This window comes from Bos javanicus, chromosome X (genome assembly GCF_032452875.1).
Source record: "Bos javanicus breed banteng chromosome X, ARS-OSU_banteng_1.0, whole genome shotgun sequence".
Taxonomy (NCBI): domain Eukaryota; kingdom Metazoa; phylum Chordata; class Mammalia; order Artiodactyla; family Bovidae; genus Bos; species Bos javanicus.
The window spans coordinates 53,963,441-54,035,529 of record NC_083897.1 but is presented as its reverse complement, the minus strand read 5'-3'; the positions used below and the strand labels follow the sequence as shown (position 1 = coordinate 54,035,529).

The 72,089-nt window shown below is 44.9% G+C and overlaps 1 protein-coding gene across 1 annotated transcript; it reads left to right on the top strand.

Moving 5' to 3' along the window:
- The first annotated feature begins 30,035 nt into the window (after nucleotides 1–30,035).
- LOC133242583 (glycine receptor subunit alpha-4) lies at nucleotides 30,036–57,624 on the top strand. The gene is made up of 10 exons (XM_061408765.1): nucleotides 30,036–30,053; nucleotides 30,855–30,916; nucleotides 35,809–35,939; nucleotides 36,215–36,282; nucleotides 36,930–37,153; nucleotides 37,279–37,361; nucleotides 39,429–39,569; nucleotides 42,475–42,689; nucleotides 48,166–48,315; nucleotides 54,747–57,624. Exons 1-10 carry the CDS (start codon nucleotides 30,036–30,038, stop codon nucleotides 55,035–55,037), a joined length of 1,383 nt encoding a protein of 460 aa, XP_061264749.1. The 3' UTR covers nucleotides 55,038–57,624.
- Nucleotides 57,625–72,089: the final 14,465 nt, after the last annotated feature.

Below are 72,089 nucleotides of genomic sequence, written 5' to 3'. Positions count from 1 at the left end.
GCCCCTTTTCCCCCAGACAGACAGCCAAGCAGCTCTGTGGCCTGGTAGGACCAGGCCTCCATCTCTTAGCACTACCAAAACCAAGATCAATGCCAAGTCCTGACACAGGCCTAGTGAAAATCCCAGCAGGCAGGAGCCTGGTTCAGAAGAAAAAAGTAAATGGTAAGCAATTGCTGTTTCCAGAAGCCCTTCTCCTTTATGCCCTCATTTGTACTTGCCTGTTCCTTTCCCATCTGTAACATTTGCCTGGTTCTTAGAACACTAGCCTAGTTCCGTCTTGGGACCTCTGTGAAGAAATGTCCTCCCTCAGCTACAAAATGAGTCAGAGCCAGATGGAAGACTTGAGGCTCTTCTGCCTCCACTGTCACGACTCAAATCTCACAGATTGCTTTTCCCAAACCATGCCCTAGGGAGCGAGGCATTTCCCTTTGCTTCTCTTACTTTTTTTCTTTGGCAGGAGGTCCCTGAAGGCTTCCCAGGTTGTGCTAGTGGTAAAGAAACTCTCTGCCAATGCAGGAGACATAAGAGATGTGGGTACCATCCCTGGGTTGTGAAGATCCCTGGAGGAGGGCATGGCAACACACTCCAGTGTTCTTGCCTGGAGAATCCCCATGGACAGAGGAGCCTGGCAGGCTACAGTCCATGCGGTTGCAAACAGTTGGATACGGCTGAAGTTCTTAGCACACATGCATATACACACTGAAGGCTACTATCTGTTCAGGCTGATCCAGGCTGGGCTAAACTGATAGGCCCCCCAGTGGAAACCCAGCCTGAGTCAAGTGAAAAAGCAGGCTTTACAAATGCCTCCTTGCCGGGGACCCTTCAGCTCAGCCTGTGGGCTTAAATAATCTCTTCAGTGGTATCACTGCCTTTGGGCTTGTTTCCTGGGTCTTTATACAGGGAGGGCAGTATCCTCAAACCACCTGTCAGGTGCCTTGGCCTTGGGGTTCCTGAAAATGAAATTCACTTCTCAGAGCAGCCAGAGGGGCTCTGGGGAGGCATAGTGTTGGAGCAGTCAGAAGAAGATCTAAAGCTTCTCCCCACCCGCAAGCCAGCAGTGACCCGTGAGCCAGCAGAGACCAGCAGTCTCACTGGATCCAGGACTGCTAGACTGGCAATGCAATTGATTGGACTCCTTGGGTCAAGCTCCCAGTATAAAGATGGTAGGATTGTGGACATGAAGAGCAAAAGGAGCTCACATGTCAACATTTGGGATATGGAGGTTTCTTGCTGTTTCTAAAACCATGTGACCTCATTTCACTTTTAGTGTCCTCCAGCAGGGGCACCTCCACCAGGTGGTCCAACTGGCATCCATGGACAGATCCAAATGCCCAGGTGTTTGGCTTCTGGGTACTTGGTACTCCCTACTCACTGCCACTTCTCTCTCAAAGCAGCAAAAGGATGAATCAGGAGAAAAGAAACTCACATTTGCTGAACATGTATTGGTTGCCAGACACTATCTCAGATATTTTCCTATACCTTCTCCAGTTTCTTTTTTCCTATTTTCTATTTTTTATTTTTGGTGGGGAAAGGGAGTTGTGCCTTAGATGCAAAAAATAGCATTGCTTGGAATTCTGTTATAGTTACACTATCAGCTCATGTGTGGCCCACTTTGTTTTATGTTATTTCTATTTTTGCTCATCTTTTTATCAAAATATAGTTAATTTACAATGTTGTGTTAGTTTCAGGTGTACTAACACCACATTGTAAATGTTGTGTTATATATATATATATACATATATATATAGATGAATGTATCTATATATGCTATGCTATGCTATGCTATGCTAAGTCACTTCAGTCAAGTCCGACTCTGTGTGACCCCATAGACGGCAGCCACCAGGCTCCCCCGTCCCTGGGATTCTCCAGGCAAGAACACTGGAGTGGGTTGCCATTTCCTTCTCCAATGCATGAAAGTGAAAAGTGATAGCGAAGTCACTCAGTCGTGTCCGACTCTTAGTGACCCCATGGACTGCAGCCTACCAGGCTCCTCCATCCATGGGATTTTCCAGGCAAGAGTGCTGGAGTGGGGTGCCATTGCCTTCTCCGATATCTATATATAGTTCACCTATATATATATAGGTGAAAATATATTCAGCTTTATATATACATATATTCATATTTATATGAGAAAGTAGGGAAATCACTAGGCCATTCAGGTATGACCTAAATCAAATCCCTTATGATTATACAGTAGAAACGACAAATAGATTCAAGGGATTAGATCTGATAGAGTGCCTGGAGAACTATGGATGGAGGTTCGTGACATTGTACAGGAGGCAGTGATCAAGATCATCTCCAAGAAAAAGAAATGCAAAAAGGCAAAACGGTTGTCTGAGGAGGCCTTACAAATAGCTGAGAAAAGAAGATAAGCTAAAGGCAAAGGAGAAAAGGAAAGAATGAAGAATTCTAAAGCATAGCAAAGAGAGATAAGAAAGCCTTCCTCAGTGATCAATGCAAAGAAATAGAGGAAAACAATAGAAAAGGAAAGACTAGAGATCTCTTCAAGAAAATTGGAGATACCAAGGGAACATTTCATGCAAAAATGGGCTCAATAAAGGACAGAAATGGTATGGACCTAACAGAAGCAGAATATATTAAAAAAAAAAAAAAAACGGTGGCAAGAATACACAGAAGAACTATACAAAAAGATCTTCACAACCCAGATAATCACCTAGAGACAGACATCCTGGAATGAAAAGTCAAGTGGGCCTTAGAAAGCATCACTACATATCAAAACATGGGCCAAAGAACTAAACAGACATTTCTCCAAAGAAGACATACAGATGGCTAACAAACACATGAAAAGATGCTCAACATCACTCATTATCAGAGAAATGCAAATCAAAACCACTATGAGGTACCATTTCATGCCAGTCAGAATGGCTGTGATCCAAAAGTCTACAAGCAATAAATGCTGGAGAGGGTGTGGAGAAAAGGGAACCCTCTTACACTGTTGGTGGGAATGCAAACTAGTACAGCCACTATGGAGAACAGTGTGGAGATTCCTTAAAAAACTGGAAATAGAACTGCCTTATGATCCAGCAATCCCACTGCTGGGCATACACACTGAGGAAACCAGAATTGAAAAAGACACGTGTACCCCAGTGTTCATCACAGCACATGGACATGGAAGCAACCTAGATGTCCATCAGCAGATGAATGGATAAGAAAGCAGTGGTACATATACACAATGGAGTATTACTCAGTCATTAAAAAGAATACATTTGAATCAGTTCTAATGAGGTGGATGAAACTGGAGCCTATTATACAGAGTGAAGTAAGCCAGAAAGAAAAACACCAATACAGTATACTAACGCATATAGAGGGAATTTAGAAAGATGGTAACAATAACCCTGTATGCAAGACAGCAAAAGAGACACTGATGTGTAGAACAGTCTTCTGGACTCTGTGGGAGAGGGAGAGGGTGGGATGATTTGGGAGAATGGCATTGAAATACGTATAATATCATATATGAAACGAGTCGCCAGTCCAGGTTCAATGCATGATACTGGATGCTTGGGGCTGGTGCACTGGGACGACCCAGAGGGATGGTATGGGGAGGGAGGAGGGAGGAGGGTTCAGGATGGGGAACACATGTATACCTGTGGCGGATTCATTTCGATATTTGGCAAAACCAATACAATATTATAAAGTTTAAAAATAAAATAAAATTTAAAAATAAATAAATAAATAAAAAGAAAGCATCACTACAAACAAAGCTAGTGGAAGTGATGGAATTCCAGTTGAGCTATTTCAAATCCTAAAAGATGATGCTTTGAAAGTGGTGCACTCAATATGCCAGCAAATTGGGAAAACTCAGAAGTGGCCATGGGACTGGAAAAGGTCAGTTTTCATTCTAATCCCAAAGAAGGGCAATGCCAAAGAATGTTCGAACTACTGCACAGTTGCACTCATCTCACACGCTAGTAAAGTAATGCTCAAAATTCTCCAAGCCAGGCTTCAACATTATGTGAAATGTGAACTTCCAGATGTTCAAGCTGGTTTTAGAAAAGGCAGAGGAACCAGAGATCAAATTGCCAATATCTGCTGGATCATAGAAAAAGCAAGAGAATTCCAGGAAAACATATACTTCTGGTTTATTGATTATGCCAAAGCCTTTGACTGTGTAGATCACCACAAACTGTGGAAAATTCTTCAAGAGATGAGAATACCAGAACTCCTGACCTATCTCCTGAGAAACCTGTATGCAGGTCAGGAAGCAACAGTTAGAACTGGACATGGAACAACAGACTGGATCCAAATAGGAAAAGGAGTACGTCAAGGCTGTATACTGTCCCCCTGCTTATTTAACTTATATGCAGAGTACATCATGCAAAATGTGGGGCTGGATGAAGCACAAGCTGGAATCAAGATTGCTGGGAGAAATATCAATAACTTCAGATATGCAGATGATACCACCATTATGGCAGAAAGTGAAGAGGAATTAAAGAACCTCTCAAAGAAAGTGAAAGAGGAGAGTGAAAAAGCTGGCTTAAAACTCAACATTCAAAATATGATCATGGCATCTGGTCCCATCACCTCATGGCAAATAGATGGGGAAACAATGAAAGCAGTGAGAGACTTTATTTTCTTGGGTTCCAAAATCACTGCAAATGGTGACTGCAACCATGAAATTAAAAGATGCATTCCCCTTGGAAGAAAAGTTATGACCCACCTAGATAGCATATTGAAAAGCAGAGACATTACTTTGCCAACAAAGGTCCATCTAGTCAAGGCTATGGTTTTTCCAGTGGTCATGTATGGATGTGAGAGTTGGACTGTGAAGAAAGCTGAGTGCCGAAGAATTGATGCTTTTGAACTGTGGTGTTGGAGAAGACTATTGAGAGTTCCTTGCACTGCAAGGAGATCCAACCAGTCCATCCTAAAGGAGATCAGTCCTGAATATTCATTGGAAGGACTGTTGCTTGAGCTGAAACTCCAAAACTTTGGCAGTCTAATGTGAAGAACTAACTCATTGGAAAAGACCCTGATGCTGGGAGAGATTGAAAGCAGGAGGAGAATGGGACAACAGAGGATGAGATGGTTGGATGGCATCACTGACCCAGTGGATATGAGTTTGAGCAAGCTCTGGGAGTTGGTAATAGACAAGGAAGCCTGGCATGCTGCAGTCCATGGCGTCGCAAAGAGTTGGACACTACTGAGTGACTAAACTAACTGACTGATATATATATATATATATATATGTTCTTTTTCAGATTATTTTTCATTATAAGTTATTACAAGATATTGAATATAATTCCTTGTGCTATACAGTAGGTCCTTGTTTATTTATTCATATAACTTTATTTCTTTCCCTCTTTATCACCTTTCCCAGTGCTATTTCTTTTCCTGATTGGCCTCCAGTCTTTGTTTTCTTATGTGGTTGATTTACATAAGTAATATTATTCTGTTCATCTTTTTCTGCTTCTTTGTTTCACATAGTATCACAATTATAAAGCTAATTACATTGGTATCTATGTACCTAGTGTGTTCATTTTGACCACTGCATAGTATTCCATGACTTGCATATCCTGTATTTTACTTATTTGTTCTCCTGTTGATGAACATTTAGGTTGTTTCTAATTCCTTTCTATTGCAATATTGCAGTGGAGATTTTCACATAAGCCATTTTCTGTACCTGTGAGAGCAGTTCTTTTGGGATATATATCCAGAAGTAGAACTGGTCTATCACAGGGTACGTACAAATTAAAATTTTATAAATATTTCCTAATTCCTCTCCAAGTTGGGTATATCCATTTACATAATTCCCTATTTCCCTACATCATTATTAACACTTATTATTAGCTTACTCTTTTCAAATGTTTTGCCAGTCTGATGAGTATAAAAGAATATCTTGTTACTGTTTTAATTTGCCTTTTCCTAATGATAATGAGGTTGAACATTTCTTTAGATTATTATGATCTTCTTATTGAAGCTTACCCTTCTGTAAGTTGCCTATTTGTACATTTGTTGTCTTCTCTGTCAGATTTTGTGTATCTTTCTTGCCCTACATATTCTGGATATTAATCTGTTTTGTTCATATATATTACAAATATTTCCTCCAAGCCTGTTACCTCTCTGTTCGATTTGCTCATTGTGTCCTCTGTAGAAAAGAAATCTTAAATCTTATGGACTTTAATCAAATTCACCCACTTTTGCCTTTATGGTTTGTGCTCTCCACACCTTAAGAAAACATTCTTACCCCCGTGCCACAAAGACATTCTCCTATATATTCTACCAAGAATTGTATAGCTTTGCCTTTTATGTTTTAGTCTTCACTATCTCTAGAGTTTATTTTGTATATGGCATGAGAAAAGCATTTATTTTTATTTTTTCTATGTCATAAGCTTATTTTTCCACTATTGCTACATTATGCCAGTTTTACATAGACTGGACCTTTTCTGTGGTCTTCAGTTTTGATCAGTAAGTCAGGATTTATTTATCAGGCTTCTATTGTGTTTCAAAGCCTTAAAGAGGAAATCTAGTGGAGCTTATGACACAAAACCTGCCTTCAGGAAACACGCCATCTAGCTAGAAGGATAAAACATAGACACAAGGACCTGAGAATAGGCACAAAGCAACACCTAGGTAAGGATAAATAAAGACCTTGGAAGCTGAGAACACAAGTTTAGAGGGTTAAAAAAGGAGCTGGGTCCCTATTGCCAGGATAGGATGGATAAAAGATTTGGACTACGGGTACAAGGGGAGAAGGCAATGGCACCCCACTCCAGTACTCTTGCCTGGAAAGTTCCATGGATGGAGGAGCCTGGTGGGCTGCAGTCCATGGGGTCGCTAAGAGTCGGACACGACTGAGTGACTTCACTTTCACTTTTCACTTTCATGCATTGGAGAAGGAAATGGCAACCCACTCCAGTGTTCTTGCCTGGAGAATCCCAGGGACAGGGGAGCCTGATGGGCTGCCATCTATGGGGTCACACAGAATCGGATACGACTGAAGTGACTTAACAGCAGCAGCAGCAGCAGGGGTACAAGGACAGCTTCCCAGGTGGCACTAGTGATAAAGAACCCGCCTGCAAATGTAGGAGACATAAGAGACGTGAGAAGTTCCCCTGGAGAAGGAAATGACAACCCATTCCACTATTCCTGCCTGGAGAATCCTATGGACAGAGGAACCTGGCGGGCTACAGTCCATGGGGTCGCAAAGAGTTGGCCACGACTGAAGTGACTGAGCACACATGCAGTTACAGGGACAGCATTTGATGTCATCACTCTGAGATGCTCGTCCAATCAACCTAGCTTTATGCAGTTGCCACAGAATGAAAGAGATAGGAGCCACTAAGGCTTCATCATTTGCCATGATCTGGCCTTGCTGGTACGCTCAGTGTTTTCCTTCTCATGAACTTTTCCCTTCGTATAGCTCCCCAGCCCCAGGGTACCAATTAAGAAGGAAGCAAAACCATTTTTGATTGGAGTCCAGGTACCCAGTCCACAAAATCTCCCTGAATCATCTCTCTCCCTTTTCAGAGAAACAGACTGAATTGAAGGGAAATCCATGTACCCAGTCCACAAAATCTCCCTGAATCAGCTCTCTCCCTTTTCAGAGAAACAGACTGAATTGAAGGGAAATCCATGTACCCAGTCCACAAAATCTCCCTGAATCAGCTGTCTCCCTTTTCAGAGAAAGACTGAATTGAAGGGAAATTATTTATAATAATAATAATAATAATAATACCCTCACAGCCCTTCTGGAGCACACGTTTTCTCCACAAATATATTATACCTTGGTCACCACTGGGAAAGGAGGCAGCTGACAGAGGGAAGTTTTTGTAGACTGAGTACATGGACTCTGGTCAAAGGACCTCAGGTTGAGGGAGATACCAGAAAGGAGTTCCCAGACAGACAGGACCAAGCTGTCTCCCTTTTTCCAGAGGCCTCCCTCTGCCCAAATTCCTAGTACCTAGTTTGCCTGTGCCTTTCCTATTCTATGGCCAGAAAACTATGGAGGCTTCAGAGAGCGTCAGGAACCCTCCTCCCTCGCCCCCACCACCAGTCCCCCTCTGCCTCAGGAGGCCTCAGCCATGGCACAGAGGTGTAACGTCTCGCCTTCCAAACATGGCGTTCCTAGGCGTCTGCACTGCAAAGCACACACCAATTATCCTCAGCAGGGCAGCCTGTATTCAATGTAGCCAGCATCCGAGGCTGATTTTGCTCCTAGTAATCTCCTTCTGCTTTAGTGCTTTGAGACTTTGGAAGGGTAGGCAGGAAAGGAATGGAGGGGAAGAGGGATAGGGGCAGAAAAGCAAACAGAGCTCATCAAAACCAACAAACAATAAAGCCCAAGCTCCTAGCTCCTTAATCCTCTCAGGGGCCTAGTCCTCACCATGGCAACCAGTAAGCCTCTAGGCCTCCTGAGTCCTCAATCCAGTTAGTGACGCTGGCTGCTTTGACTGGGATGGTTTCAATACTGGGCAAATTAAACTGGTCCTGAGGAGATGTGAAAGTTGAAGGAGCAGGCAGAGAGAGGAGAAGGAACACAGAGATGAGGAACGGCAGGTTTCTGTCAGGCAGCATCTCTCAGGAATTCTCTTAGGGAGATGGAGGGGACCTCTGCTACCAACTTGGATTAACTCTCAAAGGTCCCAGGTGGAGGCTGGCCCTCCCCACTCCCTTCCCCATTCCCCTTAGGCAACCCTCTGCAGTGTCAGGTATCCTTCATTGTGCGTGGGTGCCAGTCAGCTCTCTGCAGCCTAAAGTGAAATGCTCCTTCTTTGTCCAAAAGCAGAAAGAGGAGCTAGAAAGTAAAACTTGGCAGGGTTCCCATTTTCACCTCACCCAGGAAATAGCTGGTCATTGGTTAGAGTCTCTCTCCCCAGAGAAACAGGAGGGACAGTCCTCAGGAAAGATTCTTGGCAACTCAGTTCCTCTGACCCAGTACCTCTGCCCCACCAGGCCTCCCAAAGTCACCACTGCCATAGCTTTGTTGGATTCAACCTGTCCACTAAAGGGCCCTGACCTCCATGGACAGACAGCCATCTGCCAAAGTGGGCAGTCCTTCCAGTCATATCAGAGGCTCTATAACTCCCACAGGTGACTGTTTTGGCCAACTACCTCTCCCAAGAAACAGGCTGGAGCTGGGTATGGGGCTGGAATAGTCACTGATACACACAATGAGCTGAGCCTGGACTCAGAAATCAGACCCCAGTCTCGACCCAAGGCAGCTCACACTGGCCCTGTCCCCCATCAAGGTGGATGAATTCTTAGATCTTTTCCTAAATGCATGCTTTGACAAGGAAAGGGGAGGCAGTAAGCTGGGGAGAAAGGACTCAGGGGAGGCCCTTGGGTGTTTTGCTCATGTCCACGACAAGTAAAGGGTTGCTTCCTCAATTTGTTCCTAGTGGGTTTGATTTCTCCCATTGCAAATGAAACTGGGTACTCTTTCCTCCTTAAAAATACTACCTTTCTTCCTCTGTATGTGCTCCTGGGTCTGATACCATCTGCACACTCTTTCCATTCCCTTAGTGAGGCACTGAGTCCCAGAATCTGAAAAAAAATGATCATCTTCACTTTAGCCTCAACCTCTAAGACCTTAATACCTTAGACTTGTTAATTTCTGAGTCAGGAAGGAGTCTTGCTTTCACTCATTCACTCACTCATCTGCCATTTTTTGAAAGTCACTAGACTAATGTCCTTGAAGGCAGGGGCTACGTCTGATTTTGCTCACCAGCCTGCTCCAGTGCCTGCTTGGCATGCAGTCGGTATTCAGTGAAGAATTTGTTGACTGAAGCCTCTTACGTGCATAACCTCAGAATCTGTTAATGACTTAAAACAACAGTAACGCCTAAAGCTTCCATTTATTGAACAACTACTATGTGCCAGGGCCTGTGCTAAGTACTTCAGATACACATTCTAATTTAATGTTTGAGGGATAGAAACTGTTATTCAATTCCATTCCACAGAAGAGAATAATGAGACTCAAGGACATTAATTTTTTCCAATTCACGTGGTTAATAAATAAGTGGCAAACCCAGGTCCTTTGGACTCCAAAGCCTGCCTCCCTATACCAGTGTTAAGGCAGTGCTGCTGAGATTAAGGTTACTATCTGGTCCCCAAAATGCCAGTTAACTTTTCACAGAGAGCTCCTTGGCCACATACTTTATTCCCAACACTGGCAAACCAGTTTGTCTTAAGGAGCCCAAGAGAGACAGTGTGTGGTGTGTTATATATTCCTTTCTACTTGCCAATATCCCTTACTCAGGTACAAAAAGTTTTGTACAAAAGTTTTACCAAACACTTTTTCCCCCTTCCTCCAATCAGAAGAGGGAATTCAATTATTGTCCCTTCATTTACAGATAAGGACCCTGAGGCTCAAAGGAAGTGATACAAATTGCCTAGGTTCACAGAGCCAAGAAGTAGTAGAGCTGCAGCTAAAATTCACTCTTTACTGTCTCTAAAAAATCCCCAAGCATATGTATGGTTGAGTCCCTTTGCCGTCCACCTGAGACTATCACAACATTGTTAATTGGCTACATGCTTAATGTGCTTAGTCGCTCAGTCATGTCAGACTCTGAGATTCCATGGACTATATTCTGCCAGACTCCTCTGTCCATGGGATTTCCCAGGCAAGAATACTAGAGTGGGTTGCCATGCTCTCCTCCAGGAGATCTTCCCGACCCTGGGACGGAACCCACGTCTCCTATAGTTTCCTGCACTGCAGGCAGATTCTTTATTTGCTGAGCATCAGGGAAGCCCATACTCCAATACAAAATTAAAAGTTTAAAAAAGATAAAAATTTTAAAAAAATCCGGGAGCATAAGCCACTGGGTCTCCTTCATATACAAAGCTTTGGAAATCTTGCTCTGTGGCATGTGCCAATTCCCACTAAAAGACTGCTGCCTTCTATTAAGACAAAGACAGTCTAGGGGGCCAGTGCTGCATCCTAAATTGCCAACTGGGGAGAGACTTGGCATCTCTCATGCACCGTCAAAAGTAGAAACCCATTATCCTGTAGGAAAATCTTTTGATGTCTTCCCCTCAAAGGTGCTGTCTAAGAATTAGCCTCCTTCCCCCATCCCTCCATCCCCCAAACAAGTCAGGGATATGTGCTCAGATGCAGTGAAAGCTGGCAAGGGCTTCTGCGAGGTTTTTGTTTGTTTTCCCCTGACACCTAATTGAGGACCAGGAATGCATGTCACTTCTTCCCTCCATCTGTCCTCTTTCCCCTCTGAGAACTCTTAATCATTTTTAAAGTCCAATGAATAAAAAAAACAGGCCACACACTCACCCCCTAGAGATTACAGCACTGCTCTCTAAAAGTAGGCCTTGGTCATAAAGAAAACACTGCTGGATGGGGCAAAAGCCAACAGATTAGTGGGGATTTGCACCAGCCTAAGTAGGCTTAACTCCTAAGTGGCAAAGTGGCTTGAACAAAGATCCATCCGAATTCTGTTAGTGACTCCCATACAGGATTCTTTCTCCTCCTCCTCTCCTGTATGACTATCACCCCACCCCCATCCCTCCCATAAGATGCTGTCCTTCTCTGCCTCTCCCACTGTCAAGTGACTGAAAGAATAACATTTCCTGAGCTTCCTTCACTGAATTATTCATCTTTGCTGCCTGGGCATGACAAACTTCTCATTAAAAGCCCTGGGTGGGGGTGACCCCTCCCCCTGTCTCAGCCCGCACAGCTACCAGGAGAAAGAGCCAAGAGGAGGAAGAGACATGGTGGCTGGGGTGGGAGTTCCCCCCCAAAGGGCCTGTAGACAAAGTCCATGAGACGCGGGAACTCAGGAGGGTGATGGACGCAGGCAGGGTCCTGACTCCATGGTGACCAGCGTGCTGGTCTGGGCCATTATCCTTCTTGAAAGCTTTGGACAAACACAAGAGGCCTGAGCCCACCATGCCTCTCAGTCTAAGACTGTCCAAGTGCTGAGCAGTCAAAGAAATAGTCATGACACTGAGGAGAACTCACCCCTGTCTCTGCCATCAGGACTCAGTAAAGTAGGACAAGTTATCCATCCTGATTGTACCTAGAGGGACAGAGCCATGCAGGGAAGAGAGTGGAGTGGGGACTGGAGACCTAATTTCCGGTTCCAGCTCTGCCATTAGCCAGCTGTGTGACCCTGGGCACACCACTTGGCTTTTCTGTGTCTGAGTTTTCACTTGTACAAGGGAGGCAGCACACATGGTGCGGTGATTCAGGGCGTGGGCTCTGGAGCCAGGCTGTCCGGGTTCACATCTCAGCTCTGTATGTGACACTGGCAAACCCATTTGGCCTGATAAAGCCTCAGTCCTCTTACTTGTAAAATGGGGACAACAAATAGTGCCCGCCTCAAAAGATTGCTGCAAACTGTACAGCAGCCAGCACACAGCCTTGAGAGACACTCAGAGACGGTTGCTACGTGCATCTCATCAGAGATCCTCGTTCTCCAGAGTCTGATCTGTTCAAGTCACTGGGGCCTGGCTCTTCGTTCCAGAGGAAGCATGCCATTCTGGTGGTGAGGAGACGTGGTTTGCAGGTGGCCTGGGCCAGCCCTTCAGAGAAAGATGGAGGCACATCATGTGTGATGTTCTGCAACCTTCCTGTGGCCCTCCTCATTTTGAGGCATCCTGGGGAACCCTGTGGTGGAGACCAGGGCTCCCAGGCTTCCAGGACATTTGCCCATGACTCTGCATAGGATAGAGTATAGGCTGTGAAGGAGGAAAAATAATTTCCTCTCTATACTTCTAGGTTCTTGACTGAGGCCCCTCAGTTCACTTCAGTTCAGTCACTCAGTCGTGTCCGACTCTTTGTGATCCCATGGGCTGCAGCATGCCAGGCTTCCCTGTCCATCACCATCTCCCGGAGCTTGCTCAAACTCATGTGCATTGAGTCAGTGATGCCATCCAACCATCTCATCCTCTGTCATCCCCTTCTCCTCCTGCCTTCAATCTTCCCCAGCATCAGGGTGTTTTCCAATGAGTCAGTTCTTCACATCAGGTTCCCTGAGGCCTCTAGCTCTGTAATAAAAGACAGATTAACAGGAGAAAAACATACAGACTCTTTGGAACCTATGTACCTCCTGCATTCACGGGAGAGACCCAGGAAAATTGAGTGACTCTCCAAAATGGTCTAAGCCTCCAACTTATATACCATCACCAGCTAAAAACAAAAGAAGATGATAAGGGAGTCGGGGAGAGCCAGTGATGGGAGGTTTTCAGGAAAAGCTCAGGGAACAAGGGTAAGATTGTCATGCATATTTAACAATTGCTGTCTTCTCCACTGATAAAAGTTTCTTGAGATTAAGCCATCCTTCTCTTCCTGGTCCAGGAAGGGAGACTCCCTTACAAATGGAGATTTCCCTTATAAATGTAAATGTTTCTTACAATATAGTAACTTCTGCTAGGTTTCCAACGGTTTCCTAGCTCTGCTGTTCCTTAAAAATAACCAGCCTAAAATAATCCTTATGCCAAGGAGATATATTTTGAGGTGGTGAATTCTGTCCTTGCTCTGTGCCCACCCCTGGGGAGCCACAGCAAGTGAGGTCAGGGCCAGGGCAAGAAGTCAGCAAATCCAGGCCTCTCCTCCCCTGGTCTCTGGGTACTCAGACAACCAACCAGAAATGTGCAGCTTCCCTTGACCTCTTACCCCAGACCAGACTGCCTTGGCTTTGGTTTGCTTTCCATTTGGGGAGTCACCTATGATTCTGCCAAGATTTGGGAACCTACAGAGAAAGGGCCTGTGCTTCAAGCCATTAATGGTGTCATGAGCAACCTGGCCAATAGAGCAGCCAGGACTGGCCCCACAGAGGTTTGCCACTCAGCACTGTTGTCCAAGCTGGGGCTGCCACCAGTGCCTCCCCATTCATCCACATATCCATCCATCCTTCCTTTCATCTCTCTACCCATCCATCCATGAACCAAGTCATCCTTCCATCTCTCCACCCATCCATCCATCCACCCATCCATCCACCCATCATCCAACCATCCATCTATCCATCCATCCTTCCATCCACCCACCTATCTACCCACCCACCCACCCATCTATCCATCTGCCCATCTATCCATACATCCATCCACCCATCCATCTATTCATCTTTCCATCCACCCACCCATCCATCCATCCATCCATCGACCCATCCATCCACCCATCCTTCCATCCAACCACCCATTCATCCATCCATCCTTCCCTCTACTCACCTATCTACCCATCCACCCACTCATCTATCCATTTACCCTTCTATTCATCCATACATACACCTATCCATCCATGTACCTATCCATCCTTCAATTTACCACTCAACCATCCACCCATCTATCTACCCATCTGCCCATCTATCCATCTATCCATGTATCCATCCATCCATGCATTCATCTCCAAATATTTAGCTGCCACTTATCACCAGATGGTCAACACCAAAATCAGATTGATTATATTCTTTGCAGCCAAAGATGGAGAAGCTCTATACAGTCAGCAAAAACAAGACCAGGAGCTGACTGTGGCTCAGACCATGAACTCCTTATTGCCAAATTGAGACTTAAATTGAAGAAAGTAGGGAAAACCACTAGACCATTCAGGTATGACCTAAATCAAATCCCTTATGATTATACAGTGGAAGTGAGAAATAGATTTAAGGGCCTAGATCTGATAGATAGAGTGCCTGATGAACTATGGAATGAGGTTCATGACATTGTACAGGAGACAGGGATCAAGACCATCCCCATGGAAAAGAAATGCAAAAAAGCAAAATGGCTGTCTGGGGAGGCCTTACAAATAGCTGTGAAAAGAAGAGAAGTGAAAAGCGAAGGAGAAAAGGAAAGATATAAACATCTGAATGCGGAGTTCCAAAGAATAGTAAGAAGAGATAAGAAAGCCTTCTTCAGCGATCAATGCAAAGAAATAGAGGAAAACAACAGAATGGGAAAGACTAGGGATCTGTTCAAGAAAATTAGAAGTACCAAGGGAATATTTCATGCAAAGATGGGCTCGATAAAAGACAGAAATGGTAGAGACCTAACAGAAGCAGAAGATATGAAGAAGAGATGGCAAGAATACACAGAAGAACTGTACAAAAAAGATCTTCACGACCCAGATAATCACGATGGTGTGATTACTGACCTAGAGCCAGACATCCTGGAATGTGAAGTCAAGTGGGCCTTAGAAAGCATCACTACGAACAAAGCTAGTGGAGGTGATGGAATTCCAGTTGAACTATTCCAAATCCTGAAAGATGATGCTGTGAAAGTGTTGCACTCAATATGCCAGCAAATTTGGAAAACTCAGCAGTGGCCACAGGACTGGAAAAGGTCAGTTTTCATTCCAATCCCAAAGAAAGGCAATGCCAAAGAATGCTCAAACTACTGCACAATTGCAGTCATCTCACACGCTAGTAAAATAATGCTCAAAATTCTCCAAGCCAGGCTTTAGCAATATGTGAACCGTGAACTTCCTGATGTTCAAGCTGGTTTTAGAAAAGGCAGAGGAACCCGAGATCAAATTGCCAACATCTGCTGGATCATGGAAAAAGCAAGAGAGTTCCAGAAAAGCATCTATTTCTGCTTTATTGACTATGCCAAAGCCTTTGACTGTGTGGATCACAATAAAATGTGGAAAATTCTGAAAGAGATGGGAATACCAGACCACCTGATCTGCCTCTTGAGAAATTTGTATGAAGGTCAGGAAGCAACAGTTAGAACTGGACATGGAACAATGGACTGGTTCCAAATAGGAAAAGGATTTCGTCAAGGCTGTATATTGTCACCCTGTTTATTTAACTTATATGCAGAGTACATCATGAGAAACGCTGGACTGGAAGAAACACAAGCTGGAATCAAGATTGCTGGGAGAAATATCAATAACTCAGATATGCAGATGACACCACCCTTATGGCAGAAAGTGAAGAGAAACTAAAAAGCCTCTTGATGAAAGTGAAAGTGGAGAGTGAAAAAGTTGGCTTAAAGCTCAACATTCAGAAAACGAAGATCATGGCATCCGGTCCCATCACTTCATGGGAAATAGATGGGGAAACAGTGGAAACGGTGTCAGACTTTATTTTTTTGGGCTCCAAAATCACTACAGATGGTGACTGCAGCCATGAAATTAAAATGCGCTTACTCCTTGGAAGGAAAGTTATGACCAACCTAGATAGCATATTCAAAAGCAGAGACATTACTTTGCCAACAAAGGTTCGTCTAGTCAAGGTTATGGTTTTTCCTGTGGTTATGTATGGATGTGAGAGTTGGAGTGTGAAGAAGGCTGAGCGCCAAAGAATTAATGCTTTTGAACTGTGGTGTTGGAGAAGACTCTTGAGAGTCCCTTGGACTGCAAGGAGATCCAACCAGTCCATTCTGAAGGAGATCAACCCTGGGATTTCTTTGGAAGGAATGATGCTAAAACTGAAACTCCAGTACTTTGGCCACCTCATGCAAAGAGTTGACTCACTGGAAAAGACTCTGATGCTGGGAGGGATTGGGGGCAGGAGGAGAAGGGGATGACAGAGGATGAGATGGCTGGATGGCATCACTAACTTGATGGACGTGAGTCTGAGTGAACTCCGGGAGTTGGTGATGGACAGGGATGCCTGGCGTGCTGCGATTCACGGGGTCGCAAAGAGTCGAACGCGACTGAGCGACTGATCTGATCTGATCTGATCTATCCTGTGCCTGGCCCTGTACCAGGTTCTGTGGGAACTCAGCAATGAGAACAACACAGGCCTGGACCTAAGGGAGCTTACAGTCTATTCAGGGGAGGGGAGGGGCTTTATGAGGAGCCACACACATGGATGTGAGATTACAGATTGTGATAAACAGAAAGAAATAGAGAGGTGTTCTGAATTCCTGTAAGAGTAGGAATCCAAGGGAAAAGCCCAAAGAGGTGATGCTTAGGCCTGACCCCAAGGGAGAGAAGGCACCAGGCAGGCAATGATTGAAGGGAGAGGATGAAGCAGGGCTGAGTTGTGTCCCTGACCCGGGCCAGGGTGTTTCCAAGCCCTTTGCCTTGGTGGGTCAGGCTCTGGGTTCTGGATGCCCATTGACTTTCACTTGACAAACAAACTCTCTGACTGCTACCACCACGGCTTTTCAGTACTGAGCCCTCAGACCATGAGCCTCAGAGTCCAAGAGAAAACTTGATATAGGTACATGCCTGAGCTGCACAGCCCACAGAGACCTGAATTTAGCAGGTCATGGTGGACTCAAGTATTTGCATTTTTAATAAGGTCTCCAGGTGGTTCTAAGTATATTGGACTTGGAGAATCTCTTTACATTCTAGAGCATGAGGGAGATGGTTTGGTGGCAAAAACAAAATTATTGAATTATTGTTTATATTTATGAGCCTGGGTTAAAAGTGACTCTCTCAAGAGCATTCTACAGTCCCTGACAGGCTCTAAAGATATCTTGGGCTTTCTGAATGGGCTTTTTCTTAGGGCTCCCACATGTCCCAGTTTACTGGGACTCTCCTTGTTATATAATTGAAAGTTCCATGTACCAGGAAACCCCTCAGTGTCAGCAAACCAGTGTGGTTGATAACCTTATTTTCTTAGAGAAAAGCACTCCTAGATTTACCTTGGAAAAGAAGGAGTCACTAGAATAAGAGATCCCACCCATATCTGGCCAAAATGCTCCCTAACCTGCTAAACCTGCCTTCTTATCTCTCTGCAAAGAGCCGCACAGCATACTTCTCCCTCCATTCCCCAGCGTACACTCTCGCTCCTTTTGTCTTCTGGACAAATATCATTTCCAAAAGAAGGAATGACAAGCCAGCAGGTCCCACAGCATATCCAAAATTTGGAGATGGAAATACCAAAGCTGCACCGAAGGCTAAGCCCTGGACTTAGAATCTAGAGCAGAAAGAAGCTATCAGCTGCCAGATTCACAGAGTAATTGAAAAGAAGACATATAGCATCACCATGGCAACTAGCCTCCAAAAGCCCCCAGCACCTGCTCCTTTCTATACAAGATTTCCCCAAACAGGAATATTTCTTACTTCCTTGTTTTTCTTTTCAATAAAGATGTTAATTTTATTTCCCCTCATTTGTGCTTAATGTTCCAGTAGCAAGTTAGCTTTTCCCTGGCTCTCCAGCCCCTCCCTGTCTCTCCCAAACCTTTTCTTCTCCTCTCTCACCAGCTTCCGCTCCCCGCCTGTCTATCTTCTCTGATTTATTCTGTCTGTCCTCACAACTTCCTGTCCCCCCACCTCCAAGGAATATTTCTAACCTAAGCCCTCATCCAGAATATTTTATCAGCTGCAGTTCTAACTCCCTAGCAAGCACTAGTCTTTGTTCTGGGTGAGGGCTAGATGGTACTCCCTCCAAAGCCCACCTACTCTGTTCTGGTACCCCCAGCCGAAGGGGCACAGTGCAGCAAAACCACTTCAGCCCACAGAACAAATGAAGGAACAAAAGGGCTCCAGGGCCAAGACTAATAATAGCTTACCTAGTGCTGCCTATGTGTCTGGCTCTTGGCTAGAGTCTATTATCACATTTAATCTTCACGACAACCCTGATGGCACAGGTTTTGTTTATCATCTCACTTAGCAGATGAGAAAACAGAGGTTTAGACTGGTTAAGTCACTTGTAGAGGGTCAAACAGCTAGTAAGTGATAGAGCTAGGATTTAAACCTAGTCAGTCAGGTGGTGCTACTGGTAAAGAACCTGAATGCCAATGCAGGAGACATAAGAGACATGGGTTCAATCCCTGGGTTGGGAAGATCCCTAGAGGAGGGCATGGCAACCCACTCCAGTATTCTTGCCTGGAGAATCCTCATGGACAGAGGAGCCTGGCGGGCTACAGTCCATAGAGTCGCACAGAGTCAGACACAACTGAAGAGGCTTAGCATGCACGCAGTCTAATGCCAAAAAGCTGCTCTTTTCACAATGACTTTCAGAAACTGTTTGGGGAAGACGATTCTGTCCTGATTCACTGAATGGGAATGGGAATCCAGGTATGCCCTCTAATCAGCATTATTTGGAGGGAGTGGTCAATAAAAAGGTCCTGGGTAACAGTACCTGCTCCCTTGAATCTGCTTAGATCCAAGGGAGCAGTGTAACAGAAAGTGAAATGGAGCAGGACCCTATCGTCCTTGACACCCATACCCCCACCATGACCTCTGCCTGCCTTTTATCTGTGGAAAACTTCTGTCAAACAATAAGTTTAATCACAGAGGTGAGAAGTGTGGAAACAAAGGAAAACAGTCAAAGGAGACTAAATAATAGTTATGTAGTCATTAAGCATAGTCAAGGATATAGTTCTTTCTCAAGGGCTATAGATAATATTCTGAGCCACATCCTGTGAGTTGTCTTACAGATACTGAAACCCCAGGTAGAGAAGTTAAATACATGATGACCAGACTGTACCCAGGACATGAGCTGCCACAGTTCTGAGAACAGGTCTCAAAGAAATGGGAACAAATGGACCCTGGAACTGAAAATGAACTGTACCTAAGACAGTCAAGATGATGCTGATCAGACTACTGATGACCAATTTGAAGATGACTGTCAGAGTTGTGCTGTTTCTGCATGCAGCACCCTGCGGGGCTGGGGTCGGCCTTTGGACAAATGTCCGCCACCTTCCCCCCACTCAGTTGCGGAGTTGCCAGCATCTGAAATAAAGCAAACTTTCCTTTCCACCAGCCTGTCCTGCTTATTGGCCTTTGAGCGACGATCAGCCAGATCCCACACACTCTTTTGGTAACAAAAGGACAACAAGGGAGTTGAATAACACTTTTTTCATTCATCCAACACATTTAGCTAATATTTCCCACGAACCAGGCTCTACTCAGCCTATCCATAGGCCTCTGTGTTGTTGCGGAAAGACTGGTGCTAGGAGCTCTGTGGATGAGGCCTGGCTCTCCACTTGTCACCTCTGAGCCTGTTTCTGGGAATAATAGTACTTGTGAGTTAACAAAAATTATGGCTCTGAAAGTGTCTGACATGAGAGCAGTCAACCTTGTAGAGGCAAAATCACTTCTACATGGGAAAGTTCCACTGAAACAAAGGGGTGTGGTACTGAACTCTACCACAGACGGGATGGGTCCAGGGATGCTGGATATGTGCTAAGTCACTTCAGTAGTGTTCAACTCTGTGTGACCCCATGGACTCTAACCCTCCAGGCTCCTCTGTCCATGGGGTCCTCCAGGCAAGAATACTGGAGTGGGTTGCCATGCCCTCATCCAGGGTGTCTTCCAGCCCAGGGATCGAACCCACATCTCTTATGTCTCCTGCATTGGCAGATGGGTTCTTTACCACCAGCACCACCTGGGAAGCCCAAAAGAAGATTCTGGGACCCCTACCCACCCTCTTAGGAGTGGGCACTCTCAAAGCAAGGATCCCCAAGGCTGCCCATGGTATCACCTATTTGCATCTTGGAGTGCACAGCTTCCCCTTTCCAGATCCTGTGGCCAAAGAAGAGACCCAAGCCTTTGTAGTACACAGCGTTTCGATCTGACACCAATCTTCTACAGTGATGAGGTCTCTGTGTAAATATGCTGCTGAGGCAACATTATTTTTATCATTATCATTATTAGAGTGGGAGCTTGTGTGCCCAGGCTTGCAAGGGAAGCTGACCCTATAGAACAGGGATTAAAGAAATGCTTTGGGTAAGGGGGGAGCAGGATGCCAAGAAATTCTAAGGAAATCCAATCATTTTGTTTCACTATTTTTCTCTCTCCTCTTTTCATCTCTCATTTCTTACCTCATTTCTGTATTTTTTTTTTTTTTGGTTTTGTTTTTTTGGAAGACAATGAGTTACTGAGTAGACAGTGGAAAAAGAAGCTCGGGTGTGCATAATTTAGCTGACTTGTGGCTTAATTAAAGGGACTCCCTTGGCCCTGCTGCTGAGCCTTTACACCAGAGTAGCAACTCAGGGAGACATCTTGCCTTGGCCTGTGCTTGGTCAGGATGACTCGTGGCTGTGAGGTACAGGGAAGAGGGTAGGTGTACACACGTGGACCTTGTGGAGAGGGCCAGGGGAAAACATCAGAAAGCACAGAGCACAAAACAGAGAAATGGTCTGGGCTTCCAATAGAAGGCAAGAATGTGATGGGGAGCAACTCTCGGGGGCCAGAGTTTCTGAGGTCAACTCCAAGCTCTAAACCAAATAGCTAGCTGTGCCAAGCTTCTGCACAAAGATGACAGAGGCAGCTTTAGAGTCAACTAGGGAGTACTCTTGCCTGGAAAATCCCATGGACGGAGGAACCTGGTAGGCTGCAATCCATGGGGTCGCTAAGAGTTGGACACGACTGAGCGACTTCACTTTCAATTTTCATTTTCATGCACTGGAGAAGGAAATGGCAACCCACTCCAGTGTTCTTACCAGGGACGGGGGAGCCTGGTGGGCTGCCGTCTCTGGGGTCGCACAGAGTCAGACACGACTGAAGCAACTTAGCAGCAGCAGCAGCAGCAGCAGCAGCAGGGGATTCCCAGGTGGCGCTAGTGGTAAAGAACCTGCCTGCCAATGCAGGAGACAAAAGAGGCATGAATGTAATCCCCAGGTCAGTAAGATCCCCTGGAGGAGGGCATGGCAACCCATTCCAGTATTCTTGCCTGGAGAATGCCAAGGACAAAGCAGCCTGGTGGGCTATGGTCCATGGGGTCACAAAGAGTCTGACATGACTGAGCAACTGAATACACACACACACACACACACACACACGTTAATTGCAGCCATGATTCATCTGGTGGATAAAAATCTCCCCTTACTAGGGTGGAGGTAACTTCACCACTAACCACAGCAAAGTTTGATTTAGACAGAAGTATTGATTATGGACTGTACCTTAATGTTCTAAGGATCTGGTTTGTTCTCACTTGACTAGAGCAGTCAGTCGAGGGGGAAAGCATGCCTGACTTTGACTCTTGTTTGACCTTTGGGGGAAAAAAAAGGCCTATTCCACAGCCAAGCTCACCAGTATTTAGGCTAGGGAAAGTGCAATTTCTTCCTTCAAAAGCCTCCAGAGTGGCCTTTGATTCATAGGAAGGCAGGATGCTGTCCTTTCTCCAATCTGCACTCAACCCCTGGAAACAGGGGGATCTGCATGGCAGAACCAAGAACCATGATGAATCAATGATTCTTTACTTCCTATTCCCCCTTTCTTAAAATGAAGAGGCCTACCCTAATCCTCACTTGGGATCAGTGGACTTCAGTTGATCTCTGCAAGACACTCTGAACTCGAAGGTAAGTAGAGATCTGAGTAAGTCCAGAGCAGTGGATAGGCCAGAGTCTGAATATAGAATTGGATATGAGAGAGACATCTAAACATTTCCTGGATGCTGACTACAAAAAGAAGCCTAGTTTCATCTCTGCTTTAGTCTATCTTATTGGTTGGCTTGAGTTTCACCAACTTGTAAACCTAATATCTTTATGTTTAAAAACTGGAAGTGGGATGAGAGTAGAGGTACAGTGAAGACATGAACTGTGTTGTGGGCCTTTATTTTCCCATCTGTAGCATGGATCTAGGAAGAAGCAATCATAGCATATCAAATTGAAACAGAGTTAAAGACAGTGAAATGTCTCTAATAATAGTTATGAATCTCACCAACTTGTAACAAAAAAAATCTTCTCTGCCTCTGACAAGTTGGAAGCACTTTGAATGCCAGAAATTTCTCTACAGAGTAACTAGAATCCCTTTAAAGTCTCCATGGAGATCAGAGAATCCTCTCAGAGTAAGGGGATGAGGAGGGCACTTTGGCATCATTAGAGTCTATGGTGGACTCAGTTTCGCCACAGGCACTGGCCTTCTTAGCACTGATTAACAGCTTCTCCAGTATTTGTTCTATGATGTGAGGAGTATCTTGTTAGTTTCACTTTATCTGGTAATATTCTGACTGCTTGATTGAGCTTGGATGGAATTCTAAGCCATCAAAAGAGACCCACTTCAAATTCTCTCCCTCTGGTAACTCAGAATGAGCTGAGCTCCCCTGCCTGTGCTTCCAGTTTCCTCCTAGATGCTTCTCTGAAGAGTGAAAATATTTGTCCCTACTCAGTGGGCCTTCTAAACAGTCCTCGTGTACTCTATTCTACCATTTCATAGGCCTGGTTCTGTACGTGGAAAATAAGTTGGTCTCCCAAATATTTTTGCTTAAGGTGATGCAACTGAGCAGACTTCCCTGGCTCCGTGCCACTGCTTGCCTGAAAATGTCAAGACCTCAGCATCCTATTTGTCTCTCCTGAAACCAGACCATAATTGAGGCTGGTTGTACTGGGTTTGCAGTTGTGAAACAGCACCTGCCTTTGACTCAGCAGTGGGCACACCACTGTGGAAATTGAGGGGATTATAGAACACGTGGGATGGTAGAAAGGCAATGTGAAGGTTACAGAAAGAAATGACAATGGGCAGGAAAAAGAAGTCAGAGTTCTCAAAGCCACGCTGTCTCGGTGTTGGAAGATGATGTTGCTGACCGTGCAGGAGAGGGTGACAGCAAAAGCTGGTATGCGTGACCTGCTAAGGTTTGTTCTCTGATTAGCAGCTCGGGTGACTCTTTGCAAGCGCCTGTCATTGATTAGGATCTGTCACTTTGGGCCATATGCTGCATAACTTTCACAAAAATGAATTAACCCACTCCGTAAACAGAGAATTGGTTCAATTTAGCACCTTACCAAGGGATTCCAATTTTTCTGTGTAAGTGACTGTGGTGAAAAGGGCTTCATTAGTGCAGTGTATGAAGAAACCACAGTCACAAATCAAAGAACAAGATCCACTTGCACTCAGGAAGGAAAGGACTACTCACCACACCCCAACTTCATCATACTCCACGGTCACACTTTTGGATGATAATTGCTGGCAGCAAGGCATCATCTTCAGACTATCAAGAAGTGCTGTGTGTGCATACATAGACGTGTGTATATTCAGATGATGAAGACTACAAGAGTGTACAATTAAACTAGTGTATCTTTTCTAATGTAAAATTCTAGTCTTTGTCGTATAAAATTGGCTAATCTAACTATAACTATGTGCTTAGTTTCATTAATGCAAATTCGGCATATTTCTATATACAGTCAGCAGTTAAATTCTTCCTCACTCCAGTGTCGAGTATCCTATTGCAGCAGACATTGAATTTATTCATCAGTTCAGTTCAGTTCAGTTCAGTCGTTTAGTCGTGTCCGACTCTTTGCGACCCCATGAATTGCAGCATGCCAGGCCACCCTGTCCATCAACAACTCCCGGAGTTCACTCAAACTCATGTTCATTGAGTTGGTGATACCATCCAGCCATCTCATCCTCTGTTGTCCCCTTCTCCTCCTGCCCCCAATCCCTCCCAGCATCAGAGTCTTTTCCAATGAGTCAACTCTTCGCATGAGGTGGCCAAAGTATTGGAGTTTCAGCTTGAGCATCATTCCTTCCAAAGAACACCCAGGACCGATCTCCTTTAGGATGGACTGGTTGGATCTCCTTGCAGTTCAAGGCACTCTCAAGAGTCTTCTCCAACACCAGAGTTCAAAAGCATCAATTCTTCGGTGGTCAGCTTTCTTCACAGTCCAACTCTCACATCCATACATGACCACTGGAAAAACCATAGCCTTTACTAGATGGACCTTTGTTGGCAAAGTAATGTCTCTGCTTTTGAATATGCTATCTAGGCATGGGAAAATCAAAAAAACAAAAAAGACTGGAGGACAGACAGAAAGACAAACTGAAAGAAAGACAGAAAGAAAAAACAAAGACAGAGGAGAGAGAGAGGGGAAGAGAGCAGAGAGAGAGAGACAGAGAATGAAGCCTGAGTAATTGAAGACAACTTAGAGAAGCATAACAGCAACAGTGCTAAGATTGCCCTTAATCCCCCTAAATATCCTAGTGAAGAAGGTGCTTATTAGCAGTCACAGACAAATATGTATGCACCACCAGAGTTACTCAAATTGACCCAGACATGTATATTCTGTTTAGGGTTGGATTATTGGAGGAAAAGCTTCTTGGGAGGGTGTCTAGCAGGTGATGATCAGTTGTGATGTGACTAGCAGACAGATTCTGGAATACATGGAAATGAAACTGATTCCTGTCTGCTGAAAAGTCATCTCTCTTTTTTTCATTTTAATTTATTTATTTTTAATTGAAGGATAATTGCTTTACAATATTGTGTTGGTTTCTGCCACACATCAACATGAGTCAGTCAGTCTCTCTTCTTTGTAAAATTGAAGTATAGTTGATTTATATCATGTTAGCTTCAGGTATACAGTACAGTGATTCATATGTATATATACATATGGAGGCTTCCCGGGTGACTCAGCAATAAAGAATCCACCTGCAATGCAGAAACCACAGGAGACACAGGTTTGATCCCTGGGTCAGGAAGATCCCCTGAAGGAGGGCATGGCAATCCACTCCAGTATTCTTACCTGGAGAATTCCATGGATAGAGAAGCCTGGCAGGCTACAGTCCATGGGATCACACAGAGTTGGACACGACTGAAGCGACTTGGCACACATGCACACACATGTATATGCAGATGTATAGATACATTCCTTCTTAGATTCTTTCCCCTTATAGATTACTACAAAATATTGCGTATAGTTCCTTATGCTATACAGTATGTCCTTGTTGGTTTTCTATTTTCTTTGATTATCTATTTTATACATAGTATTGTATATATGTTAATCCCAAACTCCTAATTTACCTAATTTACTCCTCCCTCTACCCCATTTCCCTTGTAGTAACCGTAAATTTGTTTTCTATGTCTGTTTTTGTTTTGTAAATAAGTAAATAGACATTTCTTTTTTTCTAGGTCATATAATAAACGCTCAGCTCAAATGCTTCAAGAGGTTCTCAAGCCCTAGGTAAGGCACTGCTAATGACCCATGCACAGAACCTTCTTCGGGAGGCAATTACATCATTACCCTACTGGAACATAAGCTACACAGGAGCATGGACCTCGTCGGCTTTGTTCACTGTTGCATCTACAGCACCTAGTATCTGGCGTTTGATGCATGGTCAGTAAATATTGAAGTGCATGCATGATTTGTGGAAACACAATCCATACCACGCAGTAAATGTTTATTCATCTTTCCAAATTCTTTGGCTTTTATGTCATATAAGGTCTTCACCCTTTACACATCATAGATGATCACAATCCCCAAATGAGTGAAATAAGATTTTCATGAACACAATCATCAGCAAATAACCAACTTACTTTTGAAAAGAGGTGTGACATGGTCATATTATCCTTGAAAAAGAACATTCAAGAGCCAAGAGACAAGGAGAGTCAATGCAAGCTCCGGGCAAACCTTAATGCAACACTCCTGCATGCCTAGTGAATTGTTCTCAAGTGGCCAGTGGGATGAGTAATGATGCTGAGAGCCCAGCAGGGAAAAATGGTGCCAATCAGGATGCTAGTCAATACACTGTCCCTGCCTGGAGCCCCATTTCTCTGTTGTTCCTTAGACACTGAACAGAGAGCTAGTGACAGAGGTAGGAACATTGCTCACTATGCTATCCTGGTGCTGATTCCTCTTGTCTCTGAGGACTGAGAGGAGCTCAGTCATTCCCTCCACAGGTTCCCCCAAATTCAGACACCCCAGGCTTTCTCTGCAAAGCCTGTACCAGAAATATAAAAGAAGGAAAGCTAATCTTGTAAATACTGGACTTAAACTGATCACTCTCCAAAGTCTTAGGAGAAGAGCACTGAACATGTCTAATACATCTGTTCTTTTGTTCTTTCTTCTTCCTTCCTCCAGCAGAATTGAGGCCTGTGAAACTCCCATCACCATTACTCACACACACTATGCCTATCTCCTGAGTCTGAAGGGTGTGAAGGTTTCCTGCCTCGGCTGGCAGCGCTCCCTCAGGACCGAAAGTTGAGCCCCCACTTTTGAGTAAAGGCCACTTTCTACTTCAGTAAGTGGGATAGGTGGTGGGATGGGCAAGTTGGATCCAGCAAGGGGTGTCAAATGACTCTCCAACTCTGTTACATCCTCTGATGTGGAAAATGACCCTGAAAAGAAAAACTCATACACAGCAATAAGATGCAACCTTGGTCCTTGGAGAACCAACCGAAATGCCCCAGTCCTTGTCAGAAGATTTTTAGAAAGACATCTGACTTTTATTTCACATATGCCCCCAATTTCTTATCCTAATACTTCTTAAAAGTAGCTAATGCTTTGAGAGTTTCCTCAGACTGGGGGCACAGTCTAACTTTTTAAGTACCCCACAGGCCACTTTCTACTTCAGAAAGTGGGATAGGTGGTGGTATGGGCAAGTTGGGTCCAGGAAGGGATCCCAAATGACTCTCCAACTCTGCCCCCAAAATTAAGCCCTAGAAGTCACTGAATTCATCAAATGATACCCATCCCCACACAGACATGCAGTTCCTCAGACTGAGATATCAGAAGCCTCCTTGTCAAGAGGGCACAATTGTAAATTTCCTTGCATCAGGTTGAAACATGACAGACTCTTTCCCAGGATGAAACATTTATTAAAAGCATGTGCTTAATTCATTTTTAGCAGCTCAGTAGTTTTCCTAGATGAAATAAGTATCTTTCATTCTGAAAAACATTTTGTTTATTGTAGCTTCTACCCCATCTCCAGGCTGCAATCCAGCCAGTTCTCATGGCCAATGGGGCTGCCAATTGCAAAACAGGAAAAGAGGGCAATACATTCTGGAACATGCAGACTCATGTACACCATAGTTCTATAATAACAAGAGAGGAAGTTTAGGGGGCAAGGCTGGACACAACTTTGTGCCCCTCCCACATTAGAAAATGCTGAGGCCATCTTCAGAAAGTGTGGCTTCCTATTAGTAGAGGGAACTCTTGGATGGGCAGGCTTTCCAGGTTGCACAGTGGTAAAGAATCCACCTGCCGAGTTGGGAAGATCCCCTAGATTCTTGCCTGGAGAATCCCATGGACAGAGGAGCCTGGTGGGCTATAGACCATGAGGTTGCAAAGAGTCAGACACAACTGAGCACACATACACACACTCTTGGATGGGCATCTCCCCTGCTTCTTATCACCTCCTAGGAGTAGCTTATCCAGTTCTTTGCCTCCCTGGCCTCCCTTCTTCTCCCAAAGAGTCAGTTTTCAGCACCTTTGGAAAGCTCTATCCCTTCAACATGCCAGCCAGACCCTTGGTCATGGCTGTAAGCTCTCATGAGAGTCTTTCCTCCCCAGAAGCTGACCTCGCTGTGTTCTCAGCACTCAGGGATCCCACGGGACACACAGGGGCTGAGACCCAAGACAATAGACCAGTGGACCAGTCCCCAGGGGCCTGTGCCTTCCATTAGCCAAGAATCCCAGATGACTGAGAGTGAGGCCACAGGCCTAAGGGGCAAGAGAAGGAAAATTGCTTTCTCATTTCCCTTTATTACTATTACCTCATGCCAGCCCTCTCTGTGCATCAGGCTTATCATTCTCATTTGACAGAGAAAGAGACAGAGGCATCAGCTTGGGGAAGTGTCTCTGGGTGCCTGGGATGCCTCTTCACAAAGGTTCTCTAGTGGCCTGGGATGTGCCTTGCTCTGGACTAGGCCCTGGGGACTGGGTGGATCACGTGGCTCTGCCCTTAGGAAGTTCATGGGGTGTATAGTGGGGAAAGAGTCAAGTAAGCGGGTGGCTGTAACCAAGTGTGATGGATGCCGTGAATGGGAAGGCGAGGGTCCTGTGGGAACACATTGGAGGGTCTCCTAACCCAGAACCAGGGGGCGACAGGAGCAGTCCACAAAGTCTTCCTTGAGAGGGTGACAGCAAAACTTAGTCCAGAAGAATAAGAGTGGAGGGAAGAGGGCTCTGGCAGACGAACAATTTGTGAAACAACCTGAATGCTGGAGAGACAGGGGATTCTTGGTGCAGCATTGGCGGAGGAGCAGAGGGACCAGGTCATGCCACTCCCTGAACTTCAGCTTGAGAGCCATAGGGAACAGTTGAGGCAGGGGAAATGACATGATCAGGCTTGTCAGAGGGAGCGAATTAAACAAAGAATCAAGTGCCTCTGCTTCCCGTTCCCCCTTAGCATCCTAGCCTGGAGCTCAGCCCTGAGAGGTGCTGTAAGGCTTGGTTCCTGGCCAAGGACTGGGGGTTGTGATGCTTAGAGAAAACAAGGTGGGAGGGTAAGCAGATGATAGACCCACTAAAAATGTTTTTAGGTAAATTAATACTTTGTATTTTGTATTTACTGGCCATATAGGCATGATTGGAGGCTTATAATTTTTCCAGTCCCAATTCTAAAAGCCCAGCTCCCCCATCAACATTTCAGTGTGTAATCTTTAAAATCCTCTTCTTTCCTTTACATTGGTTGTTTAAAAATTCCTCTTTAATAATAATACAGCCACAAAGGAGATGCAGCACAAGTTCTACTCATTGTCGCCTTGTCTTTAATCCCTCTAAGTAGCTGATGGATCCTGTTAGAAGAGCACACAGTCTCCACACATCCCTCTCTGGTGGGGCTCAGGTATTGACCCTAAGAAAGTGGCACCCACCTCGCCCCCGGCCCAGCATACCCTCAAGAACTCAGAAGAGCTGTCATAAGAGTTTCCACTGAAGAAAACGAAAACATTTGGCTTCTCGTGGCCACAGCTTAAAAGGAGAGAGTGAGAAAATGGGAGGTTGAGATAGAAAACAAATGGGAATGGAGAGAAAGTGAGGGTGAAAGAAGGGGGGAAACAGACCTAGAAGGTGAGACCAGAAAAGAAACAGGGAGGGAGATGCAGAGAGTATGGATGAAGGAAAGCTTCAGAAAGAGAGGGAGGAAGAAAGAAGAGAAAAGCGAGAGAGGAAGCGATAGTGGATGAGGCACTCAGAGATGTCCTAGACCAGAGCGGTTCAGGTGGTGCTGAGCAAGTTTGGGGAAGGGTTGACAGGAAAAGAACTGTTCAAGCAGCCGTACTCTGTAAGCAAATGAGAAGCAAGGAGGGGTGGGTGGTCCGCTCTCCCCAGCTCTCTCCTCCATCCTAAGCTTTGGGGGTGCCAGGTCATTGCTCTTGGTCCCCTTGACTCTTCCAAAGCTTACAAAGCCTGCTGTGTGCCAGGCTTGCCCTGCCCCAGCTTCTGCCCTATTCCTCCTCACAGCCTAGCCAGTCTGGGGAAAGAGGGGTTCCAGAGAGCTACAGAGAGCCCACAAGCTCAGCAGAGATGACCTGAGGGAGGGAAGTAGGCAGGAAAGAGGATGTGCAACTATAAGGATGAAGGAGATGGAGCAAGTAGGCAGACAGACAGACTGACTGATAGGCAGGCAGACATAGGAAGAAGACTCCTAAGTTCCTGTGCATCATTCATCCCCCTGTCTCCATCCAGAGAGTTGAGGAAAAGCTGCCCCTTCCCTTCCCCTCCTCCTTCTTGCCTCCTGGCAGCCCTTAAACTGTCACCTGGAGAATACCCAGTGGCTCTGCCTAAACCCTCTCAGGTCGTTTCTGCCCCTTACAAAAAATCATTAAGACTAGAGTTTGGCCCCCGCTTGGCTCCAGGCTAAAAGGGAAACTGCTGGGGAGGTGGGGGAAGCAAGGCAGCTTGCCGGCACTCCTCCAGCCCGAGAGTTAGAAGCTGGACAGAGCACCTCCGGCCCCTCTCCAGGCTGCAGCGGCAGCCCAAGCTCCTCCCCGGCACACAACACACACGGACTCGCTCTGAACCCGGACTCGCTCTGAACCCGACTCCAGCTGCCGGCGACTGTGCCTTTAAATTGCTGCTTTCTAGAGGGTGCATCTCAGGGGGAGGTGGGAGGGAGGGAAACATCTTCATACAGTCTCCCTCCCCCATCTCCTCCAAGACTCTCCGGGGTTTAGAGAGTGATTGCTTCCCAAAAAGAATCTCCTTCAGCACCCCGGCAGGCAGGCAGGCTGAGGCCCTCCGGAGCCCCAGGCGAGCTCGAGCAGGAGCCGGTGGGGTTATCTGTGTCAGGATCACTTCCAGGGGAATAGTTCTGGCCCCCTGACTGAGAGGGACGGGGCAAAGAAGAGAGAAGTGGGGAGAGAGCACGCCACTCCTAGCCCGGCCCCCCTCAGGTTCCCTGCGAGAGCGGCCTGAGCAGGAAGAAGGATCTGTACTTTCGGCGTTCCTGCCCCGGGTATCCCCTCTCACCTTGGCAGCCAGGCTGAGAAAAGGACTCCAGGGTCCCCACAGGATGACAACTCTTGTTCCAGCAACCCTCTCTTTCCTTCTCCTCTGGACCCTGCCAGGGCAGGTCCTCCTCAGGTGAGCTGAGTGGGGGTGAGAAGGAGATGCATGCAAACACCGGCTGGGGAGGGGGGCAACTGGGGCTCCGGCAGAGTTTCCTTGAAGTTTGCCAAAAGCCCATGGATAGTATGGCTCCAGAGGCGGACTCACTCACCTCCACTGAGATCCCAGGAGCCTTTTGTGAAGGATGTCAAAGCCCCAGAGGTGATGGGGAGGCTTCTGCATGGGTGAGAGCTTCCTGGGTCAGGGTAGGGGCTAGGAGTGAGCCCCTGAACAGAAGCCATCTGTCCTGCCCTCCAACCCTATCTCCCTCCCAACTTGACCACATGCTCCTCAAATCCTTAAAAATGACACCAACCTCTGCCAGCTGCTCACCCAAAAGGTTACAACGAGCCAGGATTTTCCCCAAACCACATTAGGATGAAGCCGGGCTGATCAAAGCTGGCCCCTCTGCACTCTCCCTACCCTGCCCAGGGAACACCTGGCTGCTCCCTGGAGTGGTGCTATGTGGCCATCATTTCCTGGACTTTGGGGCAAGACAAGCTTTGGGCTCCCTATAAATGCCCCCTCACCGATTCCCACTTTTCTCATTAGCTGGTGCAGGGGGCAGGGGCAGTCTAGGTGGACAGGGGAAGCTAGGTGGACAGGGGATGCTGGAGGAAAGATGGCTGTGCCCTGGGCTGAACTGGTCAGAAGAGTGCCTCCCAAGGTGGAGGTGGGTGAGTGCCACCGCAATATCATCCTCCTCTTCATTCAGGGAGCACCCCAGGACTGCTTGCCTCTGAGGAGCCTCTTTCTCATGTGCTGGCAGACACGAGTGGGCAGGCAGGCAGGGATTCAGTGGGATTGGCAGGGAGGGAATAAACTTCTTCAGAGTGAAAAGGAGCCCAAAGTAGAATGGCAATGGTAGCTCAGCTGGAGCTGATATGAGGATGCAGGCAGAAGGGGGCACCCAGCTGGCATTTGCTGGCCCTGATGGAGGGGAAATTATACTAAGGCCCAGGCTTTGGTGGCAGCAAAGCCCTCTTGGTGATTAGAGCAAGGTTAGCCCTTAGAAAGTCTTGAGCCCAAGTCCTTCATTGAACTTATGGAAACTGAAGCCTAGAGAGGGCAGGTGACCTGGCCAAGGTCATTTGGGCACCCAATAACAGAATTGGAGTTCTCCCCCCTACCCCACCCCAGGGCCTTCCATGAGAAAGGTTTCCAGCTCTGGAGCCTCCTGAGTCCTGCCAGTGTTTGGAACTTTCCAGGAATGAATGGGAGAAAGGAGAGTCTACACACCGTGACTCTGCTCTCAGGTCCACAAATGAGGTAGCCCTGGAAAAGATGGGCTGCCACGGGGGTTGAGGCCCAAGACAGCTGAGTTCACAGCCAGTCCTGGGACTGGGGCCAGTGGGAGAGATGACATGAGACTGGAGCTGAGGACGGTGGCAAGGCTCTGGCTGCTCCACACTCAGGTCCACGTGGCCTCCCTGGGGGCGGGGGGCAGACGGCAGGCGGCCAGCAGCAGCACCTGGCCAGTGTGGACGTCCCATGGTGAAGCCACGGACGACTTCTGCTTGCACCAGCGCCTCCTTGGATTTTCAGAGCATGCTTAAGCCACCTGCTCTGGCAACCCCTGCTCAGGGCCAAGGTGGCCTCTGTTCCCAGGGTAAGAGCTTCCTCTTGCTCTTAGGATTTGAGAAGGCAGGACTCTAGGGGTCAGAGTGAGGCTGCCACTGACCTTCCCCAACTCTGGTTCCTTGGCAGCCTGCCTGGGGCTGCTTGTATCTTAGTACTACAGTAGATAGACTTAGTTTTTTTTTTTTTTATTAATTAATTTATTTTAATTGGAGGATAATTACTTTACAATATTGTGATAGTTTTTGCCATACATCAACATGAATCAACCATAGGTATACATGTGTCCCCTCCCTCCTAAACACCCTCTCACCTCCCTCCCCACCCCACACCTTCAGGTTGTCACAGAACACCAGCTTTGGGTTCCATGTCATATATCAAACTCCCACTGGTTATCTATTTTACGTATGGTAATGTATATGTCTCAATACTATTCCCTCAAATCATTCCACCCTCTCCTTCTCCCACTGAGTCCAAAAGTCTGTTCTTTACCTCTGTGGATAGGCTTAGTTTTGAAGTCAAGAGCTCTGGGTGGGAATCTTGGCTTTACCATTTAGAAACTGTATGATCATGAACAAATTGCTCCATCTTGCACTCCTCACCTATAAAAGGAGGATAATAATGGTACTTATTGAGAGGACTCATGTGAGAACTCTACTAGATAAAGCGTTTAGCATGGTGCCTCAGCTATTTTTATTACTATATCAGTCACTGGCAGGTGCATAGATTTACTGGGAAAGAGGAGCCCACTGGCTCAAAGGAGACTCAGACCCAGGACAGTAGTCACCTCACCTCCCAGCACAGGGGAGCTGGCTTTAGGGATGACAGCAGGATGGAGCAGGAGGCACAGGGCCCAGCCAAGAGTCTAGCTTCAGCTCCACCCTTGCCCTCAAGCCCTTGCTGAACTCCTGGTCCCTGGTCTAGCTATTGGCTGGTAAGCAGACAAGCAGGCATATGGGAGAACCTGTCAGGGGAGAAGAGGGCTGGCCTCTAGTTTAGGCCAAAGCACACTGGCCCCTTCCTTGAAATGAAGCTCTTAGGGAGATAAGATGGGAGTTGACTTTCGCAGCATGGCTTCTTTACTGGGAGTCTTTCCCTTGCTCCTAGAGCCCTGCTTTTTTCTGCCTATATTATTGCGAAGGCAAGTTCATCTGCCTGCAGCTGCCTGGACCGAGGTCCAGCTCAGAATGTAGCTTCTGGCTGGAGCAGAAGCCAAACTGCCCTCTCCAGAAGCTGGGTCCTAGCCCTTGAGAGATCAGCATGAAGGCCAAACAACTGAAACCAGCTCTTAGGGGTGTCAGTTGCCCTTGAGCCCTTCCCATCCTTGGCTAGGCCAGATGTACAAAGTGTGGCCACAGCTACATTAATTCTGTCACTCATGTTTGAGTGTGTTCAAGACACCATCAGAGTCCAAAAGATGGGATGACCCAGAGGGATGATATGGGAAGGGAGGTGGGAGGGGGATTCAGGATGGGGAACACATATATACCCATGGCGGATTCATGTTGATGTATGGCAAAAACCAATACAATATTGTAAAGTAATTAACCTCCAATTAAAATAAATAAATTTATATTAAAAAAAAAAGACACCATCAGAAAGAGAACACTGGATGAGGCCTCAGCTGTGAGACTTTGGGCAAGTCATTCTTCTTTTGGTTAGTTGATTGATCTATCTATCCATCCATCTATCTATTATTTATGCATTAAATTCCATGTTTATATGTGAGATCATACAGCATTTGTCTTCGTCTGACTTATTTGACTTAGCATAATGCCTTCCAAGTCTGTCCATGTTGCTGCAAATGGCAGAATTTTCCTTCTTTTTTATGACTAAGTAATATTCCATTGTGTGTGCTGCTGTTGCTAAGTCACTTCAGTCGTGTCCGACTCTGTGTGACCCCATAGACAGCAGCCCACCAGGCTCCCCCGTCCCTGGGATTCTCCAGGCAAGAACACTGGAATGGGTTGCCATTTCCTTCTCCAATGCATGAAAGGGAAAAGTGAAAGTGAAGTCGCTCAGTTGTGTCTGACTCTTCACGACCCCATGGTCTGCAGCCTACCAGGCTCCTCCATCCATGGGATTTTCCAGGCAAGAGTACCGGAGTGGGATGCCATTGCCTTCTCCATCCACTGTGTGTATGTATGTATTTATCACATTTTCTTTATCCATTCATCTGTTGATATACACTTGGGTGCTTTCCATGTCTTAGCTATTACAAAGAATGCTGCTATGAACATGGGAGAGGTGCAAATATCTCTTTAACATAGTTTGTTAAACAATCTTGTTTCCTTGGGGATAAATACCCAGAGGTAGAACTGCTGGATCCTTTAATATTTTGAGGAAACTCCATACTGTTTTTCACAGTGGCTGCACTGATTTACAGTCCCACAGATCACTCCTTCTTTGGAAGGAGTTTTCTCACTTGTAGAATGGAAATAACAGTTTTTGCCCCCATCACATGAGCATTGTGAGAGCAAAAAGATCTAATATATGTGAAAGCAATTGTCTAGGACTGACTAGTGAGCTGCTGTGTTGGCTTATGGCTGTTTCTGTTCTTCTCATTTGCAAGTGGACAAGCAGAAACCCATCTCCTAATCTCCTCACTGATATGGAGACCAGCCAAAGTGGGGTGGGAACAGGGAAGTGAAGGATCTGTAATAAAGTAGAATATAACTGATCTCCAGCTTCTTAGGTGGTACTGGTGGTAAATAACCTGCCTGCCAATGCAGGAGACATAAGAAACTTGGGTTCAATCCCTGGGTCAGGAAGATCCCCTGGAGGACGGCAGGACAACCCACTCCAGTATTCTTGCCTGGAGAATCCCATGGACAGAGGAGACTGGTGGGCTATGGTCCATGGGGTTGCAAAGAGTCGGACATGACTGAGCACACACAGACTGTAGTCTGCCAGGCTCCTCTGTCCATGGGATTCTCCAGGCAAGAATACTGGAGTGGGTTGTCCTGCCCTCCTCCAGGGGATCTTCTGACCCAGGGATCAAACCCACATCTTCTGCATTGCAAGTGAATTCTTTTTACCACTGAGCCACCGGGGAAGCCCCAGGCTACAGTCCATGGGGTCACAAAGAGCTGGACATGATGGAAGCAACTTAGCACACATGCATACACAACTGATTTCAGTGATTAACTCTCTCCTCTCCAGAGTGGCCTTGGCAAAAGAGGAAGTCAAACCTGGGACCAAGGCGTCCCAGCCCATGTCCCCCTCTGATTTCCTGGACAAGCTTATGGGGCGAACATCTGGGTATGATGCCAGGATTCGGCCTAATTTTAAAGGTAAGAAGTATTCATCCTACAAAACCTCCCCCTCCCCACTCCCTTTGGGGACACTGAGCCACCCCCATTGCCTACCTTAGAGCCAGGAGGCTGGGGAACAGGTCTAGCACTCACAGCTCAGAAGGAGCATCCCCACCCCATCACCCTGGGTCTGTGTGCCAAACACTGCCTTCTCCCAGCAGTGCCCTGGCCTCCAGTTAAGAGAGGCAGTCTTGGAATCTTCTCCCAGATTCCTGGAATGCTCTACCAATATGGCTGTGCTTTGCTACCCTTAGGCCCACCTGTGAATGTGACCTGCAACATCTTCATCAACAGTTTTGGCTCCGTCACCGAGACTACCATGGTAAAGCATCTCCATGCCCCCCACTTCCTCTCTAGTGTGAATGGGAGAAGCCCACCAGATAGCAAGCCAGTCTTTCCTCTGCCATCCTCTCCCTGTTTCAGTGTCATGGCTAAAGCCATGGGATGTCCGAAGGTGGTCACTAGGAGTTTATCTTTCCCCAGCCCAGGGTTTTTGTGGCTAAAGGCAGACTAGCCTAAGCAGCAGATGGTCGAGTTTGGAAGATAGCGTGATGACTAGCACAGGCTTTTAATCAGAAAAACCTGCATTCAATCTCAGACTCTACCATCTAATAGTTGTATGACTTTAGGCAGATTTACTTAAACCTCTCTTTGTCTCAGTTTCCTCATCTGTAAAATGGGAATCATAACAGCACTCTCCCCTCAGGGTTGAGGTGAGATTTAAATAAGATGATGCATATGAAGAAAGTGCTTAGCAAAGACTCAGGCACATAGTAAGAGCTTAATAAATGTCTTTTCCCTTCCCATCTTTGCCGTATCAGCCCGAGCCTGTCTCCTTCTCCAGTGGAAAATGCGCACTTCCCCTGAGATGTGTTCCCAGCATTTTCCTCCTCATGGCCCTCCTGTGGTAAGCTTGCTAGTCCCTGCAGTAACACTGCCTCTGATGGGCCCATCTTTGCCCCCTCCCAGGACTACCGGGTGAATGTCTTCTTGCGACAGCAGTGGAACGATCCACGCCTGGCCTACCGAGAATATCCTGATGACTCGCTGGACCTCGATCCCTCCATGCTGGACTCAATCTGGAAGCCAGACCTGTTCTTTGCCAATGAGAAAGGGGCCAATTTCCACGAGGTGACCACAGACAACAAGTTGCTGCGCATCTTCAAGAATGGAAACGTGCTCTACAGCATCAGGTGCAGCTGGTAGATGGCCAGGAGAACTCGGGGCAAGGGGCAGAGGCTGCGGGGTGGGGGGAGGTCCCTGTGCTGCACTGAGCCACACTCAGCCAGCCTGACTTCTTTCTTCCTGTCCCTGCCAGGCTGACTCTCATTTTGTCCTGCCCGATGGACCTCAAGAACTTCCCCATGGACATCCAGACCTGCACAATGCAGCTGGAGAGCTGTAAGTGTCCCTAGAAAGTCACAGAGCGATGCCTGAGATACCAACTAGTCAACCCCATGCCATAATATTCCAGACAGGAGAAGGGCAGCCCAGAGTGGGGATGGACTTCCCCAAATACACACAGTCAGATCTTGGCCCGGGGAAGACTAGAAGCCAGAGCTCCTGAACACCCAGTCTAATGTGTTTTTCCATTCCCTGGCTATTTGCAGGTCTGGCTGCCCTATAGGGCCGGGGGATGGGAAGGTCCCAACCTTATATACCAGTGTGCTTGGGCTGGATGCCATTTGAGGAGTACCTCCTGTGTCCAGAGATACATTCCCTCTCACAGTGCCTGCAGTAATTCTACCTTTACTTCCTTTGAGTTAACATATTCAAGATGCCTATACACATCTAGAGTTGTCAGGGATGGGGCAGTCTTTGAACCCTGATTCTTTGTGAACATAGGCAACTTTTTTTTTTTATTGAAGTATAGTTGATTTGGACTTCCCTGCTAGCTCAGCTCATAAAAAGTCTGCCTGCAATGCAGGAGACCCTGATTCAGTTCCTGGGTTGGGAAGATCCCCTGGAGAAGGGATAAGCTACTGATGCCAGTGTTGTTGGGCTTCCCTGGTGGCTCAGACAATAAAGAATCCACCTGCAATGCAGGAGACCTGAGTTTGACCTGAGGGTTGGGAAGATCCCCTGGTGGAAGACATGGCAACCCACTCCAGTATACTTGCCTGGAGAATGGACAGAGGAGCCTGGTGGGCTACAGTCCATGGGGTTGCAGAGAGGCAGACACAACTGGGCAACTAAGCACAGCACAGCACATAGTTGATTTACAATGTTTTGTTAGTTTCAGGTGTACAGCAAAGTGATTCCATTATATATGTATTATTTTCCAGATTCTTTTCCATGATAGGTTATAAAAAGATACTGAATATATCTCCCTATGCTATCCAGTAGGCCCTTGTTATTTATCTATTTTACATATAGCAGTGTGTACAGATTACTTTTGTAGAGAAGTGAGAGAGGACAGTTCTAGGCATAGGACAGTGCCCAGGGCACCAAGGTCAGCCAAGAGCTACCAAGGGCATAGGGTGACAGCCTGCAGCGGCTGTCCCAAGTGCAGGGAAGCTAAAGGATGACAAGCCTGGACATCGCCCATGTCCATTTCTTCGCCATCTCCTGGGCAAGTGAGACTGCGAGATCAGGAGTTATGCATTTGATCCTCAGAAAATTCTTGTCTGTCTGTTTCTAACATATAGTAATAGTGATGGATAGAATTTGTCCTATGTGGTCCGCTTTTTAGAGTTCATAAACCACCTTCACGTCCAAGTCCTCATTACCTCCTCTGAAATGTAAGTGGAACATTTTAGAGAAGGGGAAGTGACTTGCCTAAAGTAACAAAGCTACTCTGGGCCAAGGCCCTACACTGGACATCTGTGAGCCTTTGTGTTTCTGCTCACATTTCTACCCAACATGTGAATATAGTCATCTATGTGGCAAGAGCCTTCACAAAATTCTAGCTCTCCGTAAGCAACTTGGCACTTTTGATGTTAGCTCTCAGTTTGCCCCAGTTCAGGGCCCTGGCTAGGAGTCTGTGGTGTGCACATTGGCCCATGCATGGCTGGCAGGGTATAAATAGCTCTCTCCTCCCTGGAGTGAGGTGGCAGAAGCCCCAGCTCCAAGGCTGGCTCAGCTCAAGGTATGTGGTCAGTACACATGCTTACTCCCCTGGGTTTGAGATGGGGCAGGAGGTTCCCAGCTGGGTTCCTTGACATCTTTCCAGGCCTCTTGATGTGCTTTCTAGGTCTGTCAGAATAATTTATCTTTGGGACTTTCTAATGCTTGAGAACTAGGTAGGAGAGGAATCTGAAGTCTTCCTGATTTACCCACTTAGGCTGGGCACATGAAGCAGTTGATCAAGTACCCTCTTCAGAATGGTTTTTCTTTCCCAGATGAGCATGAAACTCCTAAAACCCAGGTCTTAGTCCTCATCTGTTCTTTCCTGCCAGTTCTAATCCTCTCCCTACCCCCAACCAACACCCACACTCTGCAGCCCTCTGCCATCTCTTTCACTTTCAGTTGGCTACACCATGAATGACCTCATGTTTGAGTGGCTGGAAGATGCTCCTGCTGTCCAAGTGGCCGAGGGGTTGACTCTGCCTCAGTTTATCTTGCGGGATGAGAAGGATCTAGGCTATTGTACCAAGCACTACAACACAGGTAAAAAAAAACTAGGATCTTACTGGCTGTGGGCTGCACAAAGGGCCTCCAAATGGGAGGGAAAGGAGCAAGGCAGCTGGCCTCTATTGAAGGTCCAATCTGTGCCCGATGGCGTGCTAAGTTTCTCATGTCTTATCTCATTATGGCAGCGGTGATCAGCCCCATTTCTCAGAAAGAAAAAACTGAGATTCTAAGAAATTGAATCAGTTATCCAAGTCCCACAGTTAGTAAATGACTGATTTCAAATTCAAAGCCCATGTTCCACCACCAAAGCCCATATTCTTGTCCCTATCACATGCTGCAGAACAAATGGGCCTGTGTCAGTGAGTGGCAGGAGTGTTCCACCTGTCCTGAGGCCAACTTTATGTGGAAAGTGAGGAATTTCTACATCTGGGAGAATTCAATGACTACATTGAACCAGGAGAGAACAGAATTCAGGGCACCAGCTGGCTTACTGTCCACACCCCCTGCCACTGTCTCCAGTCCCCAAGTCTCATGAACTGACATGGTTTCCCAGGTGTGAAAACTGGGTCAGGAAATGAAGAGCAGCTGCTTTTCCAGCTTGAGCACCTTCCTTTTGCAGCTTCCCTAATCGCTGTAGGTTCCTCATTTCCACCTACCATTTGGCTGTTGTGAAGAGCTATGATGCTGAGATAGGGGCCACAAGCTGAAGAAGGGAGATCCTGGGTCCCTCCAATGGTGTGCTGATATGCTTTGGGTGCAAGCCTATGAATATGTGTTTGTGTATGCAGGGGTGCAGATAGTTGGGGAGAGGAATGAGCCATTGAACTTAGAAAATGCTGGTGGGAGTGGAAATTGGTGTAAACTTTTTCAGGAAAAAAAAAAAACCCTGGCAATTTGTATATAGACTTATGGTTTTCAAATTTTGGTGTGCATCATATTTCCCTGGAGAGCCTGTTAAAATATTGATTCCTGGGTTCTACATCTCAGAGATTCTGATTACATGTGCTTGGAGTGATGCCCAGAAATCTGCATTTGAACACGAATCCTGAAGATTCTGATGCAGGTGGTCCAGGGGGCACACTAAGAAACTTTAGTCTGGAACCTAAATTTTTTCCCTACCTGTTGATCCAGGAATTCCACTCCTTGGAATTTATTTTAAGGAAATATTCCAAAAAATCATATTGACTTTAGACCCCAAGAGGGCTCCTTGGTCACTGTTTATACTGGCAAAAACTCAGAACTGCTCTTAATATCTACCGATAGGGCAGAAGTTAAATAAATTACATAGCACATCTGCTTGCTGGGGTATTATCCAGAGGTCTAAAAGGATGCTTTCAAGGCACTCGTATCAACATTGGAAAATACAAGTGGAAAAGGTTAAGATCTAAAGTTGTATACACAGAATGATTCTATTGTGGTGAAAGAAACAAACCAAAAGCATTTGTTTAAAAATCCTGTAATTGAAAAAAAAAAAAATCCTGTAAGAAAATAGCACCAAGTGTTTCTAAAGCAGTGTGATAAGAGCAAGAACTTTGGAATCAGATAGAGCTGAGTTTGAATACTGGCCACACTATTTTCTAGTTGGGAACCCTCAAGAAACATAATCTCAAAGGAGCTTCCATTCCCTACCTGTAAAATGGGAAATAATAATTTTACCTGCCCCAAAGAGTTGCTATGGGGTTTAAATGAGATAAACTATATAAAGTCAAGACACTTAGTAGGGGCTTGATAAATGTCAGTTTATGAATATTATTATTCCCTCTCTACCTCTCACATTTTTTCTATGCTAAACAAGTCATAATCCATTTTGTCATGGAAAACAAAAGCACTATCATCAAAAAGAAAAAAAAAAAAAAGAAAGAAAATACAGATACCAAAAACACTTCATGGCTAGAAGCCTGGGGTGGGATGAAGTGAGGTGGACTCAGGCAACAGTGGGAGATCACAGCATCACACACATGACAAAGTCTTAGTCAGTCATTGATGAAATCACTAAGCTTGAGGAATCAGGTCTGCTAACAGCAAGACCAGGCCACAATAAAAGAACAACATACGTATCCTCTGCTTTTTGCCTTGGTTATCCTAAGCATCTACTGCCAGGGGAAGCTCTGAGCTAGTGTTTTCTTAGCCTTGGGGCGTGGGAAGCAAGGTAAAGTGAAGGTGACTGTCAGAGGAGGAGAGCTTTGGTACATGTGCCCAGGGCCAACACACTTTTTGTTGGTGGAATAGAACGCTGCTGCCCAGTGCTGTCTGGGAACTCGCTGCCCACCATCCAGAGCTGGTCTCTGTTGGACACTGTTTCCAGATATTTGCTATCCAGCTCTTCTTACTTGCTTAAGACACAGGCAGTGTTTATCTCAGTGAATCATTGCTGGAGAGCTTCAGGGGTCCCAGACACACCAGCAAGTATGCTGAGATTGGAGTGGAGTCTAGGCTCATCGCTTTGTTAATCATGAGAATAGTACCATCTGCCTATGTGTTCAACACCTCAAATGCATCACCTAACTTTAATTCCTACAATTGCCCAGTGATGGAATGGATATTGTTATTCTAGTTTATAGACGAAGAAACTGAAACTTTAAAATCTTCGGTGTTTCACCTGAGGTCACACAGTTAGTGAGCAGAAGCTTCAGGAGTCAAACACATACAGCCTGGCTTTGGAGTCCTCCCACTCTTAATCCTCTTTCAGTACTGTCATGGGGAAGGCCTTCTGCTGGCAACTAAAGTGCTTGGAGCAAGAGGTCAGGTCCCTGTTGGCTACTCTGAGAGCTTCATCAAAACATACATCTGGGATCTGGGACCATTTTGAAAGGCTCAATTATTGACCCAGCTTAGGTGCCCAGAGGCTGGCCCACAGAGATAGGGCTGCCCTACTCCTGCCTCTCAATTTCAGCTGCTGGCTGGGGATCTGCGGCCTGACACCTCACCTCTTTCCTTGCAGGGAAATTCACCTGCATCGAGGTAAAGTTTCACCTGGAACGACAGATGGGCTACTATCTGATTCAGATGTATATTCCCAGCCTACTCATCGTCATCCTGTCCTGGGTCTCCTTCTGGATCAACATGGATGCTGCCCCTGCCCGAGTGGGCCTAGGCATCACCACTGTGCTCACCATGACAACTCAGAGCTCTGGCTCCCGGGCCTCTTTGCCTAAGGTGAAGAGACATGCCAGGGACCTTGCTTGCCACAGAGCTCCCCATTTCCCATTCATTCCCACATTCCCTCCCACTGACTATTTTCCTTGGATTTAAAGTAGAGAAGAGCCATCAAGCAAGAGCAGGTGTCCTGCATTCTCTTCCCCTGGAACACGCTGCTAATAACATTGCAAACAGTGTGAAGACTGGGGTTGCAGATGCTGTCTGGCTAGGGAATGAGTAGACAGTGCTGACTTTGACTTTCATCAGGAAATACTAGCATGTCCAAGATCAAAAGACCCTCAGCAAGTAGAAAGCCCCATTGCCTCATGGCACAGATGAGGGTATTACAGCCCAGAGAGATAGAATGACTTTCTCAAGGTCATGCTTCACAAGGAACAATCAAAGAAATACAAGGATTTTAAATTGACGTCTGTTTCTCACTATGTCAGAAATCAGATACTATCATGAAGAGCTCTAGAGACAATGTCCCTTCTTTGGGGGTGAGAAAACTTTGAGGCAGCAAATAGCAATTAAAGTCAGTGGACTCAGATTTTCTAGGGCCAGGTGATATTTTGATTACACAGAGAGATTTGTGCTGATGGGACTGGACCCAGGTTTTCCCTGCCTCATGTCTTCATGAACAGAATTTAGAGGTCATCACCTCAATGTCCTTAAAGTCAGCAAGGCTCTGAGATGATCAGGGAGCAAGCAAATTCATTCATTCAGTAAATATTTATTGAGCACATACTGTGTACCAGGCACTGTACTATGTCATGGAGAAATAATGGAAAGCAAAACAACACAGTTTTTATGGCTGTTATAGTGAATATATTCCCTCTTGCTCTGTTTTGTTGGAAACCAGGCCCTGTGATCTTATATCTCCCAGTGTTTATTCCTAAGAAGACTTTTACTGGGGACTTAAACAGGGGGTGATCTGGACACTCAGACTAAATTTACAAATTTCCTATATACTGGGGTGGTGGGGCAATAGTTGTTAAGAATAGGAGATTAGAGACAGGTCGTTTTTTTTTAAGACAGGTAGATTTTTATTGAAGTCCCAGCCTCATCATTTGCTAATGGTGATCTCAGGTAAATTCCTTCTCAGTCTCCTCACCTGTAACGTGGGAATATTACCTCTTCCATAGGGTTATTGCAAGAAATATATACGATAATGTATTAACAGAGAGAATGGTGTTTGGCACATAATAATCACTCAATAAATGTTAGCTATTGTTATAATTATCAGGAGTCGAGGTGGAAAGGACTGGGTAGTGGACCTAGGCCTAAAGCAGCTGGTAGTGCTCTCAATTATTTTTGAATCACCAGGAAACCTTTGAGATGATCCTAAGTTTTTCTAGGGACAGACAGTGACAAAGCTGAGATTAGGATCGTGTCACAGGGAAAATTGTCAGAGATAATTTCCTATACAAGCATATCTCATTTTATGGCACTTCATTTTATTGTGCTTTGCAGATCTGCTTTTTTTCCCCCCACAAATTGAAGGTTTGTGGCAACCCTGAGTTGTTAAATGATGGTTACCATCTTTTTAGCAATAAAGTATTTTTAAATTAAAGTATACATATAGTCTTTTTAGACATAATGCTATTGCACACTTACTAGACTACAGTGTATTATAAACGTAACTTTTACATGCACTGGGAAACCAAAAGATTTGTGCTATTTGCTTTATTGTAGTGATCTGGAATTAAACCCACAACATCTCTGAGGTAGGCCTGTAAGTGTGTTTTCTAAATGTCAAGGATATTGAAGAGGCTGTGAGAGGCAGACTGGGCTTAGTTGAAGCCTACAGGGCCAGGTGAGGCTGTGGTAGTGGCCTTGCATGAAGACCAGAGGAAGAAAAGTAGTTCAGACCTAAGAACCCTGCCTTAGTTTATTGCCGCTGCCATATAAGGAGATTCTCCTCTAACTCAGGGAGTTGCTTCAGTTTATGCCTTATTCTTGCTGAGAGAACTCCTTTCTCCAGTCCCCTCCTGTGAGCAAACACCATCCATCTGCTCCCAGGAATCATTCTGTTTTCTCATATAGAAAGAATGTACTTTATTGGAGGATTGTTTGGTTTTGTTTGGTTTGGGAGGGGGTGGTATTTGGTACCTTCTCATCAGATTTTGATGACCTTTTCTATACATATATATATATATATAAATATATAAATATATATATATATATATATAAAATTGAAGTATAGTTGATTTACAATGTTGTGCCAACCTCTGCTATACAGCAAAGTGACTAGGTTATACATATATAGACATTCTTCTTTATATTCTTTTCCATTATGGTTTATCACAGGATACTAAATAGGGTTCCCTGTGCTATACAGTAGGATCTTGTTGTTTATCCATGCTATATATACCCGTTTGTATCCACTAATCCCAAACTCCCAGTCCTTCCCTACCCCACCACCTCCCTTTTGGCAACCATAAGTCTGTTCTCTATGTTGATGACCTTTTCTTGTCCTCATTGGCCAATGGCAAAGTACGCAGGCATAGACCCTAAACTAAAAAGTTTCATTGGCCAGCCCCACAGAGCAAGGGACTAAGTCAGAGAGCTTCTGCTCACTCTTGAGTTTGTGCAACATTAGATTTCATGGGAGCCCCAAGGGAAAATGTGGGGCCAGATCAGGGGCTTTTGAAAGCAACAGCAATCTCACCCCCAATACTATTCTAGTGTCCAGGATAAGAGCAGCCAAGGGTCACTTTGTAAGGGAACTCAACTGGGATGGCCGTTTCCCATGCTACTGGAAGCCATTCCATCTTTGCCTTTATGAGGGCTAGGGCTCCAAAAGGCACCCATCATTGTCTCTTTGCCAGGCTCTTGATCTATACAACTTCCAGTTGGTTCAGTGTATAATGGAAGGGCTTAATGGAAGTTTCTACTAGAGACTGACAGATTAGACCTAAAGTTGAAACAGGGAAGAGGAACCCAATTCTTTCAAAATCCTGTCATCTAAATGGCTCACAGCTCTTGGGGCAGGTAGAAACAAAGAAGGCTAAGAGGGCAAACAGAACTAGCAGAGACAAATACACCATCCACCTATTCATTAATTCAAAAGATACTTACTATGTGCCAAGCTCTTAGCTAGGCACTGGAGATAGAACAGCGAACATGATAGAAATAGTCCTTGCCACTGAAGAGCTTACAATCTAGTGAAGGAAAGAGCCAGGTATATTTGATGGATGCTCAGGTGCAGGTAACCTGAGCACATCCAGTAGGGGCAATCAACCCATACCCGCATGATTAGGGAAGACTTCTCAGAGGATATGGTATCTAAAGTGGACATTTAAGTAAAAATCATCAAGGTGAAGGAGAGACACACAGAAAGAGATGATCCCCTTGGGAGACAACTGAAATTGATCAGCATGGCAGGGTCATAGATTGCAAGGGACAAGGTAAAGCTGAAAAAGTAGGCAGGAGCTAGGTGTCATGCCGAGGGGAGCACTGCCTATATCAGAAGGATAGTGGAGAACCACTGAAGGGTTGTAAGCAGAGGAGTGATATGATCAAACTTACATTTTGAAAACAAAATTCTGGCTGTTGTTTGAAGAATAGATTGTAAGTGGCCAGCAGAGATGCAGGGAGATTGTTTAGGAAGCTGTTGCAATTCTTCAGATGAGCCAGGATAGTGAGTGGATGATTTCCAGAGATATTTAAGGTGCATTGTTGACACTTATTGTTAACAAGACTTTCTTCCTGCTTCTTAAGGTGTCCTTTTCTTTTGATGATCCAAAGTCCTTCATGGACCTCCCCTGTCATTACCTCATTGTGGATTTTCATAGCACTTACTTAACATCCCTGGGGGCACAGTGGGACTGGGAGATGGTAAATGAAATAGGAGGCCCTCTTTGTAGGTGGCAAAGTAGAAACACCAAGGGATGCTTAATCAGGGTTGCCTAGCAACCCACCACTATCATCTCAATAGAATTGCCCTTAAAGAAATAGAGCAGAGTTTCTCCAACTTAGCACTATCATCATTTTGGTTGAGATCATTTTTCTTTGCTGTGTGAGTTGGTGGAAGGGTGGTGTCCTGTGCACTGTAGGATATTAGCAGCATCCCTGGCCTCTAGAAGCCAGTTGCTGGCACCACCCTAAAATTGTGTGACCAAAAATGTCTCCAGACATTTCAAAATGCCCCTGGTCGGGGGTGGGGCGGGGAGATGGGTGTGGGAGTCAGCCCTGATTAAGAGCTACTGAGGTGGAAGATTTTGTGAGACCTGCTCCTTACCTGGAGTGTGCAACATCCTCAATGTCCAACATAGCAGAGGCTGGTGAAAGAAGTTGCCTGTCATGAATCCTACTCCTGCTGGGGAACCGCATAAGGTGAGCTTAGCCACTCAAAACTTTGTAAGGAGGTGATCTGATTGAGGAAGTGGAAGGACTTCATAAACCTGAGTTCTGCCCTCCCCTCTGGTCCCACCCAGCCACAACCCTGTTTCAAGAGAAGTGAGCATTTAATCTTCACAAAGGAAATGGGAGAGAAAAGTACAGTTATCTCTCAAGTGCCCTTGGGGGATTGCTTCTGGGATTCCTTGCAGATACCCAAATCAGCAGATGCTCAAGTCCCTTACATTTGGCCCTCTGTATCCTCAAATGCAGAACCCATGGATACAGAGGGCTGAAAGCTACCAAGGCAGGTAGTAAAGGAGACCACTAGGGACTGGATAGGCAGAAGCCAGCATTCTTGAAATGACAGAAACATCCATAGCAGGGGGTGGATGGTGCACCCCATTGGGATCCCTACCCTGTTCTGCTTTTCATTGTGAGAGATGAGGCCCCTGCTCTCCACTCATTTCAAATCCTCACCAGGGTCTCTTGCAAAGAATGGCAGGGAAAAATCATAGGATCAAAGGAAGAATAGACATGGAGGAAGGAAAGAAAGGAACTCATAGTCTGGTATTGAGACTTCAACCTAGGTAATTCACAGCATCACTGAATTGATGCCCAGAATCCTTAAGCCCTAGTGCCATCTTCTCACTGGGTAATCTTGGCTAAGACTTTTCCCTTCTAGGCCTCGAATGTCCTCATATGTCTCACTTATGAATAACACACCCTGCCCAATTACCACCACAGCTGTGTTATCCTAGGACAGAACAGAAGGCAAAGAAATCCAGCATTCATGTTCATTGCTTTTTATTCAAAGAAAAGAATCAGAAGAGGATAAGAATGAAAAGGACAATAAGAAGCAGAAGCAGAAGTTCAAAAAGGAGAAAGAAAGGAAGGAAAAGAAGTATAGGCAGAAAAAGTAGCTGGAAGTGGAGGGTGAAGAGGGCAGAGGGGTGAAGCATGATGGGTGGTCTGATCTTTTTGACATAGTCCTTCAGATAATGGGACATATCAAGGAAAGCTTCTTTAAACACGAGAAGAAATTCAGGATAAAGCTGCAGAATAGCAGGCAGTTGATGCAGGCTGGTAATCCACTAAAGAGGCCGTGAAAGAACTCGAGGAAGGTTGACTCTTCCATTGATGGATGTTGCAGGTGTCCTATGTGAAGGCAATCGACATCTGGATGGCCGTGTGCCTGCTCTTTGTGTTTGCTGCCCTGCTGGAGTACGCTGCTGTCAATTTTGTCTCTCGTCAGCATAAGGAATTCATTCGACTTCGAAGAAGGCAGAGGCGCCACCGCATGGTGAGCATAACTAGGGAGGAGCCCACTTCCTTTCTCCTTTGGACTCCTTCCTTCCTGCTACTCCTCCCCAAAACCAAGACTCAGTCTAGACCGCAAGGACTAGACAGGCAGTCAGGAACCCTGGATTCTAGTCCCAGGCTGGTCACAAATAAGCTAAGTACTTTAACCTTTTTGATTCCATTTCTTTATCTGTCCAATGGGACGTTCATTCCTGTAGGGCAGTCTAGCAGAGTAAATTAAGGGCATGGACAGATTCCCCTGCATAGTAAGCACTGCCAATATATTAGCCAATATTAGAACCTTATCGACTGACTTACCACGAGATTGCTTTGAGAATTAGTAGTGGTTGCTCCTGACTCTCCTCCCACCCAGGAGGAAGGTATCCCAGGTTGTCGTATACTGATTGGTGGTTAAGAATTCAAGTCAGGCATTGTGCCTTTCTAGGGGAGCATTATAAAGGGTCCCCACCATAACTAAGCTGGAATTGAAACACTACCACTTGCATCTTCTGGCTCTTTCATTTCTTCGCCTTGGTCTCCATTGGGTGCATCAGATTCGTTAGGCATGAGTTGTTATTTTCTCTCATTCTTGTTTGTGATCACCTGGGGAAGCAGAGTAGGTAGGGATCTTGTCCTCATGACAACAGAGGCAGCGCATCCTCCCCCCCACCCCATTGCCCAGACAATAGGTGCTAGGTACACTGTCATGACAACAGAAGTGCCTGGGCCACTGTCACAGAAGGAAGTGCCCAGTTATGAGCAAAACTAAACGCCTTTGCTGAGCTACATAAGGTTCACTTAATCATCAGACACACTGAGTTCTGGCCTATCCTGAGCTCCAACTCCCTGTTTACTGCCTAATCTGGAGGCACTAAAGCACATATGATCTCTGGGTGGGGAAAGAAAACAATGATCTATCTAAGCAAACTGGCTCTAGCTTGTTGGGGCCACTCTAACTCTAAGGTTCTTCTCTCTTCCTAACAGCCCCACCTCCCATTTCAGCTGCTCCTGGAGTACCCTTACCATATGTCTGCACTAAAAATATCTCAAAAGCTACCTCCGGGATTTCATGTTCCTTGCTAAGGTCCCTTTCTGCTGAGGGCAGTGTTCTTGTCTCATCTAGTGGTTCGTCGGTATTCATCAATTTTTTCCCCGGCTTCAGTCCTTGAGTTGCGGCCTGGGAAGCACGCCCTCTAGTGGAGTGATCCACAACTGCACCTCCTTGACTAGGACCGATCAAGAGTCCTAAAAGCCTTTCCTATCCAGCAGCAGCATCCTAGGCAGAGGCTCAGGGGAAAAACATATGGATTTGGCAGAAGGGCAAGAAAAGTAGATGCACCCTTTTGTAAGTTAACTGATCCCACCTCCTTAGTTGTGTCAAACCTGCCCACAGGTACCCAAATCTTATCTTTATAGGGGTTTTAATCTTGGTGCCTTCTCCATGCTTACCTTAGAAAAGAACAGTCTGCCAACCCGTTCCAGACTTCTTTTCCCAGCTAAATTGCCTCTACTGGTGTCCTGGTAACAGAAGACTGCTGTAGTCGCTGTAGAACTACTCCAGGGTGACACTTGTCCCACCTCCTTCCCTGCACCTCTCCAACCTCCAACTGCCCACAGCCTATCCCCTCCTGGTCATATACAGGGTGATCCTGACCTCACAATGAAGCCTGTCATAATCAGTGCTCAATTATTACATAGTTAAAACAGTAGCCTGGGCCCTGCTTAGGCACCTGGATCCTGCCTCAAAGTGGCCCAGGCTTTTGATTAATGTAGATAAAACCTGAAAACCATTACCTGTATCATTAGTTCTGTCCCTTTTTGAGTTTCCTACAGTCATTGCTATCCCAGAAGAAATGTAGCCAAATCCTGGAGGTCAGTGAGTGGGCTGAAAAAGTTGATACAGGGTTGATTCATTTCTAGAACCTCTCTCTGGACCCTGCTATTCCAGCTAGAGAAGCGATTTTCAGTCTGAGAGGAGCCCTCTTAAGGGAGAGAGAGACTCCACAGGATTTTCAAGGATCCCTTAGCCAAGAGCAAGTTAGGAGTATTCCAGAAGTCAGCCAGCTGTTCATCAAGCTCCAGACTTCATCTTGTTCTTCTCAAATCCCAAATCTCAACCATCCATTTGCACTTTGTAGTGGTCTCCTTCCATGTCACAGTCTAAGATAGCTTATTTTTTTCCTAGACATTTCTGCTTTGTCTTCTTAGCTAGTCTAGAAGCCTCACACAGAAGGGTCTGTTTCTCATTTTTTATAACCTCAACAGGCCCTGGCACTAGGTTCTGGACACAGCAGCCACAGAATCCAGTCCGCCAATCTTTGCAGACTTATTGGCAAGGGCTCTCTTTCAAGATGGACAGAGGAAAAAGCTTTACCATTATCAACAGAATAACTTGAGAAATGGAAGAAATTTAAAATACTGCCCAATCCTCTCAGGAACTTGGTCCCAGAACCCTGCTTGCCTCTTTCCATCTCCCAGGACCCTTCCCCATTCTCCAATCTCCTCTCCTCACTTCAATATACATCACTCAATATCGATCCATCCTTCCCATCTTCACAACTCATCTCCCACACTGTGCATTCCCATCCCCGCTTGATTTTGGAATATCTTTCCTCTAGTTCCCCAGCCCTCCTCCCCTATAGATATCTGCCACAAAAATGCTCCATTTCAACAGCCATGGAAGCCACAAGTATGTTTAGTGTGCTCCGTCATGTCGACTCTTTGCGACCCTATGGACTGTCGCCTGCCAGGCTCTTCTGTCCGTGGGATTTCCCAGGCAAGAATACTGGAGTGGGTTGCCATTTCCTTCTCCAGGAGGATCTTTCTGACCCAGGGATCCAACCGTGTCTCTCGTGTCTCCTGCCCTGGGAGGCAGATTCTTTACCACTAGCGCCACCTGGGAAGCATGAAAGCCACAAAGTGGAGTTTAACCCTCCACTGTCCCTCCCCAACACACGCACAAACACGCACACACCTCTGAATGTGGCCTAAATAAGCAATACCCAAATTCAGGACCCTCACCCTTGAATTTTAGTCCACTCATCTTTGCTACCCCAACTACAAGTACAATATGTTAAAAAAAAAAAAGTTTTTTTAAAGAGCCCAGGGTGACTTATACTATTGGCCATTTTTTACCTCTCCTGTGGGAAACAGCTTTTTCCAGCTTGAAAAATAGTTCCAAAAAATTCTCTTTAGGTTTACTGTGATTGGAGAAAAGGGAAAATAATTAGATCTATAGAAACAGAAATAGCAAAAGTTGGATTTAACTTTCTCTTTCAGAGCTTTTTGCAAACAAATACATTTCATGCTTTTATCCTCTAGCTCGAGATCTACAGGGATTAGGATGAGCAATGGGGAACAGGGAGTCTGAGGGACTCTGAACTGGAAAGCAAAAGAAAACTTCATTTTATTTACTCCCTCATTTTTCACTTCAGTTCAGTTACTCAGTCATGTCTGACTCTCTGCGATCCCATGGACTGCAGCACACCAGGCTTCCCTGTCCATCACCAACTCCTGGAGCTTACTCAAACTCATGTCCATCGAGTTGGTGATGCCATCCAACCATCTCATCCTCTGTTGTCCCCTTCTCCTCCTGCCTTCAGTCTTTCCCAGCATCAGGGTCTTTTCCAAGGAGTCAGTTCATTGCATCAGGTGGCCAAAGTATTGGAGTTTCAGCTTCAGCATCAGTCCTTCCAGTGAACATTCAGGACTGATTTCCTTTAGGATTGACTGGTTTGATCTCCTTGCAGTCCAAGGGACATTTTTCACTTACTTGGGAGAAATTTTGTTTACCTTTGGTTCTTCATCCATAAAATGGATCCAGCACAACCTGTCATGAAGAAACAGTGTGAAAATGAACTACAGAATACAGGTGAAGTGAGCCAAGGCCTATGGTGATAGGTTGTATACAGAACTTAAACGAAAGAGCTGAGGTCTCCCCATCACGACAACTCAGGGTCAAAGCACCACCACAAGGGTGAATTGCCTCTGGCCTACACATGTACAGGGCTTCCCTGATGGCTCAGGGGTAAAGAATCCATCTGCTATGCATCAGTCACAGGAGACACAGGTTCAAGCCCTGGGTGGAAAAGATCCCCTGGAGAAGGGAACGGCTACCCACTCCAGTATTCTTGCCTAGAGAATCCCAGGGACAGAGGAGCCTGGTGGGCTACAGTCCATAGGGTTGCAAAGAGTCAGGAATAACAGAACTGACTTAGCATGCATGCACACATGTACAACTCTCTTCACAGAGGCTGGCAAAATCAAGGATTGGGTAGCAAGGCTGTCTGGTGGGCAGACTTAGAGAGACCTTTCCCTATGCCAACTATGCCATTCTTTTTAAGGGGCCTCAGGCCATTGTGCAGAGGTAGGGCAAGAAGCAATTGTTTTTTCTGCCAGGCACTCTGTAGCTAAGATTCTCTTCTGAGTAGACTCTTCAGTTTGAGATCCTGAGAGGATGCTGGCTTCATGAGAACAAAGCCATTCCCTGTCCTGTATTCCGCATGTGGCTCATCAGTCCATTCATTCATTCAACTAATATCTACTGGGTGCCTATCAGATGCCAGCACTGTGCTAGGCACTGGGGACACAGCGGTGAGCCAGACTGATGTCCTTTCCCATGTATGAGCCTGCAGCAGGCAGAGAAAGAGATAGGATCTGTTGACAAATCTCTGACCTGAGCTTGTCTACCTCTGATGCCCAGTGACAGGCTAGGCCTTCTAGTGTTATCATAATCAAGGATTAATGGGACCAGCCACACTAACATCTCATTGATGAAGCCACTTTTAAATGGGTTACTATAATTATAGAGGTCCCAGGATAAAGACCCTATGATGTCCTTCTAACTGCATAGCATGTGTAAAATCTACTTTATCTACGTTTTATGTATATCTGTCATGTCCATTCAATATATACATGTGCCTTATTCTGTTTAGTACTGAAAGTCCTACGTATCAGGAAGACCGCAATTCTGGGCAAACTGAGAAGATAGTTGGTACCATCCCAGAAGAGGTTATTTCTTACATAGCTGAAGCTTTTACTGCTATAAACATTGATACTTTAAAAAATTATAACCATCTTTGAATGAAGTATTCCTAGGTTGTAGTATATACTTACCTGTCCTAGGTCTAATTTCCAGGTTGTGAACCACCACTTGTGATGGCAGTGTGTCCTTTAGAAGGAGATAAAATGGGGTTGAGGTTGTGTGCTACTGCTAAGTCACTTCAGTCGTGTCCGACTCTGTGTGACCCCCTAGACGGCAGCCCACCAGGCTCCCCCGTCCCAGGGATTCTCCAGGCAAGAATACTGGAGTGGGTTGCCATTGTAGAAACCAACAATAAATAGGCTCTGAGTTAGGCCCTGAAAGACTTTTTTTTTTAATTTTTTTTTAATTTTTAACTTTACAATATTGTATTGGTTTTGCCATATATCAACATGAATCCGTCACAGGTATACACGTGTTCCCCATCCTGAACCCTCCTCCCTACTCCCTCCCCGTACCATCCCTCTGGGTCGTCCCAGTGCACCAGCCCCAAGCATCCAGTATTGTGCATCTAACCTAAGGTTCTATTGATCACTCGGGAGCTTTGGTTCTCTCTCTCTCTTCTTTTTCCTCTCTTTCTCCCTCTCCATCTCTCTCTAGGTCTCTATCCACCTATCTTTCTGGCCTTACCTCCTGACTCCCAGCTGTGTTGTAGCTATTTAAGGTTGTCAGTTGTCATTTTTATTGGACAAATGAACTTTGTGTAATCTGCTACATTACATAATGCTTAGATAAAATTTACCTCTTCAATGTTAATGTGTTCATCAGAATTCATGTACTGCACATGAATGGAATGTGTGTTGGGTAATAAATGTTACCCTAGAAGTACACACATCTGCAAGAGCATAATCAGCTTTACCCTGATTCGGATAACCCACTAGGTTATTTAAAACTTTTGGAATTTTCAGAGATAAACATTTTTTTAAAGATACTATGTACAAGGAGACATAATTCTTCAGCTTTTGGAAGTCATTAAAGTCAAGTTTCCAAGTCTAACTATCTCAGCTGTGCTTTCTAAAGGTTTCATTGTTCTCTTTATTCTGTTTATTACCAGTCAGAGATAACTTGACATTGAGATGTGCCTCTCACAGTGAGTTGGCACTTTCCTGGGTTTTAGATGGCTCTAAATGATGTTACGCATTTTAAAAAGGCAGCTCAAGGCTTATCTGCAAATGGAATCATAAACTTATACCATACGTACCACGTGTAGCTGCTTAGCGTACATCTATCTCGTGAGTAGTTTTGTGACCATAAAAAAGCATGCAATGAGCCTGTGTATCCACCTACCCTGTCTGCATAGCATCACCCGAGATACTTGTGTGGTGTGGTCTCTATTCTTCTACATTAGAACTGTGACCTCAAATTCTGCCTTTTCTTCCATGTAATTCCAGGAAGAAGATATCATCCGTGAAAGTCGCTTTTATTTCCGTGGCTATGGCCTGGGCCACTGCCTGCAGGCAAGGGATGGAGGTCCAATGGAAGGTTCTGGCATTTATAGCCCCCAACCTCCAGCCCCACTTCTAAGGGAAGGAGAAACCATGCGAAAACTCTACGTGGACCAGGCCAAGAGGATTGACACCATTTCCCGTGCTGTCTTCCCTTTCACTTTTCTCATCTTCAACATCTTCTACTGGGTTGTCTATAAAGTGCTACGGTCAGAAGATATCCACCAGGCACTGTGAATAGGAGCTTAAGAGTCCAGTTGTTGGCTTCCTGCTTTCCCCTTGTGGGCTTTCCCTCTCCAGTAGATTCCATCAAGGGCTTGGACAGCTCCTTCCTGATCTCCTACTCAGAACTTCAACAGCCAATCCCAAAGCTATGTGGAGCTACAATGCATGGTGCCAATGGTGGCTGTACTTAGAAAGATGGCTCACCTATCTTCATCCAGATTTTCTCCATACTATCCCATTTCTCATGAAAGTAAGGTTTGGCTATGTTCTTGTAGCCAGGATAACCCTGACTGGAGCTTCTCTGTTTTTAAGTTCTCTGGTAGAGGATATTCAGAACACTGCTACTCGATTCTGGCATTTGTCATCTTAACCTGTACCAATCTTTGCCCTGCCACCTCCTACCCAGAGTCTGACCTTTACTATGCCCTCTGTCCCTCCTACCACGGGTCAAACAGGAATCTTTCCCATCCCCAAATGCTGCCCTGTGTGACTTAGTCAGGTTTCCTTGACCCTGGGAGGAAGGCAAGGGGACAGATTCCCCACTACTAAGCTTGGAACAGTCATCGGCTACACTGGGGTAGGGTGTTGCTATACAACCCAACAGAGAGGTCTTCAAGTTTTCTTGGAACCTCAACACTGTTAAAATGGGGTCAGGAATCTTGGACTCTCAGAAAGACCACCTTTCCCAATCTACCCAAATTTCCTGATCTCAGAAATATTTGTTGTATTCCCTAACTAGCTAGCATCATGGCAGGGTGTGTTTGACTGCTGTGGAGTGTAAAAAGAGAAAGATGCTTAGACTTTTAGAAAGTTACTTGATGGTGCTATAAAGCTTTCAAGAAAAGTGAGCTTAAGGCTGTAGGGCCTAGGAGGCTTAGAATAAGAAACTATCCTCAGAGAGTCTTCTGTTGCCTGCACTTTTGTTTCTTCTTTTCTCTAAAGTCTCTTTATTTCCCAGGACCTCTCATTTCCAACTTGCTCCTTCACCTCCTTTCAGTGAGCAAATAATAATGCCATGCAACCATGCCCAGGATAAAGCAGCCTACCAGGCTCCTGGGAAGGAACTAGGTATATAGAGGATCCCTATCCTGAACAAACATTGACTTGGCCAAGCTCAGGATGGAGTTGTCAAAGCTAGAAAACCATAATTTGGACATATTTCTTAATCCTTCTCATTTCCCTTCTCTGTCCACAGTGAGGAAGTGGAGCAGTCAGTTGAAGCTACCCAAAAATATCAGAACAGAAAGAGTGTAGAAGCGCTCATCTCAGGCCTGACACTGGGACACGGGGAAGCATGGGCCTGGTACTCTGAGTCCTTTGAAATGATCCAACTAGGAAGAACTGTAAAAAGGAAGATTAAAGTGCAGGGCTAAACAGCTGGAAGACAGAAGTGATCAAACAATCTCTTAAACATCTTGTCTTTTTCTCCGAATCTAGAATAATTAACTATGTAAATTCAGTCTCTCTCTCTCTCTCCCCCCTGCCCCATATCTTCCTCCCTCCCTTTCGCTTCCTCCTTTTCTCCTTTCCTTAAAAACAGGTGTTCAAAATTTTCTGAAAGTCAATAAATCCAATGACCAAAGTAGATCCTACAGACAAACCAAGAGCTCAGCTTTCTTTCCCCCTTTTCCCTATGGAGCTTGTCTGACCTTTGCTCTTTGTGGAGATACTCCTCTTGTCTCTTGGCTTTGTGGCGAGCATTCTGGGCTGACCAGGATAGCTGGACCAGAAATTAATCTTATTGAAAATATTAATTATGGTGGCCAAGGCGATTCCAAACTAAAGGACTGGCTTAAAAAAGGAGGGGGCAGAGAATCCCTGTTTTCCCATTTCTGCCCAGGTAGTGCCAATCAATGAGAGGCCACAAGCAATACCCCTTTGAAAGGAGCAGAGAGTATCTCTTTGATACTCTCCATGGTCAGGCTGGGGTGTCAGGCTACTGCAGCCCGAAGGCGGGGGTAGTGGGGGGTGGACTATGGAGATGAGCCTATTGCACAGAGCTCTACTTGTTATAGATCTTGTCCAGATGGGCCAACTGCACAAATCTGCCCTGTTGGAAGTCTCAAGAACAATGCCCTGGAGACAGCTACAGCACTGAGCAATAGAGCCTGCCCAACTGGGACTCAGCTCAGGGCATCAGCTGGTGCTGGGAGCCAAAGAAGCCAAAGTACCAACCAACATAATGGCCCAAAGGAGTTCACAAAGCTGCTCAGAGGCAATGCCAGGTGGAAGGTACTGTCCCTCCCCATCGGAGCTGGCAAGTGGAGAAGGGAGACACAGGGTGTCAGAATCAGGTGCAAATGGCTTTCATTTTCCTCACCCTTCCCACACAAATATAGGGGCAAGGGGGGGTGCTGGGTCTCACTGGGTCTGACACTTAGCAATCCATTCAATCATAGAATTCTTGAACTTTGACCCTTCATACAGTGAATTGGCAGGAGACAATAATGAGACTCATTTGGAGATCACTTCTATCTACCCTCATTCTTAGAATACTCACTGCTAGAGATCCACACTACTTTCTGCCTGGATCATGTATGAAATAATTTTTAGTTTTAAAACAGCATATTTTCTAAAGGGGAACAAACTTCCTACATAAATAAAGTGTTTTGTGTTTTCATTAATTCGTTGTTAATATTTAATGTCAGTTAAATATTTTATACGTATATTTTTCCAGAAAAGGGCTTTATTTTTCCTGTTGTTATTAAGGCTATCAGCACTTTCATCTTCTCTTCAGTTTGGTCTGCTCTTTGAAAAGCCAGTGGTCTGTTTTCCTCTTTCCCCTCAATCCACTAGCAAGCAGGACCTCTTGCTATTCCAAATTTCACAGTCATATATATTTTTAAAATTTTCTATGTGGAAGAAAGGTTGCTGTTGTTGTTTCAGTTGCTAAGTAGTGTCCAACTCTTTGCAACCCCATAGACTGTAGCCCGCCATGCTCCTCTGTCCATGGGATTTCCCAGACAAGAATATTGAAGTGGGTTGCCATTTCCTTCTCCAGGGGGATCTTCCTGACCCAGGGATTGAATTTGTATCTCCTGCTTGGCAGGTGGATTTTTTTTTTTTTTAACCACTGAGCCACCTGGGAAGCCCAGGAAGAAAGGTAGTGAATAAAATGTATTCCTTTCACTTTTTCTCATAAGCCTTTCCCCCCACCTGTCACCAAAGAATTGACACACTTCTAGATGAAATGTTGACTCTTAACGTTATTTTCCCTTTTCACTGAGCCAAGTTTATAGAGCCATGCAAATATCCCAACTTTGACCAGAACATATTGCCTCCCGGGAATCTTTATATGTGTCCCCACTTGCCTCTCTCCATTCTCAGTTCACTATTATCAATGCTGTAATTATTATTAATATCTTGTCATTTCACTGTGTTGGGATTAAAGATCTTCCTAGGTTGCTTTGTTGGTGAATAATCAGGCAAACATAGAAACCAACAAAGGATTTGGAACCCAGATAGTATTATCCCTTGCTCAATGGAAGAGATGTAGATTAAGCTCTGTGAGGACATGTTATACAACTATTTAACCCACACAGACTCTGGTACATAGGAAGACTCGGTATGTATATGTAGAATGAAAGCATGACTTCTCATGTGGTCTATTATATACCACATTTCTATTGATTTGCTTTCCATTAACCTATTGATTACAGAAAAATACACTTGGAAGGGAACTTATAAAATCAGATAAAGTTTACACACACACACGTGCATGCACACACACATACTCAAACTGGTCCTTTGGTATAACAGAACCTAAGTACAGAAGACATCAAAATTTGGTAAATGGCATTACTGAATAAAGAATGATAATGATCTGATTAAACATTACTAACATGCCAAATAAGAAAACTAGTATCAAGCTATGTTTCAAAAACCAAACACCAAATGAAAACTCAGGCAGTGATTAGCGAGTATAGGAGCAGGGATTCTGGCAGTACAACCATCTGCCTCACCCCATTCAATATGCTGTTTCTACCAGAGAGCCAGTCATCCTTGAAAGGATAGCAATTAGCCTCTTCTTCCCAGCTTCACACTCACTTCATTATACATCTAGGATAGATGTGCATCTAGGATAGAGTTTGCAATCTACAAATTTGGACTGGTGGCATCAGAACATCTCGTTATCAAATCTTAGGCCAGGAGAAGGAAGGCCATCTGAACCAGAGGCTTTCTTGCTCACAGAGCATTCTCTTCATGGAAGAACAAAGTACAGCTCCTATCAAGAAGTCACCTGAAAAAGTCACTTGAGAACTCAGCTATTGCTGTCCCACCTGAGTAGTTCTGCCTTTCTCAGTCTCTCCTTTCACCATGAGGCTTTCTGCATATGCCCTGGCTACATCATACTGTGTGGTGCATTACCAAGGAAGTACGTGCTCTCGCCATCAGCTCCCTGGAATGAGGGCAATTTTTACTATTAAGTTCAGGGAACATTTTGCCTTACAGAGCTGGATCTAGAAAAATGTACACATAGTCTCTATTTTCATAGCTTCCATTCATGACAGTGTAGTGATTAAGAGCATGGTTTTGGTACCAGACAGAGCCGGGGCTTGAATTACAACTCACTAGATATGAGTTCTTGGGACAAATGACTTCATCTCCCTTGGCATCCCTCGCAGCTCTGTAAAGCATCTGCCTGCAATGCAGGAGACCCGGGTTCAGTCCCTGGGTCGCAAAGATCCCCTGGAGAAGGAAATGGCAACCCATTCCAGCATTCCTGCCTGGAGAATCCCAAGGACAGAGGAGCCTGGCAGGCTACCGTCCATGGGGTCGCAAGAGTCAGACATGACTTAGTGACTAAACCACCACCCTAGGAATCAGTTTCCTCCTCTAAGGAGTCATTTGAAAGCTCTGAAAGAGCCAGCACACAACAACTATGTGGCTTTGAGAAAATCATTGAATCTTTCTCTGATTCAGATATTCACATCTGTTCAACAAAAGTGATAGCAGTACCTACCTCATAGGGTTGTTGTGGCAATTAAATGTATTAATGTAGGTAAAGTGCGCTTAACTTAGTACTTTGCACATAGTAACTGCTCAATGAAGATTAGCTATTATATGACCTGACCAGTCATAGTCTGGTCATATCATAGTCTGGTCATATCATAGTTTATCACATTTTCAGTACAGGGACCTGGTTGGAACTTCAGATTGCCATTTTTGCATATCTCATTTTGTTGAGTCCACACTCACAAAAAGGTCAACTGAAAATAATCTCTCTTATATTTTCAGTCTCTCCACTGTCATGGGTTCTTCCTGCTGGCATATACAATGCTTATAAAACATGTAACCATGGCAAATGGCTGGATCTCTCTGAACCTTAGGTTTCAGAGAGAGAAGGAGAAGGGGAGGAGGAGGAAGATGGAAGGGAGAGAGGAAGAGGGCAGAGAGGGAATGTCTCTCTCATTCAAAATTAAAAATAAAAGTAAAAACTACCCTCCATTTGACCCTGAAGTTGTCTCTAGCTATTAATTTATTGCCCTCCTTCCATTCATCATCAAGTTTACTAAAGGGATGTCGTTATTAGATGTTTGCACACATCACACTACCATTACTCCTCAACACACTGCAATCTAGTCTCTGCCTTCTCCACCCTCACTCTACCTCAGGTTCCTCACACCCCCTCCCTATTTGCCGTCTCAAGTCAACACTTCTCTATCCTAATCTTTCATAACTTCTTGTAACATCTACCAGAGCTGTCACACCTTCTTTGAAATTCTCTTCTCCCTTGGCTTTCATTTTCCTGTTTATTCTCTTGGGCCTCTAGTAATTACTTCTTGCTGTTCTCATTCTCCAGTATTTCATCTTTGGCTTTCACCCCCTCCTCATTGCACACCTACCGCTTAGCTGTTCTCAACTATTTCCAGGCTGTGATAACGTATATGCTGATGATTCTCAAATTTCTACCGTCTTTTCCGAATCTCCACAGCTTTAGTCCTATTTTCCAATTTTCTGTTGAACATTCTGAGCCAGGTGCCCATAAGGACCTCAAACTCAGTAAGTCAAGAGCCAAGCAATTCACAGTCTCCTTCAAATTTCCTCCTCCATTCTTCCCAATCTTTGTGAGTGGCACTTATCTACCCAGTCACCTAAGCCAGAAACTTGGGAAGGAGCCTTGACAACTTCTTCCACAACCCTCAGATCAAATCAATCAATCAAGTACTGCTGAGTCCACCTTTCAAATATTTCTGAAATCTGTCCCTCTTTCTCCAACCTCCCTGGTCTCATTTTGGCTCAGTTTTTGATTCCATTATGATTTCCTATCCTTTTCACACTAGTGTCCATTTGACCTTTCTAAACCAGAAATATTTGAGAAACACTTTCTTGCTCTTCATTCTTCAATAGCTCCCTATTATCTTCACAAAAAAAGGTCACATTCCTTAAATTGACCTCCAAGAGATTTTCTGCTGTGGCCCATGCCAGTGCCTTCAGCCTTTTCCACATTACTCTCCTTGCTCCTCTAAATTCATGCTGCATTTGAACAAGCTGATTTACCCACAGATCCCTGAACCCACTAACTCATCCTATCTAATGCTCTGTGCCTTTGTATATGCTGTTCCCTAGCCTTTAAATGCCCTCCTCTGACCTCTTCCATCTGAAGTATCTCTACTCATCTGCCAAGACTCTAACCAGATATCATATTTTCTGTGAAACCTTCTCAAACCCATGTTATCCCAACACCCAGACAGATTTGGGTTCTCCAATAATGCATTGTATATAGCTCTATGTGTACTTGGAAGATTACATAATGGTTTTGTTGTTTTTTTTTTTTTTTGGTCTGTTTCCCTCACAATTATATGAGTTTGAAGTCAAGGGTTACAATGTATTTTTCAATTCCTTACACCAAGCTCACAGCATGAAACGAAAGTGTTTCCTAGATAATTTTTAAAGCAGTGAGCACTTAAATTTTTTAAATTTTTAAAAATGTTTAAAATTTTCAATCACTCAATTGCAACATTAGTTTCCACCAACTATACTTACTTTGCAGGGGTTGTGTCAAGAGGGACTATACGATTAAGGTAAAAAGCATCCTTGCAATCTTTTCCTTTGCAAAGCACTTAGTGGCATGTCATCCTTACAGCAAAGCTTCTAGGGAAAATAATTATGCATTCATGCAAGAGATGAGGCAATGAAGCTCAGAGAGGCCAAGTGACTTGCCCAAGTCTGTTAATGAGTTAGTAACAGGGCCAAAACCAAAACCCTATTTCTCAGTTTTCCTGTTTCTCAGTTTAATGTCTTATTTACTGGGCAAGGAATTTTTAAAGTCAGCTTCAAGGAGTCCTAGAACAGGCAGTCACCTTCCCCAATCCCCTCACATACACACAATATGCACATTTCAGTCAGAGTAACTTTACTTTCAGCTGAAACATTTATTATACCATAATACTCATTTGGGATAGGAGTGGTTGGTGGGGAGGAGAGTTTATTGTTTCTTTTGAATTTTTGAAAAAAACCCTGCATTTTCTACAAATTTCAGAGGTAATTTATTTAACAGGTCAATGAATGTTACAACTGTGTTATTTGGACACTAGTATAGAAAGACCTTGTGTTTTAAAAAATAAGCCAAAATGAAGGGCAGTCATGACAAAGGAAACTGACAATTGACCGTCTTTCTGACTTTAAGCTCCTCTTCAAATTATCAACCTACAGAAGTCATGAGTTCTTATCTCCCTCCATCCCCTTACACTTTCTAACAATGCCTTGTTGACTGATCTGTTTTATCAGTCCTCAATTTAACACTAATCCTTAACTACTTCAGGCAGTGAGAAACACTGTTACAAAGACAGCCTTGACTATCAAGAGGGCAAGAATGCTTGGGACTTTTGGTCACAGCGACACATTTGCTATCTTGACTACATTTACTGCTATTCCCACACAGAGAAAGAAACAATTGGCTCTTTTAGAGAACTAATCTCTCATGGGATTTCCCATAAGGCAACTGGGTCAACGGATCACAATGTCTTAGAATTCTAGATCCTGGCATAAGAGAGCTAGCAGGGCCTTCCTGGACCATTTTGTCTTCGTCTGCTCACCAGACAACATCAGACTACACTGAAGGTCTAATAGGGTGAAGTCCAGGCTGTAAGTGTAACTCCTCCCCTGCTTTCTTTTGAAATTAGTTTGAAGCTATTAAGGAAAAGAATGGAATAGAAAGGGAGGGTCCAATGTGTGTCATAATTTATTAGCTTCAGAGACTCACTTCTGAAACTGCTCTGACAAGTTGACTACAGGAAATTCAAGGCCAAAGAGTATCTGTAGCTGAGGAAACTCCCTGTGAGACCATTCAGTCCCCAACCTCTGCCATGTTTAGATGTCCAAAGTCCCAACAGAAAGAGCATAGCACAAATCTTGCCAACAGTTAGGATAGTACAGGTGTAAATGGTGCTGCCACGATCCAAATTCTACAAACTCAGGGTGTCCTTCTTTTTGTGAACTTTTCTGTGAAGCCCTTAATCTTATACTTCTCCTACCCTTTCCCTAATGGAAACATAACCTGTTATCACCACTTGATTAGCGTAAGCTTCAGGTTGGTCCTTTAAGGAGGGACATAATGTGATTTCTCACTAATACATCATTATCCTTCTTTGAAATATACTCCATTGATTTGCAGTTAACCTTTCTTGCCCCATCTCTTAGAATTTCAAATTCCAGGTGTATGAACCCTCTTCACACAAGGCCACCTAACAGAGTAAAGCCATGAGCTATGGATATTAATCTCATTCATGTCTGTCTGCTACTTAAGTATTTCTCTCTCCCTAATATCCCAGTGGTAGATTCATTTTCAGAGTAAAGGATTCAAGGGAGAGAGAAAGAGTAAAAACTAATGACTATATCTTTCAGGCTTCACTGGTACCATGTTTGATGTTATCCTTCAACCGAGAGAAAACTAGTTAGGACTGTATATACAAAACAGTAGCTTTGCTTCCCTTTACTCTCCCTTGGAGTGGGGCCAGGGACAGAGGTGCACTGTCTCTCTGATATCCCCATCTGCTATCTTCCTAACCACCGAGAACCAAATCTAAGATAAAAGACATCCCCTGGCATTAACATCTACTCCTGGATGAAAGTGGGGGCTTTATGATGGTCTTGGAAGGTTTCTGGGGACCACATGTTTGTTTCAACCCCCTTCAGGGGGCAGGCCAGCTTAATTTTTATTGGGAAAACTAATTGCCTTTCCTGTGATTCCACTCTGTTTCACCCAAGAGGTGTACCTTGGAGGCCCGTTTGCCTTATGACGCTCAGCCTCATAAAGTTCAAGAATGGCTACTGCCCGAATGCCCTTCCAGACATTCTTCACTCTGCTACTTAACCTCTTCCTTTAAGAATGAAAATCTAGTGTGGATTGACATCCATTCTTTGTGTCTCACCGAGTCCCCAGTTTTACAGAGGACCAACCCCTGAGATTCAGATCCTCTGTAGGCTCTTAGTGCCCTAAAAAAAATCTCCCAAATTGACCTCAAGTAAGGCAAAGTTCTTCACTAGAAATTTGAAGTTATCAACTAAGTAATCAGTATGAAGGATTCACTCAACTGGAACCTCATTAGGGTAGGAATACGTTCTTCATCTGTAGCTAAGAACACAGAGTTTGCAACAATGGAGATGGGCAATAAATGTCAGCCCAATGAACAAGTGCACATGTGAACAGAAGTGCATTTGGCCCTACTGCCAACTCTCTCTTGGAAGGACCAGTAAGTTTTCTTGTGTTTTGGAGGAGAGAGTGGTATGGGGAAGCAGGTAAGGAGGGAATATGAGTCCACAAGATAATTAGGAGTCTGGAGTTCAGGGTAAGCTAGGGGTGGAGTTCTCTGTGTATTGTTTGTTTGAACTGTTTTTTGTTTTTCAAAAGTCAGTGTTGCAACAAAAATTAAAAAAAAGCGAGTGGCGAATGACAATGAAAAAAAAAAAAAAGGCAAGTGGTGAATGACAAAGGAAAAAAAAAAAAGTCAGTGTTGGACTTCCCTGGTGGTCCAGTGGTTAAGACTCTGAGCTCCCAAAGTAGAGGGCACAGACGCAATATCTGGTCAGATCCTGCATGCCACAGGATGTGGCCTTAAAAAAATTCAGTGTTATCTAATGATTTCTTCATCCTATAATCAAAAACATTCCATAGATATGAAATAATCTCTTCAGTTGGCTTTCACCTACCAATATTGCCGCACTCCCCTTGGATTCATTCATCAACTTCTGTGGAGCACCCACTACAATATGCCAGGCACTGTACTAACTACACGGGCAAACACAGTGAAGAAGAAACATGGCCCCTGCCCTCAGAGGGCTTATATTCTGGTGGAGGACACAAACATGAACTAAGTTAGTGGAGAAGAATAAAATGGAGAAAGTGTAGAAGTATTATGGAAATACATAAGAGGCAGAACTGACCTGATTGTGGTAGAAGCAAGGGGAAGGGGTGTCATGGAATGCTTCCCTGAGATGGAGACATTAAGATATGACCTAAGGGGAAAGTGAGAGGGAGGGAAGCAAGAAGGACCTAAAGGGAGGCCAGAGAGAACAAAGGGAGTTTTTAAAAGGGAAGCAATGTAACAGATTGGCACTTTGCAAAGAACATTCTGAGCCGCAGTGTGGGGAACAAATTGCAGGGAGGAGAAGTAGGACACTACCTGAAGATGGTGGCGACTTATAAAGGGGGAAGTAGTAGGTCCTGCTGCTGCTGCTGCTAAGTCGCTTCAGTCGTGTCTGACCCTGTGCGACCCCATAGACGGCAGCCCACCAGGCTAGGAGAGCATTAAAAAAAATCTCACTTCACCTGGTCCTAGATTTTAAGTGACATTTCAAGTGAGACTTGAAGGCTGGGTTAGGCATGAGGTGCTGGAGGGGTTGAGGTGTTGAAGAGAGTCTCCGGCACTGTAAGCTTCTGCTTTAGCCAAAGCAGTTCTCGTGATTGCTAACGCCTTGGTCTCAACCTGGAATGCCGAGTGCCAGTTCCTTCTAGTCAAATCCTGTATATCTTTCCAGGCCCTCTCAAATCCCACCTTCTCTGCTCACACCCAGATATGGCTTCTCTTGCTTCTAAACCCCTATGCCATGTTTGTCACTTGGCGTTTAAAGATCCACTATTTAGTATTGTTACTTAACTTTACACACATCTGCAAACTCCTTGTAAGCTCCTGAAACTTATGAATAGTCTTCTATGACTTTGGCATCACCCAGGGTACCTAGCACAGTGATGAGCACATAAGGCACTCAATGAATGAATGAATGAATGAGGCACTAGATCCCCTTCAGGGCTCCTTTAGTAATTCCCTATTATCTGTGAAGCTGATAAGGAAAAGGTCTTCTTTCCCTACAAGATTTCTGCTACTTGCCTCCAAAGACCTAAGACTCGAGATCGACAGCTCCTTCCCACTGGTCACTGCTTCTCACTCCCCTTCCAATCCTGCCCCCTCTCCCACCACCACCACCTTCTATTGTTTCTTCTGTCTTCTGGTTGTCAGCCAGGATGAGAAAATGGCCTAGCTGTCCTCAGAGACTTACGCCAGCCTGAACTGCTCTGTGGTGCCATGAAGGGCCAGGACTTTTGTTTACAGCTGGGACCATGGCGAGGTGGTGAGCACAGCTGACAGCCCCACGCTGGAGCAAACATCAATCTTCCTCTGTCCTCTTAGCCAAGTTTCACAGACCAGCTCTATTGAAAACTGGCTGCACCCGCCTGGGTCTCACTGACATCCCACCCACCACTCTGGCCTGGGAGCAGCTGGGTGAATCTCGGCTTTGTACCTTTTAGGCACTGCCCTTGGCTCTCTTCTCTGGCCCCAGCCTCTAATCATATTACCTCAACTTCAGGGCCTTGAAAGAATATGTACTCCCAGGCCCCCACACTCCAAACAATGTCCCACCTCTCCAACCAAATACTCTGACTCCCACCAGTGTACCAACACCCTCATTGGCTCAGTCGAAGTTGAAACACGACAGCAAAAAGAACCAAACCACCCAGTTTTCAGTGTGTACTTTTATGGAGTCTGCCAAGTTTCCAAGTTGAGTAGACAAGGTTCCAGGCCCTTGGAAATCCGCATGCGTGTGTGATCTTTGCCTGCAGACAGCTTTCCTGCTTGTTTTAAAACCTGCAAATCAGATAGGGCCTGGAACCTTTACAGAATATCCTTTGAAAGCTTAAGTAAGGTCCTCTTTGCACCAAATTCTGTTTCTTGGCCTCCTCCTTCCCTAGCACCTTTGCCCTCTCCAGCACTCACCTGGGGTGAGAATGAAGCCCTATCTCTTGACCCCAGGTTCCCTTTGCCTGTGTTTCTATGCCTACTGGCTAACAGTTTTGACCAATTAGCTGAGGCCCGTTTCCTGGTTTTCACCCTCTCCCCATTTCCAAAGGTCCACAGGAGATGACTCACTCCTCTCGCTTGCAGTGGCTCATTATAGCAACATGTCTTCAGGGATCTGGCAGAGAGGGACTTCAGGCCAGAGGAGACTCCCCTTCTAGGAAACCTTCTGAGGATTTCCAGCAGAGAGGTCTTTTCAATCTAAAATAACCCCCTCCCCATTTTTTACATGATGTCTTCCTACTAAAGGTTGTCATCTAATTATTACCTTAGTCGTGTCTGACTCTTTGCAACCCCGTGAACTATAGCCCACCAAGGCTCCTCTGTCCATGGGATTTCCCAGGCAAGAATACTGGAGTGGGTTGCCATTCCCTTTTCCAAGGGATCCTCCTGACCCAGGGATTGAATCAACATCTCCTGCATTGCAGGCAGATTCTTTACCACTGCACCGTTGGAGAAGCCTATTATCCAAGCCCTTGATTAACAGAAAAGAATCCCACGTGTATTCTCCTTCCCAGGGCTGACAGCACTTTTTAATTTTTTCTTTTTCTTTTAAACTGTTTTATTGTAGAAACCTTCCCAAAAAACACCCAAAAGTAGTCTTTAAAATGACAGCTGAAATTTTCAAAAGGTATAGATTTTATCATTCCCACTAAAATGAGGACTGTGGGTGCAGGTTTAAGCATGAACATAGTTATATTTGAAAAAGGACTCAAAGCATCCTCTTGAGGCAATGCTTGGACCATAGGACTCAGCGTACATTGGTGGAAATCAGTCCTCATCTCTGTTGGTTGGTGTGTACCACAGATGGGTTGACACGATTGTTCCAAGTGAAGTGTGTGGTTCACAAAAGCACACATTTTGGTGAATCACATGCTAAACTGTTGACTCAGGATGGGGAAACCAAGAGATTATGGTGCAAGTCTGGCATCCGAAGGTCACTGAAGGACTACATTGATTAGATGCAAGTTCTCAGTCATTTATAGTAACCTCTTTGTGCCACATTGATGGGTTAGTTGAAGCAGAGGGGGTTTGATTATAGGAGAGGAGAGGTATTAGAAGAGAATAGATAACCCCCAAAAGGATAAAACTTTCCCATGACTAGCTCCATCATTGGCCCTGTATGTCATGGGCTAGCAAACTAGACTGATCCAGACTAATGTGCAGAACTGGTTTTATGAAATCCCTATGGAACAAGGTAGGTATAAATAGATAGAAAAAACATTGTTATTAAAGAAATATCATTTTGCTTAGCCTTGAAATATTAGTGTTTTTTTTAACTTTTATATTAACCAATCATTCTTTTTTTTTCTCCAATCATTCTTAAAACAAACAAACAAAAAAAAACAACACCCAGTAAGCCCCATGTGCTTAGCTGCTCAATTGTGTCCAGCCTCTTGCAACCCCATGGACTGTAGCCCACCAGGCTTCTCTGTCCATGGGAATCCTCCAGGGAAGCATAGTGGAGTTGGTTGCCATGCCCTCCTCCAAAGGATCTTCACAACCCAGGGCTTGAACCCAGGTCTTCCACATTGCAGGTGAATTCTTTACTGTCTGAGCCACCAGAACCCAGTAAGCTAGTCAGAACCAAATGAAAAAATAGCAAATTAACCTTAGAAGGGAGCAATTTCATCTACTAACCAGAAGCCATGGGAAGATACTGGTGTTCCTCTTTATATTCCAGAAGAGACTGACCACTACCTTCCAGACCTAGGCTAAGAGATTAGCCAAAGGGTAAGACGAGCAAGGCCAACAGATACCTTTGGGCAGAGCAGGTCCCACCCTGCACAAGGGTACCCAACTTAGAGGGAGCAAATGGAGGCTGAAATTCATTCTTCAACTGCCCTAGTGGCCTCCAACATCCCTGAGAAAGAAAAACATTTTTCTAATTGTTCCTCTAGTGTGGCTACTTCTCTGCAATTTGTCTGCCCCCAGGTGGCGCATGTTTCTAATTAGCACAAAGGCATCACATGAGCAAATAGTAGCCTTAAAAATTAACTTAGAGATCTTAGAGCCATCAGGTGTTGTGAAGGCTGCAACCATAAATAACCTTTGTCTGGCCTTGGGCCTTGAAACCAAACATTGACTGAAGCTATCTTTCCCTTCCTGTTAACGTAGATTGTGAAGACAGTAATTCAGCTGTGAAATGAAAAGGAAGAAGAGTAACTCGCATTTGCTGAAAATCTGAAAATCTATTAAGAGTCAGGAATCTGCTCAAGCTTCATCCCACTAGTAAGTGGAAGGGGCAGGAGATAATTCACCTTTGAGTGGGTACCATGACATAATAGGAAAAATCATGGGTTTTGGAGTCACAAGAGAGAACTCTGAATCTTTGCCCTGCTGTTTACTAGTTGGCAACTTGAAGTGAATATTTAACTTCTCTGGGCTCCAGTGAGGAGTCACAAAGATAATAGATGTAAAGAGCTGAGCATAGTGCTGCCTGGCACATATAAGGCATTCAGCTCCTATGTCTTTTTCTGCTACCACCCTGACTCCAAAGTTAATTCACATTATTCACACCATTGGCCTTTAGGACCTCATTCAATAGAGCATAAGGACGAGTCTGTGCTGTGCTGCTCTGCTCAATCGTGTCTGACTCTTTGTGACCCCGGGGGCTGTAGTCCACCAGGCTCTTCCAGCCATGGGATTTCCCAGGCAAGAATACATGGAGTGGGTTGCCATTTCCTTTGCCAAGGTATCTTCCAGACTCAGGGATCAAACCAACATCTCCTGCAATATCAGGCAGATTCTTTACCACTGAGCCACCTGGGAAGCCCCCAAGAATGGGTCTACAAGACAGAATATTGAAGTGAGAGTTAGGAGACATCGGTCCCAATGCCAAACACATCCCTTGATGTACATTAAGTTACTCCCCTCTCCTGATCCCATCAATAAAACAAGAGAACACGTCTAGCTCTGATGCTGAAAGGCAAGAGCAGAGGAAATTACTTTTCTTGAGCACCTGCCATGATATACACACCAAGTTAGGCCCTTTCGCATACCTTATATACATATGCTAAATCAGCACTGTCCCATAAAACTTTCTGATGTTGGGAATGTTCTGTATCTGACAACGTCTAATTTGGTACTAACACTAGCCATAAGTATCTACTGAGCCCTTGAAACGTGCATAGTGCAACTGAGGAACTAAATTTTTTATTTAAATTTAACTAATTCAAATTTAAATGCCCATGTATTTAGACAGTGGTTACTGTATTAGATACTGCAGCTCTAAGATAATGAAGCAGGAATATTTGTTCCCATTTACTGTATGTTGAAACTGGAGCTTAGAAAAATTTAAGAATTTGCTGAAAGTAACATAAATAGTAAATAAACCAGATTCAAAACCAAGCTGTAGAAAGTTTAGCAGCTTAGTACTGTCAGATACACCAGGAATTACCTAGGCTCCACTACTCACAAGTTATATAACCAAAGAGAAATAATTATAGTCTCTAGAACTCACTTTCATCATCTATAAAATAGGGATAATCATCACCTAATTTGTAGGCTTATTGTTGAGATTAATAGGTTAGAGCTATATAGAGTGTGGCTTTCAGCAACTGTGTTTCCTCACTACCCTTTTACCTCAGCCCCACACAGAAGAGGTTTAGACATAAACTAAAAAAGATAACTATAAGGTAGAGGGGGCATTTAGGAAAAATAAAAGCAAGAAAGGAAACACGAGCTTTCATATGTTATCTTTCATAGAATGGAGTTGAGGGAAGATATGAAATCATCAAACTACTTCCACTTATTTGGTTTGCTTCCTTCCCCTATTCTTGATACTCCCGTCATTGTTAGCTAAGGCAGGGAACAAGGTATATATAATGTATTTTGAGGCCCAGAAAGACAAGATAATGCAGCTGAACAACACAGTACTGTCAAGGGCATGGGCTCAAAGGGCAGGGAAAGTTCAATCCTGGTTCCCAAATTTTGTATGCACAAAATAATAGACACCACTTCACAACAGTCTTTCATCTGTGAAACAGGACAGATAACATGCAGGGTGTCTCAATAAAAAACATATACGTTTATTATTTTGCTTTACATTCTGTAGCACCCTCTAGTGGAGTGTACAAAACTAAGCATTATATTTCTGCCCTCCAAAGCACACTTCTAAGTGTGCATTGGAATCACCAGAACAGTTTGTTGTAACACAGACACCCACACTCTAACAACTACTAGAATTTCTGATTAATTAGTTTGGAGGTGAGAATCTAAATTTCTGACAATTCCCCAACAGGTGATGCTATTGGTGTGTCGGGAAAACACTTTGAGAACCTCTGCTCTAAATCCCGCCCCTCCCCAATGTGTGCACATGTGTGCCCAGAAACACACATATGCACACACGCACAAACGTGTGGAATCTATAACTGAAATAAGTATAACTTGTGTTGTTTATTAGTATGCCTCTAACAAGCTTTTTGTGAAGAATTAAAGAATATCATGTGATACATGACACAACATCTAAAATATAGAAAGCATGCAAAAAAACTGAGGATCACAGAACATAAATCCCAGGTTCTCAGAACTAGTAAGTGGTGGAATCGGGCTTAAAATTAGGCCTCTAATTAGGCCTCTAAACTCCAAAAACATAATAAAGTTTAACAGTACTACTACAGAAGACAGGGTGAAAACACACATATCTAATCATACTTTCAAAAGTAAAAGAAGATCAGTTTTCAATTCCAGGGTCCAAGTCCAGTAAAGACAAATGTCTGTACTGACTAGACAACCACATGTGTTTCCCCTGCAGCAGGGCAGGGGT

Bases quoted from the DNA above. Each gene is read 5' to 3' on its own strand.
- LOC133242583 (XM_061408765.1), top strand. The intron at 36,283-36,929 runs GTAAAGCATCTC...GCCCCCTCCCAG, and splicing joins CCGTCACCGAGACTACCATG to GACTACCGGGTGAATGTCTT. The intron at 42,690-48,165 runs GTGAAGAGACAT...TGGATGTTGCAG, and splicing joins CCCGGGCCTCTTTGCCTAAG to GTGTCCTATGTGAAGGCAAT.